The sequence below is a fragment of the Streptopelia decaocto genome (genome assembly GCF_964273445.1).
Source record: "Streptopelia decaocto genome assembly, chromosome: 3".
NCBI lineage: Eukaryota > Metazoa > Chordata > Aves > Columbiformes > Columbidae > Streptopelia > Streptopelia decaocto.
This window is the reverse complement of record NC_138656.1, coordinates 45,055,063-45,126,890: the sequence shown is the minus strand read 5'-3', so window position 1 is coordinate 45,126,890 and position 71,828 is coordinate 45,055,063. Positions and strand designations below refer to the sequence as shown.

The 71,828-nt window shown below is 43.7% G+C and overlaps 2 protein-coding genes across 2 annotated transcripts in view; one reads left to right on the top strand and one right to left on the bottom strand.

Annotated features, from left to right (window-relative positions):
- The window catches only part of LOC309438562 (uncharacterized protein C1orf198 homolog), a 22,655-nt gene extending 8,146 nt beyond the window's left edge, over window positions 1-14,509 (top strand). The window contains exons 2-4 of the mRNA XM_082050144.1: window positions 51-101; window positions 9,546-10,097; window positions 12,038-14,509. Coding sequence (XP_081906270.1) covers window positions 51-101; window positions 9,546-10,097; window positions 12,038-12,094 — 660 coding nt within the window. The 3' untranslated portion in view covers window positions 12,095-14,509. The remainder of the gene's footprint in view (window positions 1-50; window positions 102-9,545; window positions 10,098-12,037) is intronic.
- A 15,070-nt stretch (window positions 14,510-29,579) lies between these two features.
- On the bottom strand, window positions 29,580-57,012 carry CAPN9 (calpain 9; the record flags this gene model as incomplete). The annotated part of the gene is made up of 20 exons (XM_082048889.1): window positions 29,580-29,903; window positions 30,725-30,783; window positions 31,781-31,897; window positions 32,555-32,633; window positions 34,037-34,105; window positions 36,440-36,504; window positions 37,071-37,128; window positions 37,642-37,722; window positions 39,136-39,172; window positions 39,821-40,029; window positions 40,673-40,830; window positions 41,529-41,689; window positions 45,783-45,860; window positions 47,668-47,753; window positions 48,007-48,090; window positions 49,652-49,820; window positions 50,410-50,543; window positions 51,151-51,269; window positions 51,730-51,799; window positions 56,800-57,012. 20 exons carry the CDS (start codon window positions 57,010-57,012, stop codon window positions 29,877-29,879), a joined length of 2,073 nt encoding a protein of 690 aa, XP_081905015.1. The 3' UTR covers window positions 29,580-29,876.
- Between the last annotated feature and the right edge of the window lie 14,816 nt (window positions 57,013-71,828).

Here is a 71,828-nt window from a genome sequence, read left to right as displayed (position 1 = left end):
CAGGTAAAGCTGCTCTGCTGATTTTTAGTCATTCTTGAATTCTATTTCAGGACATAACTTGGCAAGATGAACACTCGGCTCCATTCTCCTGGGAAACAAAGGTAAATATGCAGCAGTTTTATTTTTAAAGTTCGTTTGTCATTTAATATAAAAGCACTAGCAACAGCATTATCTTGATTTTGAGACTTGATAGACTGATGTCATATTTATTCTGAGCGCTGTGTAAAGTGACTGTCCTGCAAAAGAAACAGGGCTGGTGTGCTTCGATTTACACAGAATGTACTTCATGAACTAATGTTCTGGCCTCAAGCGCGGGTGTAAAACTGATTCAGTCCAAATGATCAGATTTTTCATAGTAAACTTTCCAAACAGCTTTCCATGTCTGGTGAGACCAGTGTCTCAGGCATTCTATGAGCACAACGCCATTTCATTTTTGAAGTCAAAAGTGTAGTAGTTAGGGAATGGGTTGAGAAAGATACAGATATCTGGTAACTTCCTTGGATTTTTTTTTCTTAAAGCCTGTCCTATGCTTAATCTTTACATTATGTACTACAATGTTATGGAATGTGTTAACCTGAGGCTATGCTGCAAACATTGTCTCATTTCTTCTCCAAAAGGCAGCTCCTTCAAAAACGTTTTTCTGTGCTGGATTGGTTTTGGGGTGGGTGGGTTGTTTGTTTGTTTGTTTTGTGTTTTGTTTTACTCTATATCTGGTATTTTGTTAAAGTATTATTTACAGTGGAATTCTCATAAGGCTAACACAGAGCCAGAGTTCCCCATCTTTCTGAACCTGCAGTGTGAAGAAACATAGTTGTACCATGTTTCTGGTGGGAAATGAAGTTTAATTCTTTTTGTTGAAGAAATATGGGAGAAAAACCTCAGTTCATTGTCTTTCTGAACCGGGTATGGTGGGCATGTTAATTTAATCACGTTTCATACTTTGTGTTTTCTGGCTTTATCTGCCAGAGAAAGCTGCTCCCCCCTCTCTTTCTTTTATTTTTTTTGCCCTTGAACTGAGTAGATAATCATGTATGAGCTTATGAATATAATCTTAGCCTAATGCAGAGTAATTATTTGGAAATGCCAGTGAATACTGAATTAATCCAGTTGACCCAGCCCTAGACTTGTTGTCAGCCTTCCCGGCTCAAGGTCACTGCCTCTGGCTGGCACCCCATCTGTGCTTTGCAGATGCTGATTAACTTGATGTGGCTCCTGGGTCCTTGCAGCCTACAACGCTGCAGTTTAAGAGAAAGCATTGCTGGTCTTCACTTGCCTTAAAAACCCCCTTGTAAGCTGTGGTGGTTCAGGAGCCAGTGGAGAATTTCCTGTGGTGGAAGCCAGGTAGCTCAGACAAGCCCTCCTGTCTTTCAGGACCCCTAGAAGAAGAAGCCACTGGCTTTTAGTGTAATACTAAAGAGGCATTTAGAGTGCGTGTACTCGGGTGAAGCTGCCAAGAAAAGAATAGTAGTGGACCTCATTGACAGTGAGGTGAAATCAATCTTGTGTTGGAAGCAGTGATGTTGTTGTCTCTCTCCTACTTTCTAGTGCAAACCCCAAAATTCAGGCTTCGAAACATGGCAGCTGTAGTCGTGTTTCTAGGCTCTGTCTTGATAGGATTTTGTAAGTTCTGAATACTGAAACTTTCTTGAGCTAGTGCTTTCTGTAATGAACTGGCTAGTGATCCATGATGAGATGTATCTGCACTCAAATGGATTTTCTTTATAACTGATAGCCATCTTTTATTTTAAATGCTTGTATGTCTAGTAAAGTGTTTTTCAACCCAACCTATTGCTTATCTCTTGCTGATTAAGATTATTTTTACTGTCTTCATGGTGTCTTAAAATGAGGCACCATAATGGACATCTAGTTTCATGTGTTTCTGTAATGAAAGAAGGGTCGCAGAATGACATGGAAACACTAATGACTGCTGAAGAAAGGTGGGATGGGGAGGAGGTTACTTTTGAATTTTGATTTGTCTCAGGTAATCAAGCTGTGCTTCCCTCTTTCCAACTCCCTCCACAGAGTTAAAAGCTGTGCTTCAGCTGTACATTGAAAAGTTGCATAACCTTTTCCTTTAGCAAAACTCTGGATAATCCATTTTATCCAACTTTAAAGGGTGTGGGTCAGTTGGTTTGTTTGGATTCCTCCTTTTGTTTTTTCCCCAGTGCCTCATATTGTGTCAGTCTTTCAGTGAAATCCTTCAGCTGCTGAGTCTTCCATTTCTAAAGGTGATCTCACTCTTTGATCTCTTCCCTAACCAGTACTTTAATGAGATAATATTGCAAAGCAATTTCTCCATGAAGTTTCCTTCCCCAGTCGGTCCCGTATGGGGAAGCAGTGAAGACACCTGAATGAGCTGTTTAGTAAGGTTGAAATGTTGTAATGCACATTTAGTGTCGTGTGAGCCACATCTGTTCCCACTGTTATTTTAGGCTGTCAGGCTCTTTCCATTCCATGAGCCGTACCTCATGATGGGTTATTCTTTCCATAATATTTTTTTCCCTGGCCTCCCTTTCACGCAGAGTTTTTGTTTTGGTTTGCGGCTTTTTGCACATTATTTCTGTGATGACAAAACTGCTTTGTTCTTTTGCAGCTTTGCATGAATGTGCTCTGGCTTACCCTAGGAGGGGGACGTGGCACTCTCTGCTTTTCCAGACAAGGAGAAAGCGGAGATGCAAATCAGTAAAACCAATAGGCTTGGGTTTTTTTTTTTTTGTTTGTTGGTTGGGTTTTTTGTTTGCTTGTTTGTTTCATTTTTTAACATTGAGACTGTAAGAATCTGAAGCAGTAAAATTAATATTTGTCTATAACTTACTTCAGGAAAACTGAGAGGGTAGTGGGAAGAGGGGAGAGCTTGTTTCCTGCAGGTTGGAGCCTCTCTCAGCTGTTACAGTGATGCCAATGGCGATTCCAGTTGGTTAGGTATGGACAAATTTTTCTCCTGGTAGCTGGTGCAACGGATTCCCTAATATTCCGTGGCTGTCAAACTTAACCAGAGAACAGTGTATTAGACAATTTAGATTGCTGTCATTTTGGGCAGATCATTGTTGAAGGGCTTGATAACTTCACTTCTGTCAAAAGTAAACTTTCTGCGTTTTCATTTTAAGCACAAATGTGAGATATGGCTTAAGTCACTTGTATCACAGCAAACACTTCCATGATTATATCCACCATTTTTAGCTGTTTGGTGTATATTTGAAGTTCTTTAAGAAGGCAAACAAAGCAGAAATACAGTGTAAATTGCTGAGTTAGCTGTTAGCATTAAAATACTAATATTTTTAATAGAAAACTGTAGCACTTCTCAGCAGTAAAATGACTCTGGAAGCAAACAGTTCTCATTGCACTGCAAATAAGCCGATATTTTAAAACCAGAGATTGAACTGGAAGGAGTGATTTGGTTCATGGGTGGAGCCCTCATAAACATAACACGTCTTGAAATGTGGGTTACGTTTTTAACTGGAGCTAAGGCCAGGTTTATGAATTTAGGGCATTCTATTTATGGGTTCCAGTTTAAGTGAGATGAAAGCTGACATTTTGGCTGAGCTGGCCTTTGAGGTTTCTTGGTTTGTTTGAAGTAAAAATTCAGTGAAACTCAGCACAGACCCCAAGATATAAATGGAAAACAAGAATCATGCCTGGGTTTGGAAATATAATTTCTCTGCAACTCTTCTCAAACTCAGAACTTTTAATGAATTTAGTAGTGGACAGAAAATACAATTTCCATCTGCCACCTCAGCCAACACATTTGCTGCACAGAGCAGCGTCTGAGTCAGTCGGAATCTAGTTCCAATTCATGCTATTAACTAATGTCAGTTTCATTCCAAATGCTTAAAATTTACACATGTGCATCATGTTATCCATGATACAGGTAAAATAGTTGTGAAAGTAGCTTTTAGAGTATTTTTTTGTACTTTTTTAATTTAAACTCCTGGATTTTTCCTTCTTCAGCTCTCTTCTACTTTCAACAGGCCCTCAGATACTTGTTGAAAAGAGAAACCTTCAAGATGTGTTTAAAAACAAGCAAACAAAACTCAAAGAGAGTGTCAAGCTTAAAACCCTTCAATAATCTCGTTGCTGCATCCCTGTCTGAATTCCCTAATTACTTTGCTATAGAAGCAACCTAATCCTAGTGATGATTTAGAAAGAAAAAAATTATGTTGCACTTCTAAAAATGTGGTTTGCAAACTGTTTTCTTTATCTAAAACTAAAAGGCAGTCTTTAATATCCTTCTTTGTACAAGTCCTGGTTGGTTTTGTGCTTTGTTTTGATTGGAAGAAAGTGGCAGAAAACATTTTTTTCCCCTCCTTCCTTAGCAGCCTGGTATTAAAATTGTTTTTTACAAACTATACTTTGGTGTGATTAATTTTATCAAGCTGGCACAAATGGCAATGCTTCCCTGGAAAGAAAGAAGGATGATGCCTGAGGTTTGGGGTTTTCTATTCCCTTTTTGATCTAGACAGTGGATATTTAAAACAGTGCTGTAAGAGTACTGTTGACTACTAGTTTATGAGAAAACCAAAAACAAACAAAACAGCTTGCAGTAATAGTAGCTGTGTTCAAGGTTTATTTCAATCTACGTGGCCAGGTGTTCTCAGCTGAGGATTCAATTACCTGCATCAATCTTTAGACAGCTGGTCTTGAGCCTAAAACCATGTACACACCAAGCACTGTCAGCATGAGTTTCTCAGGCTGGCAGCTAACAGTGGCAGAGCAGAATGCTGTTCTTAGCACTGAAGAGTAGATCATGAAATTTCCTCCAGAGCTCCACGCTTTGTATCTTTGGCGGTTTCTGGTGTTGTGTGGACTAAAATTACTTAGATGATTTTTGAGTGCTTTGCTCTATTTTTGCCCTTGTGTTTGGTCTCTGCTGACCTGAAGATTTCTTTCTGACTCTGAAAAGATCCTGAAAGCACCCACTGTGTGCACAGGAAACAAAGCAAAAACTGCAGCTACTTTGGGTCACATATTTATTTTGGTTTTGTACACTCAGCAGGGCAAAGTCATTTTCCCAGTCATTTTAAACTTGGCTTTCTTACCTCTGCATGTATCAGGCTGTGCTTAAAACAAGTTGCTTTTCTTTCTGCAGTCTTTGTCTCAACAATTTGGATTTTTCAGGCTGCCAAACAAAACAATTTCTTTTGGCTGTGTTTGCTTGACTGTTTAGTGAAATACTACACATTCCTGATGAGTGAATAAGATGCTTAAAAAAATCCATCCTGGGTCCTTTGTGGTCATCTTGTTTTTAATATAGACTTATGAACTGAGACCTGATTTTATATGGTATTACTAAATCATTACATTCTCCTTTAGAATACATTGTTTCCCATGAGTATATACAGCCAGTATTTTGATTTGCTGAATTTTCCCTGCCTTGAGACTGAAGTTATGTCTAAATTTTTTAATCCAATAAATAAAATTCCTAAATACCTTAATATAGCCTTCTTAAGGAAAGATGGACATGCAACTTCATAAAATCTACAGTTTTGAATCTTACTTATATTTATTAGAAAGATGATCCAAGACCTACTCATCCTTTATTTTAATCCTGCAGTCAGTTGAGACCAGAGGGATAAGACTGAAAAGAACACAGACTTCTAGGTTTGCTCTGCCTGAAAATACTGCTTCATGCATCTTGCACGTACACTCTCTCTGCCCCCCTCTCTCTCTTAAATGGGTTGAAAATGATTTTGCTCTTGCAATATCTTGGAAATGCTACTGCTGTTAAGAACTTTTATTTGAATGCTGATGACTTCTAGAAATTGCTGTTGGGACTATACCAGCTTGTGTGTAAACTCTTGAGACTTTCTGGGCTTAATGGTTCCCAGAAATACAATTTGAACAAATGGTAGGAAAAATGAAGTATTTTTGGTTTATTCCTTAGGTGGGCAATTGAAGTCCAGAAACGGCAGCTCATTCATAGTCATACAAAAAACCAAAACCAAACCCATGAAAGCAGCTCGGGACTGAAACCCTGAAACCCCCTAGAATCCCAAACTGTGCCGAAATGACAAATCGCTTTTGACCGTCAAATCTTAGCGAAGTGTTGAGTGTTTGTAGCCGGTGGAGCACCATGGGGGCGGTTCGGCTGCCGAACGCTCAGGTGCACAGGTGATTGCAGCTCAGCCTGGCTCTGCCTCTGCCCCGGGACAGGAGACACGTCGCCCTTCACCGACCTGCTGCCGTCATCGCTTTGGCTACGGCAAGGAGAGATGTGCGTCAAGATGCCCTCATGACTGGCAAATCTAAAGGAAAGGGAGATTTTTTTTTTTTTCGAGGGGGCAGGGACGTGAAACTGTATTTTAAATACCATTTCCTTCTCTTTCCTGCTGACCCAATTGATTGCCAGTTTGCAGTGTGATGTAAAAAACTGAGAGCGGGACACTAATTAAACTCTCATGTCTAGTGTCTATCCGCTCATTAGAACATGCAGAAGTACTCATGGCTTAGATGTCGGCATGTGGGGTGTTACACACATGGGTCTTCTCCATCTCTGCAGTAAATTTTCTACTCCTGCTCTGATTTGGAGGCAGATTATAGTATTTTATTACCAATTTTGTGGTGTGAAAGATATGGCATATTAATAGTTTTCTTTCATCAGCTGTATTTCTTAGGGGTTCAGACATTTTAAGTAACCTTGAAAGTCAAATAGAAAAATTTTATGTTGCAAGGAAAATAGAATAATTTGTGGCTGGTCCACAGCAGTTCTCAGCTTCTCAAGCTAAATGCTAGAGGCAGAATTATACATCTGACCTCTCAGGGCTGTATTTATGTCACGCCAAGAGATGGTGCTTTCAGAACCTGTGGATGTAGTCTTGTCTTCTTTGTTTTTCTTTAGGGGAGAAAGCAAACTCCCGAAGAAGTCTTTTCATTCAGGTTAACCCCGTGTCAGGTTATGAACTGTTTAATCTCCAAAGTGTACCGTGACACAAATATGTAATCTTAAAAGTCGCGTGGTTGTGTCTTCTGGAACGGCAAGGTACACCTCATGGTCTCTATTCTAAAAGGACAAAGAGGGCATCCTCACCAGAATGTCCATCCACAAGCGGGCTGGGAGGGGTACACCTGCCTGAAGTTGTGCCCCAGTGCCACACTCTTCTCTACACTAGAAGCTGTCTGCTGCTTCCAAACCAGACTGCTGAGCTGACACTGGAACCCATGCAAAACAACATAAAACATGACCGCAGGCAGTGGCTTTTGCCCCACAGCATAAGAACTTCTAGAGGCCTGGCTTTGCTTGTCTAGCTTGCTCATACTGAAAGGCAAAACCTTGGTTTTCCTTTTCCTAATTTTTGTTCTAACAGACCCCTGCTTCCCTTCCCTCAGTGGTTTTCCTGGATTTTGTTTCCAACACTATTCTGGCGTTTCAGGGGCCCCTCTGCCCTCTTGGCACTGACCTTCCCTCTCTCTTGGGTTGGGGGTTAAAGGAATCATTTTACTGAACCCGATTGCTGCTGTGGTGGCCTTGAGCTACTGTCATCTCCAGTGTGAGCCCTGGGACAGGCTACTCAGAAGAAGGCAGGCTGTTGAAGGATAGAAAGCAGCGCTGTTTTAATTCCTATATGGCAAGGTACTTCAGTCTTCCAAGAGAGTTGTTTGCTTTTTTCCTTGGATATTAGAGAAGCACAGGTTTATTTTATATTGTGTTGTGGGTTTTTTAAGCAGGGATTTTATCAGTTCTGGACTGGTAAAGCATCTTAACTTCAGGGTGGTTAATCTCTATTCAGTAGTGTTGCCAAATGAGCTTAGGGAAATAAATCTCTATATTTTAATATAGGGAATAGCAGTAACTGTAAATAATCCTTAACACCATTGCATCCATTGTTTGTTTATGCAGAATTTATCTAAGGAAAAGTTACCTGCTTTTAACTTCATGTCATGACTTTTGTTTAAAAAGAAAAAATAAATTGGAGTTCTAATGTTTTTCCTCTTAGTTTTTTGCAGGCAGGGTGGGGTGTTGAGCTGTTTGGTAAGAGTTGCATGTATCCTTGCACTCACCTTTTCTAGCTGAGCTATAATTACTTAACAGCTTGTTTATGTTCTGTATCTTTTGATAACATAGTATATTCTTAATGAAAACACAGAACTTGGTGCTTCCTTGCCTATAATTTAGGGAAAATATCTAATGTATCTGATTCTTCAGGAACTTCAGATGTTAGTCCATGAATCAAATTCTGTGTAGTCAGCTGCTGACTGTTTAAAAGAAAAGTTTTATAAATAATCAGTTGCTGAGTTGTTGTTTGCACTTTGATGAGAAGCTTCTGAATATTAAATACTAGGCGGGTGAGGCCTGCCAGATCTAGAGGCACTTTGAACTTGACATGCACAATAATGTGGCACTCGAGATCAAACACTTCTAGTGAAAATGATATGCAACTAGGACTTGTTTTAGACCCAGGGCCATAAATGCTATTGTGGTTTTATTCAGGAAAGGCCAGCTAATGAAGTAGAAAGGGGAAGACATGACAAATCTGTAACGAACTTCAAAAGTATCTATTAACCACTTGTAGCAAAAGGTAGTATTTGAAATGTCCTCTGAATTTTTTCAAAACTAATCAGGCCCATAACGACAACACTGTTGCTCTAACAGTAAATGTTTTTTTTTTTTTCGTTGTTTTTCCATTTTACAAACAGAAGTCTAGACATTAGGTTGTTCTTTTCTGGCACTTTCTTTCGTGCTGCTCTCCTAAATACAGTAACACTTATGTGTCCCTCACAGTTAAAAAAAGGCTTAACTTTTATTAGCCTAAAGAATGTCCAGCTAGTTGACAATCAAGATTACTGAAGTGGTGGTGAGTAAAATGAACATTTTGAAGTACTGTTCACTTTTGGGTGGCTTTGCAAGATCTGTATCATGCTGTAACTGTGGTTACTTGCTTCCTTGACCCAGTGTTACTTCTCAGAAATGAGTACAGCTATTTGCACTGCAAATAAAAACAAAACAAGGCTGTGGCACAAGTGAAGAACTGGTCCTGCTGGAGTTGTTTCTCTTCCTTCAGAGAGGCATTAGAATTATAAAAAGCACTTATCTACGCATACCCATTACATCTAATCCTTTATCTTGGAAGTAGATGGAGTTGTGACATGTCCAGCTATTTCAAAGACCATAATGGAAGATTGCCTTTTAAACTAAACTGTAAAGCTTTTTTTGCTTTGTATTTTCATGTGAAACGTCTATGGTTTTTAAAATGCATCCACAACTGTTTTGATCTTTCAGTGCTGCTATTTTAGTGGTTTAGTGCTGTGCACGCTATGCCCTCCTCTGTTGTGTGGCACTAACTCAAACATGATTGCGTTGTCTGACTCGTCTGCAGCAGGTCTAGGACTCTTAGGTTTGCTTGCAGTTCAGACTTTTAAAAAATGTTATTTTTATGTAGCTGCAAAGATAGGCATGTATGGAGAAAATAAGTTAGCTTTGCTGTGGTATCTGCTGTCTGGGAGTGCCTAGCCATGGGCAGAGTTGTTATCTATATGCATCAGGATCTGAAGTTCAAAACTGTGTCTTTGTGAAGGGCTTTGAAATACTGTTTGTCTTTAACCCTGAACAGAGTCAGATGGAGTTCAGCATTGCATCTCTGTCCATACAAGAACAAGGTGGTGCTCAGTTGCAAAATGAACAGAGGCAGCCCGTTAAAGCAGCACCCGGAGTTCAAGTCCCTAAATCTTCTCAGGCCATTAAGACCCCTGGCTCCGATGGGTTGATAGCATCCAGGAAGGAAGAGGAGTCCTCTTTCTGGAAGATAAATGCAGAGCGCTCCAAGTTTGAAGGAGACAAGTCTGAGTTCCAGTCCCTGACCCCTAGCCAGATCAAGTCCATGGAGAAAGGAGAGAAACCCCTTCCCTCTTTTTACCGACAAGAGTCTGCTCCAAAGGAGACGGCAAAAGCCGAGAAGCCCAGCGTAACTAAGCCGGAGAAGTCTGTCACCCCCAGCCTACCTTCTGTATCTCTCGAATGGGAGAAAGCTCGACCCACTCAACTCCCTCCTAGTTCTCTAGATGACTTCTTTTTTCCTGACCCACCACAGGACCTGGCATCTTCTAGGACAAACAAGGAAGATACTGATGGTACTATACTTACAGATACACAAATGCCTGGACAGGTAAGGATTGCTATATCCACTGTCCTTAGATTTTAGAACTGTATAGCACATTGAAATCTGACAAGGTCGCTCTGGAAGATTAGGGATTCCATAAAGCATTAAGCCATACCTAAGCTTGCTGGATTTTTATCCTGCAAATTTAAAGGAGTCTACTTAACTGGTGTGTTAGCTGTTATTGTTTGTTTCAATAAAGTATTTTTAAATGTAGTAGAGTCCATAAGGGCATCATGTAAATAAAATACTAGAAATACTGACATGGCATCCAGTGGCTGACTAACAAGCAGCTACCTAGCAGCTTGGGGTGAAGAGCTTGCTATATCAAGTAAAAGAAGCTGGATTTTGCTGTTGTTTTTTGTTTTGTTTGTTCTTGAAACAGCAAAACACTTAATGGAAAAAAAATAAGTTTTTAACTTGAAAAGTAGATAAAATTGAGTGTAAGATACTTTATTGGTACATGCAACATAGTGGTGAATGGCAAACTAGTTTCTCAGCTGTTCTAAGTGGTAGCCCAGCAGCGACTTGCCAGGCAGCTGGGCTGCTTTCAAATGTATTTTGTCTTAAAGTCCAAAGTGGAAATAGAATGAGCTTCCAGAATTAGCCTTCTCTACTTTTTTTTCAGTACAAAAAACCCCACCAAATAACCCAACAACAAAAATAGCCTTAAGCAGCTTGATAGCCAGTTGAAACTATTTAAAAAACAGATGCTGATCTGTGAGAAAAGAAAGGGAACAGCAGGTGAGGGAAAGAAAAGGAAGGGATCTGAAACTGGAAAACTGTGAAGTAGAGGAGTGGGTCTTCAAATGGAGCTTTCTGTACAGAATCTGTACAGAATCTGTAGCATCACTGGCATACACCAGACATATTGCTGGACATCTTCAGCATATCACATAACTTTTTCTCTACCATATTTTCCCAATAATGATTGTTTAGATTCCAAACGAGATGATGTAAGGTCAGAAAGATGCAGAATGAGGTAAATATTTGCAAGAGAAGTAAGTGGTAGCACTTAAGACAGAACCATACTTGAGCCACTTCAGTATTTGGAGCCCTATGCTTAGTTATTTTTTTCTGAAGCTAAGACATAATGCTTCTTGAGCTGTTTTGCTACAAATGGTGACCACGGTAGTCCTTTAATTTTAGTTAAAGGCTTTATCATGTTTTTCTACAAATTAATGGTTTGTTACAGTTTTAATTCTTTTGTGAATGTTTTCAAGCTAAGTGGAATAGTTTGAAAAGCCTGATTTTTCTCTCTGTGGAGAAACAATCCTCCCATGTCAAAATGTGTACACAGTAGCAGAGAAGATAGATAGGATGACAGAATTTTCTCTGTTTCCTCTTTCTGGATTATCTTCCCTGTTCTGGGGGAGAGAGCCATGCTGGAGCAAGAGAATACAGAGTCTCAGTTGTGTCCCTTGAATAGTCATCCTGAACACTAAAATCACCTTAAATATCGTGGCTGAGAGTGCAGCACTGCAGGAGTCAGCATGTTCTTGATAGCCTAGTGAATAATTTGTCAACAAAGTTTAAAATATCTGATTTTCTGGAAACAACTGGCTGTCCTTGCAACAGGCAGTTCATTGAATTACTGATGCTTACATTCTGTGCTTGTGTCATTCTCTGCAATTCCAACTCTAGTCTAAAAATTGATCTTTATGAGTTTTTCCATGAGGAAAAAAAATAACATTTTGCCTGCAGACCACTACAAGAATTTTTGGTTTTGTTGTTGTTGTCTGGAATTGCCTTTTTGGTCATTGTGAGTATTTTTCTCTATGTCTAGCATTTTCTGGTGTAGGTTCTTAGGTATCCTAGAGCAAGGTGAAGAACTTGAAATGTTGTCAGACAACATTTTAAACTTTCTTTTGTAGATAGGCTGTCAAGTACTGAGTTTGTAATACCATAATTAACAACCACCTCTTATCTCTTTTTTTTTTCCTTTGCAGACTAGTACAAGCAATGTTATCTTGAAGACTGGCTTTGATTTTCTAGACAACTGGTAAAAGATACTTCAAAATAGATCAAACCAATTTTGGGGAAAGAGTGGAACATCTTTCTCCTTGTATGTTAATTTACTAGCATTTGTGTCTTTTTCTAGAAGTAACTTTCAAACTCTTTAAGTGTTGCCTTTGTATAAACTTTTGTAATACCATATGCATTTTTGGTTTTTAAACAGTGATAGAAGTGTGGTTTCATTTGGATATTTTTTTTAATACCTGTTAAAATTTTTGGTAGCTACTGTGTTGAGAGAATGGGGGAAGTTACCGTATACATGTTAAAGAAAAACAAAGGAGAGTCTCCATATCCTCAAAATGGAACCTACAGGACCAGATTGCTGTTTGCAATCAAAACCCTGCTAGTATGACTTATAAGAAATAGCGTTGCACATGCAATGGTTCCAAATAAGCAAATAATTCTGTACTTCAGATGACTAGCAAAAACATGTGAAAAATAAGCATACAGAAGAATTGCATTGATTTCTATATTTAATTTAGTTTGAAAGTAGCTTTTGTACCACTTATTTAAAAAACACTTTTCTTTTGAAGGGGGCAAAGGCATTGCCAAAATGAAGGACTGTGTTAGTGCCCTACAAATCTGCTAAAACAACACAAGAGTGTTAGGAAAATGACCTGGGGAAGTTAGAGGTGTTTCTGGTCTTTGGATTAAAGACTTGGGGGTGGATGGAGGGGAACGGGATGACACCTCATGAATGGGAACATCTGTCTTCAGGGAACATGAGCCTAATGATGTCACTGCCTCCTTGCTAGAGCATAACTCTTCATAGCAGAAGTGCTGGGAGTACAGCACCGGGAATTGCTGGAGTGTAGGTTACCTTTGTGTTGGGAAACCACTGTGTTTCTGGGAGGTCATAGCAGTACAAGGCTTCTTTGATTTTTAAGCAGCTTATTGTCTCAAGGACTCATCAACTTTGGTGCTTTTTCTTCCTTGTGGGTGCATCCTCTTCAGCATTCAGCACTGGGGTTACCTTTGTTCCTGCGGTGCAGAGAGGCAACTCCAGGTGGCCCTTGGCAGCCTCGCCTCCAGCTCTGCTTTCAAATGATCTTTGTTTGGTGTTTAAAATGTAGAGAAGAAGACTAGCTGTTGTTTGAATCTGTCGTCTCTGAAATGCAGCATGATTTACACACTGACTCTCACTGTGTTTACCTCACCTTGAAGCCTTAATTCCCCCTACGCACAACCAGTGACTGGTCTACTCCAATGCCAAAGGTTTAACCTTTCCCTTTACCTCAGCAATAGTCCCACAGCATTTGTTTGGGGTAGAAGGCAAAACACAGGGCTCTAATGGGTCTCATGGGTCCCAGCCAAAGCTATAAGAAGGTCACCATCTCCTAGACCATGATTGTGCTAGGCTTCTCGTGGATTAGCACTTGACATCTGGTTCAGTGCCAGGGGCAGTTAAATGTGCAGAATTGGATGCTGCAGGATTTTCTTCTGGCTGTTACAGGAAGACTTTGAGGTGTCCTGGAAGAATCCTTACCTCTAATTGGTGTGCTGCTTGCTCTGAACAAGCAGAGGATGCTGATGGAGCATTAAAAGTTATGTATTGATCGAGGAAAATGCTGTAAGCTGTCCCCTTCCCTTCCTTCCCCCGCAAAAGAGTAGAACCGCCAAGCCCAAAACCTCCAGTTTTTCTGGTGTTTCCTTAAAAGGTTTCTTAGCTCAAGGGGAAGATTGCCATAGAGTATAAGTCATTGTGTAGTCTTATTTATAGACTTCTGAAAGCTTCTTTACATCCTTCCTCAGATGTACAAACTCCTGTACTTGTGGATATTTTCTCTGCATTCATCAGTTCAGAAAATACTTGTTGTTTCTGCCAGCCTGGACTTTACTGCTGGTTTTTTCATAGCTGACCTTTTTTAGCATTTGCTGTAAGCATCCAGCATTAATATACTCAGAACAACTTTAGCATAAATTCTTTAGGTGTATAATTATTATTGACTTGCACCTTCTTTTGAAAGCTGACAAATGTTAACTCTGGGGTTTACAGTTACTAATGAATCTATTTTTTGTACATTCAGCTGCTGAAAAGTTATTGAATCCAACATGAAGATGTGTGTGCTAATCTTGCTTTAATATGGGGAGATCTGAAAGCAAAGTCTCCTACTGTTGAGGAGTGTTACTTTAAACCTCTGCTAAATACATTAAAGCTTCTTAGGGAAAAACCTGGGCTGCCTGGCTATTCCGTCGGCTAACTCAACCCTCACACACATTGGGACCAGCTGGTAGAACATGCTGCAGAACTTTTTTCTTATCCTGGTAGGTTTTTCCTGTGCTTGGACAAGAGTCGATTCTCCTTCTTTCTTTAATATGTTTTTATTAAACATTCTTACAAAAAAAAATTGTACTTGGTCACATTTTATATTAACAATGTTTTAATAAAGTCACTTTAAATAGAACATTCAAGGGTTTTGTGTTTCTTTGTGTATTGTCCTTTACACTCTGCTTTCCTCAGTACCTTTTGAGTTGTTTTGAGCATCTTGAATCTGCCTGAGAAGCAGCCAAGTATGATCTGGTCTAGAATTTAAAAACTGATTGTCTCAGATCAGAAAATTTAAAAAAAACATCAATCCCTGCAGCTGTTCTGCAAGCTTTTAGGTGAGGCTAATTGGGGAAGTATCTTTGCTTTATCATTTTATCTAACATCTGGAGACAGGAGGGGATTTGGGACTTCTATAAAGACTAAAATCTATTCATACTTCACTGTAACAGACTCAAAGCTAACACCACCTGCCTTCCCAATGTCTTCAGGTAATCCGAATCAGTATCTGGATCAATATTGCAGGAGCAATTTGAAAATTGCATGTCGTGGTTTAACCCTAGTGAGCAGCTAAACACCACGCAGCTGCTGCTCACTTTCCCCAGGCAGGATGTGGGAGAGACTTGGAAGGGTAAAAGCATAAAAACTCGTGGGTTGAGGTAAAGGCAGTTCAACAGGTAAAGCAAAAGCTGCGCACACAAGCAAAGCAAAACAATAAATTAATTCACTACTTTCCATTGGCAGGCTCGCTGTACTTGGTGCAAATGACCAGAACTGGCAATGACAAACTCAGGCTGTTTTTCTGTCAGTGGATGGTTACATGTGGGTTTTAAAAGCACGTAATGAAAAGGAAGATGCTAACAGAGGCCGCTGGGCAGTCTCAGTTTCTGCCTTTTCTCTTATTCAGCAAGTTCTCAAAGTATAAGAGAATCAAACATGCAGCTACAAGGATAGTTTTTTCTTCTGCTCGCCCACATCCACTTATTCCAGAAATGTATTTTGAAAAACAACTCAAATTTGTTTTATACTTGAGCTGAATTTCTACCAACAAAAGGCATTTGAGGAAGCATTTGGTTTGGAGAGACTCGACAGCCAGTTGGTATTCCAACTATATTTAGGATCTGGCCTACACATAGTTTGCTTCAGACTCCATCTTAGCTTTTAAAAGTCCTCTCTAATAAAGGCAAATCCACAGCATCTGGGCGTTGCCTTAGCATGTGAAGTCAGTGTCTCCCATGACTGAGGGGAGACTTGTACAGGCTGTGTAGAAAACTCACTGCAGCTGCCTGCGAGAGGATAGCCATCGATTTATTTACTGGTGACTTCAGCCATGGCTGCAGAGGTTCAGGTGGCACAGAGCTGCCTTTGAGGTCATGGCTGTGGGTATGGGAGTAGCACCCAGCAGGCAGAGACCTGTTCATTGCTCAGCAGCAGCATCCCCAAGGCCACGTGCCTGAGATACAAACTCTGACTTTGGAGGCATAATTCACAGATGGGGCTTTGCTGTCTGAGTTTGCCCATGATCCACTTGAATAAGTGTGTTCTTGTTACAGCGAGAACAAACCCATAATTTGGCTGTCCTACCTTTACATTTGTGAGTTAAAAGAGTTAATGCCAGTGAAAACCTTTACAGAGCAGGTAAGCCAGGCACACCTGATACTTCTCAACAGGACACTGTATACGTTTCTGTTGAAAATGTCTTTTACTGTCCCCTTTTCACAAGAGGGCTTTACACCTCAGCACGTACTTTAACCAAGTAGTTCACAATGAGGATCTACATCTTCATAGAGGGAGCTGTGACAGCACCCTCTATAGTCAATGAATGTCCGATGGCAGATGATCACAAGATTCGTTTGCATCCTTAATTTGACAGTTCCCCAGCAGTAGTGAACTGCACCCAAAGAATGCTGATCTTTGACCAAGTTTATGCCATCCTGATGGAGCTCAGAAAACATAACTCATAACTTCATCCCTCTCCTTCAGCTGACCCTTTGTCCCCTGAGATCTTCTTCCCAGGAGCATTGCTCCTTTCTGTTCTCCCTGCTGTTCAAGGTGAAGATGCCAAGGGAAGTTGCCACAGCTCATCCTGCTCCTCAGCAGCAGCCTGATTTTCTTGCCAGGACAAGCACATGTGTTCAGCACACTGAAGGTACCTCCCTCAAGGCAGCAGGCTGCTGGGGTGGACAACTGCCTGATAACCCTGAGCCAGGCTTGGCTGAAGCCTGGCAGCCGTGTCTCTACTCACCTTCAGCTCAACACATTACTTTGAGGCTCATCATTTTTTTGTTAAACATCACTCTGGATTTTACTCTGAATGTCTTCTGGAGCAAAAGATTCCATTAGGCAACCTTTACATCACGGCATTTATCAGCTCTGCTGCCTAGTGGCTGCGAAACTTGGGTCTTGTACAGGACCAAGATACAGGGCTAAATGCCCTTGGCAGGTCAGGATTTTATTGCAACGCCAACAAGTCAAAAAACATGTAACTGCCCTCGAAATAGTTTACCACAATTTTCCCATAATGCTTGTCTCCAAAACAAATGAGGGAATGAAAACAAAACAAAACAAAAAACACACAAAAAAAACGGTGGGGAAGGGAGTCTTCTGCGGTTTTTGGATGGTTCAAGGGTTTCAGTGACCAACCAGAGTTTTACACAAGGGCCTAACCTCAGCTTTAGCGTCCCTCCTTACCAAAAGTGGCTAGGGTGCTGGTGCTCCTGAAGTTCAGCTGGCCATTTGTCCCCTGGGCTTGTTCTCTGAAGTCCAATAACCAGAGTGAAGGCAGCCTTTGAAAATTTCCCACTTGTGGATAGATAAAAAGTATTTTACAAGCATTGTTTTTGTTGCTGTAAAATGCCAGCTGCTAGGAGAAGATGCAGTGGCATGCAGCATTGCAATAGAGATGGGAGGAAGAAAGAAAGGTGATGGAAGAAGGAACAAAGTTCAAATGGGAGGAGAAAATTCACTGTGTGGGTCCTCTCCACACTGACATTTCCCAGTTATATGAGCTGAAGCACCGGCTCCAGTTAGCTTGGTGGCAGAATTTATTTTGACTTGTAGGAAGCCCGGACATTATTACAGCTGTTTGTTATTAAAGGGTTGACTGAACATCCTGCTCTCCTTGCCACATTTCTTTCAGAGGTTACATCTTCCAAGAAGGAAACTTCTGGTGTATGCCTATAAGCTTATACTTGAGAAACCCTGCTCTGGCCCATGCATTGTACCAAACCCTTTGGCTTCCACCCGTTTGGCTGCAGCTCAGTTCCTCCAGAGCAGAGAATACTGCAAATGCTTGTGGCCAGTAATTACAGCTTATTTTCACTTCTCCATCCTGGAGAAACCAAGCTGCTGCCAGTGATTCAGGGCACCTAGGAGCTCCCACCAGGCTGGCAGCAGTGCAGGCAGCGACCGGAGCTGCTGGAGGGACTGGGCTGTTGGTAGCTGCTCCCCAGGGCTGTGCAGCCACCTCTGAGCCCTTCGGCAAACCCCGTGACCTGCAGTCTGAGACACGCTGAGCTGCCTCTTAGTCTGGCCAAAGTCACAGCAAAAGTCCCAACAGATGAGAGTTTCCTGGCCCAGTGCCCTGCCAACACTGGAGTGCTGCTTCTTGCTTGCCCTCTGTTTTGTCCTCTCTGGCTCTCCTCTCACTGAGGCAATGGTCTTGCTGTCACTGAAAGTCATGCAGTGTCTTATTTAGCGAGAAGATGTAAAGTTGCAAGACATTTTAGTAACATACCCAGGTGTCAGGTACTTGCTTTCACTGGAGCACACCTGGCATATTAAATTTCATGCGGCGCTTGGCTACATTTCCTCCAGAAACTGCTAAAAGGATTTCAGAATGGGGAAAACATCCCAGACCAAAAAATGTGTAGTGCCCAGTCTTTGGTCAAGTTGTACCATATCTCTACCACCCGCCTTGACCCAAGCTTCGAGTCAACCTGCTAATTTTGGTATCAACTCAACTGATTCTGTTGAAATCCCACAACAGCCCCAGAAGGTCCTTGTCGCTAGTATTTCACCAGTAACATTACAGGAGTATGGATGACTAAGAACAAGCTTAGCAAAGAGCAAAGTATGCTCCAGTATGGTCTTTCCACCAGCTGTCTCAAAACCTCTCCCGGCTGGGAGCAAGTGAAGCTTGATTGTGCCTTGGATCAATCAACTTTGACCCTGTAGCCCCATGCAGATCCTCATCACTGATGTGTCCAGCACCTTTCTGCCAGGAACAGAGTTTGTTCCCCTCATTCCCAGCATGGCAGGAACTTGCTCAAGCACCAAGCCAGGTCACTCGGGCCTACAGCCGTGCTCCAGTGCCTGAGACCTCTCCCAGCCCAGGCAGTCACAGGTCTAGGTCGCTTCTGGCAAACAGCTGTCCATTTTGGGTTCTCAGGGTCATAGGGCAGGGGGTGGTGTGGACGGATGGAGCAGGAACCAGGAGCTGGCAAGTGGAGCTCTCGCTCACCCACCTCTAGCCCAACCTGCTCAAGCACTGAGCTTCCCCTTTTAGAGGAAGTTTTCCCCTCCTGGGCTGCCAGCTTGCTCCCCAGCAGCACGGTTTGTTATTGCAGAACTTTACTACCAAAAGGCCCTGTGCCGGGTTGGGACACTTCCTATTCAAGGCATGTAGCTGTCAGTAACATTTAAGCCAGGCACCAGAGCCTGCCTGCAGCCCACTGCTGGGATCCTCAGAACTGTCAGAGCAGAAAAGCATTTCATCTTGAGCTGTTATCTGCTCCCTGATTTTCTGTCTTCCTGCCACAGCCCCTGCCCTGCAGCAGCCACTCAGCTGGCCAGGCCACAGGGAGGCCTCACCACTTACAGCAAAGTCCCCTGAAACATTTCGTTTAAAATTCCCTGTGCAAACTTCTCACGCACGCCTGGAAAATCAGGCACAGAAGTATTTGCAAAGCATAGCCATCATGAGACCGCTGGATTTTTGTGGTCATTCCTTAAATATGTTATTTTTGTCTCTCTTAACCTCTTTTTTTTCTTTTTTTTTTTTCTTCTGCCCTGACGGGTGCAGAGCCCCGAGACGTGCTCATCCAGCCCTTGGCCCCTCTGCTGGCATCAGCCCAGAGGTGGGCATTGGGGACCTCAAAGTCACCAGCCTCCCACTGCCCTCTCCTCACACCAGCACCCAGCTCTTTTCTCACTCCAGCACTGCTCCATGAAGTCAAACAACTTTCACTAGTGCAGAGCCAGAAGAGTAGATGGAGAAACTGGGCTGTGATGGTAATAGAAGTTACACGATGATAAACAACAGAGTCAGGGGTGGCTTCTGAACCTGGTCTCACAGGTTTTACCCAACGATCAGTGACCGCAGTTACAGAGGACTTAAACTGACATGAAAAACAAAATCCAAATCCTGACTCCTTTCAGCTGTATGGATGCACTTAAAACCCATAAAAGCAACAGCACTGAGGCCTTATTAGTTCATTTGCAATGAGTCCCCCTGGGCACTACTTTTGCTAGAAATGCCATTAGCATTTATTGCGAAGTTCACTGGGAGGCACTTCTGGTTTTAATTATGTAGCCCTTATAATGCTTCCTCTGGCACTCTCTGACTATGGAAAAAATGAGCATAGGATGTAGACAGATAAAAAAAGCTATTAATTCCAGGACTAACAATGCCAGATCAGTATAGTTACAAACAGATTTGTCTCTGTAACCCAGCCCAAACAGCTGGCTTTCAGTGTTCAGATAGGAATGTACCAAATATGACAAAAATGTCTTTATCTGAGGAAGCTGATTTTAGGCATCATTTTTGCCCAGGCACTAGAAATACTTAGGGAAGAAATTCCTAAACTTCCAGTTGAAATAAATGATTTTGTAGGACACATTGCACCCAGCGTTTCAGAAGCAGTGTCCCCAGTACATCCTTCACAGAGGGACTCTGGGGTGGCTGCTCAGCCATGCTTCCTGGAGTGCCCATCCCTCCTGTGCCCTCTGCGGCTGCTCCCTGTCTCTGTAACACCACCAGCCCCCAGACCACCATGGATGGGAGCTCTTGCTCTCCAGGTACTCCTAGGACATCCAGCCCAGCTTGACCAGCACCCAGCCAAAACACACAGGCTCAAAGGAAGCCACACTTGCCATCAGGTTCCCCAAGGCTGGGATAGGTGATTGCCAGCATCTGCAGCATCTCAGCCTCCAGCACTGTAGCCGTCCCACAACTTCACCTACCCTGGAGAGAGGAGGGTCAGGTGGGGGAACAAACCAGGTTCCTGCCCCACAAAAGGGTAAAATCACGCATTTCAGAACTTCCCACTGCCAGAAGATGACACTGAGGTATTTCACAGTTAAGAAAAAAAAAAAAAAGACAGCAAAAGCAAGGTAGAACCCAGCAGCTCCAGCATCCTCCTGGCATCCAGGTGATACAGCTCAAATCCCTGCTCTGCTCAGGCAGCTGAGCCACCCGTGACAGTGTGAGGAGCTGCAGACCAGCCCTGGTGAGGACAGTGACTTACCTGAGGTGGGCGAGAACCAGGTGCAAGCTGCCCCATTGACTTGAGAAGAGTGGGCAAGACATACAAGTGCATTCACCGCACGCAACATTGTAAACAGGGTAATTATAACCTAATTAGAGAGAGAGGGAAAACATGTGGCACATGAACAAGTTGTTACTGAAGAGGTGCACTGAAAGATTTTTAATTGTTCCAGAGCTCTACTGTTTAAAAATTCATAGGCTTCAAGTTTTTTCTGCCACATTTAAAATTGCTTTTGACTTCAACAGCCCCAGCACTTGCAACCAGCTACCTGCAAAATGTCCTCAGTTCAAAAGCCCTTACCTACAGCTAATTCGTTTTTCTGTGATCCCTGTTTTCTTTCCATGCTGGGCCATTGCAAGAGCCAACAGGACTCCGCATCAGTGGCGGTCGTAGGGAAGGGTCATTCATGGTCCTGAAGGACATCAAGTGTCAACAGGATGCAAGCAAATATATACACATATTTTAATACTCAAGAAATAGGGGCTTAGAAATGTTCACTCTTGATAACTGCAATCAAACTGCTGAAAATGTGCTGGCATTTCCCCTTTCAACAAAACTCTGAGGGTCACGGCCAGGTCCATCTCTCATGTTGTTTCCAGAGCAGACTGGGGCACAGCCAGGCTCTTCGCTGTCCCTTTTGGTGGGAGCGCTGGGCTTTCACCCTGAAGTGTCTCCTCCACCTCCGGCACTGAAGGGATGACCTGGGATGGGAGATGCAGAAAGCTGAGCTGCAGTGACTGGGGCATTGCTGTGGGATACTTCTGCTCCAGTCTGCCTGGCAGCAAACCTCAGATCACTCACTTCTCCTTGAGATGCCCTTACAGGTTTTCCTGCAAGGGTGCTGGTCCTGCGACTGTAGAGCACATAGGAGCCTAAGGACAGTAACGCTGATGTTTGTTGTCATCTTTTGAAAACCAGCTAGATAAAGGGCACAGGGGCCTGTGAATTCATTTTTTACGTATGAAATAGAAAATGAAAAGAGAAATAGAATATGAAAACTTCTTCATGAAAGCGGTCACAAGTAATTATGGCAAAGACCACGTGCTCATGCCCCTCATGGCTCTTCTCAGCCTCGGTGAGAGTAGTGACCAAGGTGTTTCCCTTCACAAACTCCTCTCAGACCACAGGTCTTTGCTGTGAAGAGCCAAAGAGGACACCCCTTCCTCAGCTGACTGTTTGAATCTTATGAACTGTCACTAATTTTGTTATTACAAGACATAATTTTGTTCCAGTGTTGAAGTTATTCTAAATAGGTTTTCTGTGCTTGAATCCTTTGGATATTCTCTTGGTAACAGAAAGTACACTGAGATTCCTGTTTTGAGACTTGTAATGAAAGCGGGATGCTCTGATCCTGGTATCAAATGGTGAATCAAAAGTTGTTTGTCGGTCAGTTTAGGGGACCATTGACCTCACTACTGGAGGTTATTACTGAAGCCTTGTATGCAAGCTATCCTACATATATGCTTAGAGAAAAAAATCATTATTTATATTACATATTTTGTATGAAGTATGTGCACCAAGATTAATATATATATTAATATGCATCCGAAGCAGCGATATTCCATATCTCTCTCCCTTGTTGGTGCATCTGAGAGACATGCAAGAGAGAGAGACTACAGGGAGAAAAAGAATACTACTCAGTTAAAAAATGCAGTGTTAGAAAACTAACGCTGTGTCTTCAAGGTCTTTAAGGCACTAATTTCTACTCTTCAGGTAGTTTGGTGTTAATGCTTTTCAAGAGCTGGTTGTTAGTGATCAGAGAAACTACTAAATTAACAACTCTGGAGACTTAATTGTCCAAATGCTTTCAATCATTTATTAGGGAAGGAAATCCCAGCCTGTAAACAAAGCCAGTGCAGGGTTATTTCATGTTAGGAACAGCAACAAGATATCAAAGCATTTCCAAGCCATGGGTTAGGGCCACTAAAATTATCAACAGGGTTTAGACTTCAAAAAATATCACCTTTGGGTTGATCTTTATTTATATTCTGGTTTCTGAACCTTTATGGCCTACTCAAATGCCATTTTCTAGATTTTCTCTGTAATCATAAAAGCTGAAACTTAGAGTAAAAATACTGTCAATTCTCACTTCCTCAGAGGCTTCTGGAGAAGATGAATTTCAACAATGCAACTGTGAAGGTTGCCAGCAAGGAAGGTGCTGTTCTTATTGAAATTTTGAGCAGCAGTGGAGCAATTTCCACCCTGCCCAAGGCACAGTCCATCATTTCAGTGAGCCCTGATCATGGGCTGTTTCTTTTTGCCATAATCATGACAGAAGTACCTTATCTGGTGCCTCCTGTGTTGCACGATAACAGCACCGTGCTGGAGAAATTTGCTGTGGTCTATGGAGGGAAACAAGGACAGGGCCATGTTTGCCTTACACGGGCATATTGCCCCTGTGCTGTGGGTGTTGTGGATACATCCCTACACCACCCACAGAAGAGAGGTCCAACCCCTCACACCATACTCACTGGGAAGTCTGGGATGCAACCTGGCTGCATCCCAGCAGCAAAGCTGCTCTTTGCATGCAGCTCTTCCAATGGGCTTTGACGCCATGAGAGGTTTTCTGGTCTTATGCAATGCAGAAGTTAGGTGACTGCCCTCTAGGATACGCCTGGAAGAGCATGATGTCTGCTTGAATGCAAAATATATACACAATTGGGAAAGTTTTTTTCTAACACTATCCATAGGTGTTTGACTAATCAGGCTAAATGGTTTTACTCAAAGTCTTTATAGGCTAAAATAATGAAGACAAGTGTCCCATCCCCAGAAATTGCATACAAATGGCTTCATTTTCCCAGAAGGGCTTACCCCATCCATCATTTCTGACTGTCAGTGGGCTCTGTAGGACCCTCAGCTCCTCTAACAAACAGGTCTCTTCTCCTCACATGCGTGGGGGCAGGGATGGAGCCTTTGCTTATTTTTCCCAAGGTTTAAAACTGTGACCATTGCGGCTCTTTACGGCTCATATGCTTTCATCACACTGGCAGAAAGGAGCAGCACATTCGCTAACCAGTTGTCCAGGCAAACTGGATTGTCACTCAGTTACATCAGACTTGCAGTGAAATGCTTGTGGCCCGCAGCGTGAGCTGCTGAAGGAGCCATCGCTTACCTGCTCCTTGCAGGCTCACCGTGTCACACTCAACCCTCCCCTCATTTTCTTTTCCTCACACTGAGCACACATCTTTCCCTCCAGTGGTTATGCGAACAGCACCATGACTCCTTTTTAGCTGGCCAGCCAACCATGCACCTGTTTTCAATCATTTTTTTTCTACTGCAGCTCTTGTTGGCTCAGACAAGTACTTTGACAAGCTGGACATTTCCTGCCTCATGAAGGAACAGCATCTATGTAAAAGAGCAGCATGGGTTCTGTTGGAGAGGTATTACACATGAGCAGAGAAAGCTGGACTTATTAAAAGGATTAGAAACTGAAACAGCCCTCGTGGTGGCTGTACTAAAGATGTCCCAGAGCTCCTAGCTCCAGTATAGGACACAGCTTATTCACTTATCACTGCCATTGTGGCATCTTCTTAAAGACACTTCTCAACCTCTGTTTCTTGTGCTCAAATGTTTGCCTATCGCAGTTCAAGAAAATATTGCATATATTACATCTTTGTTAGGAATAAAGTCAGACACACCTCAGATGAGCCTGGTGGTGCAGAAGGCTGAGCTGAGGCTGCAGCTGATTGCAACTCATCCATTCTCCTTTCCCCAGTGACATGAAGAAACACTCCCTGAAGCAGAAGAAATAATTGCACATGCTTTCATGCCAGAGAAGAAATCTGTGGGGATGGCAGTTTTTGTACAATGGTCCCTCGAGTTTTGTCTCCGCTCTCCTTGACCTGCAACCTGCTAAAACTTTCAGTAAGCTATTTATCAGGGAAATATGTAAACCAACCATTGTCATATCAACATATGGTGACAGTGACGGAGAGCTATCCTATTAATTGCTGACCCCATTTCTATTTCAGTCACTTGGCATGTCCTCTAGGAAATTGATGTGATCAGACATGATAAATCCATTCTTTGTGGCACCAGATAATCTCTTTCCAATCTGGAGCAGATGCTGATATGCCTGTCCTGGCAGCCTGCTGCTGGATGACCAAGTGGCTTGTGGTGCAATGTAGCTGCATCCCTGAAGACTTGTGTTGGTGTCCCCCTTGTACAATATGTTTTTGCTACACAGTATTGTGTCCTAAAATGTCCTGCTGAGGTACGGCACATCCTGCTCTTGCATGCTGCACAGAAAGGATGCATTTTTCTAAAGGTCCCATGAATTAATGCCTGGATGGCTGACAACCTCTGGTTTGGATATTAAACTGGTACAGAAAGGCCAAGTGTGTGACAACTGGAGGAGACAGGACAAAAGTAAATGAGATCCCCTCCAGCAACCACCCTCGCTGGGCCCTGGGATGGGGGTACCAAGCAGTGAGTGCCCTCCTGGAGCAGCACAGATGTTTTCCTTCGGAGAAGTTTTTCTCTGTATTTGTGTCCCTGGGTCCCAGTTGCTTAGCAACTGGATAAAATTGTCACGAAATGGTGGCAGTGCCCTGCCTGCCAGAGCAGGGGCAGGGCCGTGTCCCCAGGGGGGCTGCCTGCCAGGCAGGGCGGCCACAGGGTGCTCACTGGGGGTCTCCGTCACCACCCCTGGCCAGCCCGGCAGGCTGCTCCAGAGCTGCATGGGAATTTGGTCCTGTGCAGCAGCAAGGCACACATGGCTTGTTGGATCTGAGTGGACAGATGCTTTTTCCTCCTTGAAGGACCAGGACAAAAAAAAAAAAAAAAGTAATTTTGGATGTTCTCCTGAAGCACCTGAAAATTAAAATATTCACCATTCCTGACTCTGGGTTTGGGGGAGACAGGTTTAAATACACCATCTTACTGTGGTTCAGGGCATTTTAAGTAAAAGCAAACAAAAATGATGATGAAGAGTTATGGCTGTATATTCTTTGGGCCCGAAGAAGAATAGGCACGTGACCAGTGCCTGCTGCTGTCCTTGCCCTGTTTGACTCCTCTGCCTCTGTGGATGAGGCTCACAGAAGTATCCAGGTTACCGGGGGGGCCAAACCTTGCTCAGTGGAGCTGACTTCCCTTGAAGGGCCATGCAAAGGATAAGGGATGAAAATTAATTAGAGTTTTTATGAAAAGAGTTTATAACACACTTACCCTTATAAGTGGCTGACGTGCAAGAGATAGTTGTTGGCAACTGCTGACAGCTTGTGTGTTTACCTCAATCAGCAAGTATTTGTAATTCATTTTAAAAATGTTGAAGTTCCAGCCTTACTGGGAACATTATAAACTGCCCTCAGCACTCTGATGTCCTTCCAAAACATATGCTGCCACGAGTCAAAAAGCAAAAAGACTAAAATATTTCAGGGGAGAGGCATGAGAGAAGTGGGCAGATGATGCAGTCAAAATAAAAATTATTTAGATATCTTGGTATCTGTTCACAAATATTTAATTTTCATGATGGGGAGTAACCACAACTGTTATAAATGGGGTGGACCGCCACGTCACCTCTAGCATCTCTTCTGTCTGATGCCAAAGCAACACAGCCTGGAGGCTTTGCATGCAGCGGGATGGCCAGACTTTACTTTCTTTATTTCCTCCCCTCTCCACCACACAATGCTTCATGCCCCTCCCTGTGCTGACATATGAAGTGTTTGGGGGCCACCAAAAAACCTAGTGGGGGTTTAAAAAGGCCTGTGAAAAAAAGTGATTTTCTGAGGCAGGTATTGCTGCTGAAGACTCAGCATTGCTGAGCTGCTTCCTGGGAGCTTTTTGGAGAAGCATGGGATACTTCTGCTCACAGTTGTGCCCAAAATGTTTATTGGCAGTTTCTATCTCTGCACAGAGAAATGGCAAGAATGCAATTTCACTATTTTTCAGCTTCTTTACGTTTTTATGGCAGTTCTTTATGGTGGTGTTCACTAACTATACCCCTTCTGGCCTCAGCAACAGATCGGGCAGGAAACATTCACAACAAGAAGACGCCATTGACAAATCTACCATCAGGGTGGTTAGGGTGGTGGAGGTGGCTGAGCTCGGGACCAACTCCGAATAAATCTCTTTCAAAAGGCTTGTGTCATGATATCATTCCTTTAAACACAAAAATATGACATGCACTGCCCAAAATCTTGGGGAGCCAAGGCTGCTGAGAGGGGACATGGGAGCAGAGGAGAGACAACCAGCGCCAGGGCAGCGGCCAGCCCCCGCTAACATCTGGCCTGAGGCTTTAGCAGCAGGCTTTAGAGAAGGATTTTTGGTTCTGTGAGGGAGTGGATGAGCACACTCAAATTGCAACCCTGTAGCTAAGTGACTTTTAGTGCTGATTTCCCCTCCCACCCCCCAGTAGTATAATTATGAAAAATGCCCTCATGTTCCCCATTAATGTTGCTATTAACAGACAGGCAGGCCTCCCAGCATAAGCCAGTTCTTGCCAACAAGATCTGTGTGTACCACATTAAGGAATGCACCACTTACGTGACTTTCAGAGCACTGTGATTTGCAGTAGCTCCTGTAATGGTAGAGAGCCAAACATACCTGCATCTCATGTCAGAGAAGGCAGCAAGGTCTAGCTTTAAATTCAAAATCCTTGATTAAAATAAAAGACCAGCAAGCCCAAGCCCCTGCTTCTAGGCACTGAGTTGCCCTCCTCCTCAAACACCAGGTGAGTGCAGTGCTGAGAAGGACTATCATATTTGGTTGGGCTGTGAAGTTAAACATCTCTCACTCTCCCACACGAACAGTGTAATAGCAGACCCGAAAAAACCTTAGGGGAATTATATAATCTATCTCCACATGCACTTAATTCTAAAGTTACTTTTCCCTTCTGAAGTAATGCACAAAGAAAATGGTCCAGTGCATAAGACAATGGGCAGCAGTTGCTGTTTTTCACCCGATTTTAGCAAGGCTTTCAGCACAGGCACCCATAAAGTCCTTATAGCCACAGTGGTGAGATAGGGACTGTGCTGCAACAGGCTCCGGGTGGCCGTGGGCCAGCCCGGTCAGGCGTACACATTTTCTGGTGCTTGACTGTCCTTAAATGTGTTTCTGCTGTGGCAATGGGTGTTTTGCAGACCCCAAGGTTGGACTTGGCTCTCTGCAGTGGACTGGCTGGCCAGGAAAGAGTCTTGAATTATGAAGAGATGTTAGCTCTCAAATTCCTTGTGATAACGTCAGCAGGTGACTGCTCCGAGTGGGCAAAAAACATATCAAGGTGGGGTTTTTTTCTCAAAATGTGTGGATTTTCTATAATGCAGAAGAGCTTTTTACCTGTGCCCATTGGTCCCACCCCAATATGTATCACTTTCTTATATCAAACCTGATTCTCCCAAGATATTCCCAGCTCCATTCAGAGGAACAGAAAGCTACACTGGAGATGCCAGGCATTGAGGCATCTCTTTTCTTCTGCATAGCTTGTGAACATTGCTACAGAAAGAAAATATATTACGACAAATTTGTAACCACATCCAAGCTCACACAACGAACCAATTAAGGATCTGTGATTTTTTGTTTCAAGTATGTGGCCTAATATTTACGGGGCAGTCTAGATTTTAATACAAACCTTCACAAATTTAGACAGCTGTCTCCAGTGCTCTCAAAGGGGCATACAATCAGCACATCTGAAAATCAATAGACCTCATGGGGCTGAGTACCTCGGTTAATCAAATACTGGAACCATTAGCTTTTGCTCAGCTGCCAGTTAGCTCCAGAGCATTTTCTGTGTAGCTACAAGATTATAATAGTTAGAAAAAAAATAAAGTAGGTATTTTAAACATCATGTTTCCTGCGTTTTTTCATCATTTGAACTTCACCTTTACTGCAGCTTGATTTTCCTTCCAGAATTGCTCATTAGATCTGAATCTAGATCAAACAAAACCCCAGCTGTATCTGTTTGGCTGCAAGATTTTAGAAAACAAATCCAGACAGTTGATTCATTATAAAATGGACATAAGTTATGAAGATAATCATGGAAAGAAATCCTATGAAGACCTCTTAAGTCCCTGGTTACTATTACTGTTATTTTTTAAGTCAGCACTGGCTACCCATATCACATGAATAATACTACGTAAGTTACAGATGCAAAATAGCAATATTTCTAGAGATCAGGGCCTTACCAATGGTTACATTTAATTCATCTAAAATTATTATAGTTGCTCTTCTGGAGCAGAGTTGCTGTGGGACACAATCTTGGACCGCCTGGGGGAAAACAGCCCTACACAAGAGCTCACTGTCTTGGAGTCTGAGTGCTTCTCTGAAGATAAAGACAAGTTGTGTGCAACTCCGCAGAGACCAGCTTGTGAGACATTCTTTGGCCACAGAACGAAGTGTGTAGCAAAGAAATTTTGTTGGTAGCGTAGGAATGACTAAGGGAAGGTGAGATGCAACAATTTTTCTCTGATTTAAATGTCTGATGAATGTCAGATGTTAGCTTAAGCACCCTTCTAAGGAAGCCTGGACGAGGGACCTCTGTCATAAATATTCAGGGATGAATTTTCATCCACACATTCCCTAGTTCACCAGACTGCAATTCATGTGGCTATGGCAGGAGACTTGTTATGTAGCCACACAGCATTCCTGGGAATAAATTCTAAACCGAATGAAGTTTTATTCAGTCTTATATTTTCAAAAGCACCTTATAGTAATCTGTAGCCAAGCAGTAATAAAGACTTTTAATCCTTGTAGTCTGTGCTGTGCTGAAACTAAATACAATCCTATTTCATAAAAGCCTGTGGTCACTCAGGGACACACATTTCAACCTGCTTGAGGCATGTGTGCCCCATCCAAATGCCTCTCACAGTAACAAATCCAGTATCAGGCTTTACCAGAAATAAAAACAAAATGCAATCTGACTATTGTACTCATCAACATAACAGGGCTAGAGACCGGAAAAGGTAGACAGCATGTGTGCTCCTCTGCATGACAGATCCTGGTAAATGTGAAGAGGACCTCAGCTGTTGAAGAAGTCTCAGCAGCGATGTCACAATGAAATCCCAGTATACATGTCAGGTTTCTTCAAATGTTCATTGCCAGGTTGATGAACTAATATTGGAAGAAAGATCAACTTTACAATAAATCATTTCAGGACCTTCCCCCTCCCCTTCCCTTCCCCCAAATGGAAGAGAGGTGTTCAAAAGCAGTGCCTTGCTCTGAATTGATTCCATGCAGGGAAAAAGACCTTTGCTCACCAGGCTTATGTGCTGTCACTAAGGAGACACCTCAGCCAGCATTTACTTCTGTGTTTGGACGAACAGAGGCAGAGGTCTCCAAGCACTAGGGGCCAATAATGGCAGTGATTTTGATTGCATCCCAGCAGTCCACACAGGCTCCCATGTTTTTTTTGCTGGGGGATTCATTGTGCCTTACTCCAGGAAGTTTTGGATTGGTGTAAAATGAGGAACAGCCCATGTGTGCAACAGGGAGGCAAAGAGAGCACAAGAAAATAAGAAGACCGTGCTGACAGTGGGAGAAGCAGATGATGGACATGCACAGGAGAGGCTGATGTGAGCTTCTGGGCCATTCAAAGAGAGTGAAAGACCCTCTGTCCTCATCTGCTTCCCTCCCTTTCCCCCATCGAGAGCCAGTACCCAAGGAAGGAAAAGGCAGAGAATCTAGAAGGGGTGATGGGAAGCTGTCAATATGTCACAGGGCAAGGAAGGAAGGAAATAACATGGAGGAGATGTAATCAGTGCATTTGCTGTAATATTCCGGCCCTGCTGAAACTCATGGCAGATGCCCCCTGCGGTCTCACAGACATGGATGTCAACTGAAGTGTCAGGCAGAAATACTTGGGTTCATAGAAGAGGACAAAGCTCTGGAGAAGCCCCATCATTTTATCAGTGTTTATGAAGCTGTGCTCATACCTCGCCTATATTCAGGTTAATGAAGTCCTTGCTTTTCACACTCAGTGCTTGGAATACTCCTGAAATAAAAAACAGGACACCAGCACTGTAAATAAACCTCAAACAAACCTCATTCATATTCACACATGAACTCCCCATCCCACTATGATGGGTGGCCGTGCCAAGGAGAGGGAGGGCCTGGTGCAAAGGCGGATCACTCGGGATTGCTTAGTGGTTGTAGCTGCTCTGACAAAATGCAGTTGTTGCAAGAGGAAAAGTCTTGCTGACTTAAGGGCTTTGTGCAAGTCTCACTTCAGGATGAAACTCTGAAATGAAGCCAAGCAATCTGCATTTCTTTTTATCTCTTATTTATTTTTTCTCTCTCAATAGGTCAATACTTCTATTGCTATAGATCAAACTAGAAAGTAAAGAGAAGAACAAAATGAAAAATATAACTCAAGAAAGTTGATTTTCTTCTCATACAGCAAGTTGAATTTAGTTCAAGTTTAGAGCAACACTAATGATCACTTCAGCATTTATCCAGCTATTTTACTTCTCTCTCTACTGCTTCTGTTCAGGCATGAGAAAGAACCTGTGCATGGATGAACTGAGACCTAGAGTGCCTCCATGAACAGGGAACCATATCTTCAGCCAAAAATGGACAAGTTACATAAAAGGTACAGGAGATACCTGCCTAAATGCATGCTAATAATCTCTTTGCATGAGGCACAAGCTATATTTGAACCTTGAACTTCTGTGATCCCAAATTAAGCTCATGGGTGAGCCACAAGAAAAGCTATAACATGGACATTGCCAGCATTCTTCACATGCCTTCTATGTTGTTGCAGGGTTTCTGAAGCAGGCTCTATTCACATGGGGAAATTTTCCATTAGCAGCAGAACATTTTTCACTTTACAGGAGAAGAGCCATCCTAAAAGCAAATGCTAAACACAGCTCCTTTCTGTTAGCCATGTACACACTTGATCTCAGATACTGTGCAATACACTCAATGGCAGCCAAAAATGGAACATTTTTTTTTTCAAAAGGGAAGAAATTCCAGAGGAAGAAGGTACTTACGACTTGCATTCTCTAAGCGAATTAAGCAGTTCAGAAAATCATCAAATTCAATCTGGAAGTGTTCATCAGAGTATCGGAGGACAATCAGTTGCAGCAGATAGTTGTTGAGTTGGTATCCTTCCCAAAGACACACACACAAAGGAAAAGTGAGCAGCCTTTTAGGCCAGGGAGGAATCTGCAAATCTCTACTAGCTAATCTTGAAAAGCAGTTAAATGGCACACATTCATCCAGAAAGTGATCTGACCACAAAGTTCTTTAAACTTGCAAGGAATAACAAACACTGAACAAGAAATTTTGCAGTCACTGTAGTTTCTGGTCCATGCACTTTTTGATGCATGAGGGACCATTTCATCTACTTGAAATTTGGAGAGATTTCTGCAAAACTAGCTACTTTAGTAAAAATAATTTGTGCTGAAATACACTGACTGCTTTTCATAACAAACAGCTTACTCACAGCTCCTCTGACCTTAAGTGGAGATGGGCTCTGAAGTGGTTTGCTTCAGGGTCTAACCCCACATATATGCAGGGCTGCTGAGTTTAACAGAGCTCAGCAGAAATGTAAAGTTGCTCTGACTGATTGCCCTGCGGGGTTGGGGGTACCTGGGGCAAAATGAGTCCACTCAGTGTACCCTCTAGGTGTCCTGGTCCTCTCTGGGTTTTAGTCCTCCTCCCTGTTCAGGGTCACCCAGCCTGCATGATTGGTTGCAGGTGTCTTCACCCACAGCTGCTCTGCCTGACAGGCTTCCCAGATAAAAATGCGATACTTGTCTTACCTGCGGCTTTAAGAGCGCTGCGAAGCTCATAGGAGGACATAGAGCCCGATTTATCAAAGTCAAATTGAAGAAAGATATTCTGTTATGAAAGGAATACATTGAAAGTTCTGTATTTGCATATGAAAGGGAGCACAGACATGGCATAGCAAGGCAAGGCATTTATCTCTAACTGCGTGGCGTAAGTGTTTAAGCAAGCTGACAAGACTTTAGTCTAGATCCAGTCTGATTTTGTAACTGAGAAGCAAATCTGGGTCCCAGTTCTCTGTCATATGAATAGATTGTTGTGAAACTTAAACAAGTTCTGCCAAACCCAAACATTCAAAATTAGTGGGTTGGTCTTCATAAAATATTCCATGATTTTTTTTAAAGTTGTTTTATCTGGGAAAGACGTGTTGATCTTTGCCTTTTGCCTCTTAACTGAGGCACTCTTTTAATCTCTTTTTGTGTTTGTCTTGATAATTCTGAAGGCTAGAGACAATTTGTTTAACATGAAGTTAAGATCATCACTTACTCATTTGCTTCTAGGTATAAAAGATCTAAAGAGCCACACTCATGGTACAACTAAGAGAACTGGTACAAATGGTTTCAATTTTGAACTAAATATTAAATAATTGTTAAGTTGGAGCTAAATTCCATCCTTTTAATGAGACAACAAATACGTCTCTCCCTTGGAATATGAGTTATTTAGAGCTGTTGTCACATTCGGCTTAAAATTTTCCAGCAAATATATGTGCGAATCTCCCTACAGGATACAAGGATTTCTCAAGCTCTCTTGTTAAAAAACAATACATCTTTTGTTAAAAGAGATGTGGCATTAGTACCCAGAAAAAGTGTTTGCTATTTCTGATGGGCTAGACAAGAGGCAGAGAACTGCATACTTTGAATGCTTGGGTGAAGCATGAATTCAGAAAAAAACTACTAATGACCATGAGGAAACAATTATGATGTCTTTATTTGAATGTTCAGCCTGTGGCCTGATTCTGCAAGCCTGCTTATTCTTACTGCCATGCACAGTGGCAGGGAAATATGTTTAAAATTAGAATCAACACTTTCCAGACTTCAGTACAGTTGACTCCTGAGAGATCAATAAGGGAAATGCAGTGACTTAGGAAATTATTGTTTCCTACTAGTCATGAATCATCACTTTCTTCTGTACAAGAGCAGTAATGGAAACTCCTTAAGTTTCATTTTGATTGGCTTGCTTATTAGTGCCCATTGCATTCTTTATCCCAAACATAGTTGATTTGCTTACAAAAAATCTCTGTTAGTTCCAGAAAACCATTATGGTTTAGCATCATGGAAAACTGAGAATGTCTCTGACCATCCAAAACAAGCCCCCGTACTTTTAAAACATTTGGTTTGAGTTTAACTTTGTGGCTTGTAAACACTCCTGTCTCCATTTTTGTCTGTGCATACATAATAAACTATGCAGGAAATAGCTAACAAAATGGAGAAACAAATACAACTAATAATGTCACCTACTATCCATTTCTTCATTTTTTCCCAGAATACTGTGAACTCATTAAATTCCAGTTTCCCGTTGCCACTGGTCTGGTAATCTGAATTAAGGAAAAGGATTTGTTATACAAATGTCCAAATTCTGTCTGAATTTATGTGCACTGTTCCTTTAAGCAGAAAACATATTGCCTGGAAAGTCAATGGTGCCACTGAAACCGATACTGGGATTTCTGAGGAGGTGGAGGTGCAGCTCCAGCAGCTACAGTCGTGGCTGTGGCTGTGATACTTAGGGAACATTATGTGGTATAAAAACACAGCTGAGCAATGCAGGCTCCACAGGAGAAAGACAGATTGTTCTGAGACAAGAACAGCTTTGGATGTGAATGGGATATAAATGATTGAGAGAATTAAGTTACCTGATTAAAACAAATTGCTACTTGAAGGACTAAGTTAACCAATGTGCTATAGAGACCAGGCTCTGTTGCAATGGCTCAGCCAAAAATTAATGGTAGTTGTGTGGTGAGGCTGACAAAATCTGGTCCTTATGGTCTGAAAAAAATGTCTGCATAGCAGTTCTGAGAGGCAGTCATTAGATATGCCTGGCCTTCCCTCTGCCTGAAGTGTGAGGGTCTTGATACTTATTTTACTGAATTACAAATGTTGCTCAAGCACAGCTCGCTTGCAAGGACGGGGCACTTGCTCCAAAATGCTAAATAAGGAATGGGCCCTTTCCATCCATTCCCCCTTCCCTTTCCCATGTTACTTGTCAGGACAAAGCCCTTGCTCAGATGGACACTAGCTCAGCAAGCATTCACAAAGGTCAAAATATGCCAAGCAGGGTCTAGCTAATGCCTGCTGTTATTTAAGCATCTAAACTGGTGACATTATTGAGGGCACCCACAGATCTCAAGGACATTACCACTCCTGTAAAATGTTAGTCTTTTTACCCAACCAGGTTCTTATTCCTGAGGTCATGTAGAACTCTCTCCTCCGTCCACACTGGCACATGGTCACTGTAGCCAGGAAACTGGTGGCATATGGTATGGAGAGGACTTGGCCAGCGTTGACTCGAGTTTGCATTCGTATAATTTTCTCCTCCATGTGTGCTCCAAATACCATGATTAGAGTAGGATGATTATGTCTGCATTGCTTGTGCCTCCAAAGCAGTTGAAGAGATGTCTTCCCGTTTATTCAAAACTATGCAGATTTGCTTGGAAGCATTGCAAATCATGGAAACTATTTAGTTATATCCTAAATAGTAAACGTAGGACTGGTGCCATGCTCCTGGGTTGAGTGCAGACTCTGGCTCTGTCCCAATACCATGTAAGGATGAGATGTGAACATGGACGAGCTCCCTACTGAAGCTTGGTTTTTAAGGGAGGAAATTCAGGGCTGGTCCTCTGTTTCTCATTGCAGATGCAATGAGCTGACTGATCTACACTGAATTTTAATATTATGGACATAGCTTTAGCAGGATAAAGTTTTGTCTCTTTGGGTTTTCTGAAATATTTGAGAGGATGTTACCTCTGTCATGGACTGAAGTAATAAAAGCAAAAGATAGGAACTTGGCTGAACAAGCAAGACATAAATGAAATATTAGATACTTGCCTTATCAGGACTGTATCTCTTTTGTCTCACATGTAACAAAATGTCTGTCAGGGAAGGGTGCTGTAAAAAACAATTCTACCTGAGGAGAAGCCATGCTAAGCAAACTGAACAGGCACCACAACATTGCAAATGACCAATTTGGTGGGGAAGTACCAGTGCTGTGATTCATCTCACCTAATGTCTGAGCAGTCATTTAGCACCCCTCACAGTTAGGCACATCCAGAACAAGCATAATTACACCATCCTTTTGCTGTCTACAAAGGAAGTCTGGAAAGCTAGCTTAGATGTAGACACCTACACCACAAATGCCTAAATTTGGACAGGCAACTCTCGCCCACAAGTCTGCTTCCTGGAGTTCCAGGACCTAGCTGAAGGACCAGATTTTCCAGCTTTTTGTCTGATCGTGAAAAAAACCCACAGCTTTGATACCAGTAATTTTCAGCACCCTGCTGATTCTTAATTTCTGACCCATTGCTTGCATGCACAACTCTGATGAATTTAACCCTCTAGACAACAGAATTTTCTTAAGTTATCTTTTCTAGGTCCTTTGTGAGTAAATTTGAGATTTACTTTTACAAGTGCTCAGCAATAAAGCATCTTCCTCTAAGTCTGCAGTAGAAAATCATCTGTCTTGAAGCTCCTAACCCTAAATTTCTAGATTCACATAATTCACAACTTTCATGTAATTTTTAAAATTTCTTTGGGTAGTGTTCTGCCATGTCATTACCACATCCATCTCTGCTTTCTATGACAGGCAATGCTATGGACAATTATACTCAGTATTCATTTAGCCCCACAAGCATTTATTTGAAAGGATACATCCATAAGAGAAATTATATTTCGGCATGAAATTATACTTAAGTTCTTGAATTTTATGTTCTTAGCTGGAAAAAGGACAATAATAAGAAAAAAAGTCATTGGGCAAGTCTACCTTTTATAAGCTGAAAATAGAAAATAGGATTTCATAAGCAGAGACAGCTGGCTCTTAGTCTTCATTGTGGGAGGACCTGTGCACCGGAACATTAAGACTGTCCTCACTATAGAGAAGTTGTAGCCCAGACAGAGGAGGTATTTACTGAAGACATGGCAGGAAATACTGTCCTTGTTTAATAAATCAGGATATGAGGTATGGAGAGTGACAGGTCTCCCGTTGTACAACGGGTCTGTAGCAGGGTCATGGACTATGCCCAGGTCTTACAAGTCCCAGCCCAGTGCTCATCACTCCACAGCAGAGCAGCAGTGCAATGGAGAGTGGGCCTCATGCTGGAGGCAGGGCAAGCTCGTGGTTAGATCATGGACCAGATGGTTTCCTGCTTCTGCCTTGGTTGGCTGGAGAACACCAGGCAGGAGTTGTAATACAGCCTTTATTTTTCTATATCTGTGAGTGAATTTAATGGCAGCTTTTATGAAGTTCTTTACAGTCCTTAACTTAAAGGCTCTCAGCACTTACTTTTTTTTAATACAGCATTGAGAACATATTCAAGTTCTTCTGCAGATACCTCCATGTCCTAAAGTAAAAAAAAAAAAAAAAAAAAAAAAGTGCAGCATCTGTTACTCAACTGCTTCTGTAAACAGACATACCAAAACCTCAGAAAACACAAACATCACCCATATGTACTTTATTGCAACTCAGGAAAAGAGAACCATACAAAACCCAGAAAAGGCTAAAAACTAAAGGGCTGGCAAAATAGAAGAGCACTGCTGTGCATAAGGCTGTCTGAAGGAGATCTCAAGCAGGAACCATTGATTCAAAGAAAAATAAACTGCAGCTGGACACCGAACTAGGTAGGCTCTCTCAGACGTTGAGTTCTATCTTTGGTTCTCCTGCTTGCTCACCAGGGACCACACCTTTCTCCATCTAGACATAATGCATGGTGACATCTGGTGCCCAAACAACACACTACAACTAAGTATACCCCTCCCCAAATCCAACATTTTCATTTCACCCAGCCCTGCGTGGGAGTAGAATCGTCTCCCCTCTTTCTACATCTTGCTATGACCCACAAAGGTTTTGAACTCACCTTTCCTGCAATCTGCTCAAACAGTGCCCGGAACTGCTTTTCTTCTTCAGTTTCCTGTGAGCTTGGGGTTGGGCTTGGAGGCTGCAACATCAACCACACAAGTTATTATAAGAATTGTAAAACATGACATTTCTCCTGCACACAGCCCCTCTGTGCATCAGGGGACCATAGTACATCTTAAAATAAGGGTGCACATGCTCCTGAGCATTGCTAGACTGGAGGCCTACCAACCATCTATAATAGCTGCCCAAGGGGATTTTCACCCCTCATTTCCTCACCTGGGCGGTTGCGTAGTGTGCCATTGCCTTGGCTATCTCAAAACCAAAAGCACCCATCCTGGAAAACACCTCCCCTGCACCACTCTGCTTCCCCAGTCCTTGAACAACGACAGCTCCACTGAGCGATTTCTAGTGGCATCATCCAGGGACCTCTTGCCCTTCTTGAGAGCAAGAACCAGAGTCAGCTGCACTTTGTCACATTACCCAGAGCCATCCTGAGCCTTGGAAGCACTTTCAGCCAGCTGCAGGGGTGTGGATTCCAGGCTTCAGTCTACACTGATGAGCAGAGAGATGCTGCACTGTAGAGACACTGCCATAGTTGGGGTGACCATGTAAAGAGGGAGGAGTTCTTGTGACCAAAAAATGGGGAAAAAGAAGGCAATGGCACAGGAAGCAAAGAGTCAGGTTTGTTTTCTCTACCTGCAGAAGGTAAAACATGGTTGCCTCACTTCTTTCTGCTCAGGTTTGGATGCAGCCCCTTAGTGGTACTGGGACAGGTGGACAGATTTACTTTGCTACTGATCATGGCCCTCAGATCCCAGAAATGAAGACACACTTGTTAGCTGGTCCCTGTAGGAGAGTTTACTAAACAGGGACACAAGAGATCTTGGCTTAGCTTGTTTCCATGGGAAGGCACACCACAATCAACAGCTTATTTGCAGGGATACACTTAAACAGGAGCTGACTCAGACTCAACTGCAAATAATGCTCAGCAGGCAGACCAGGCCATTCAGAAACAAAAGTAATGTAATCGTTTCAGTAGGCACATGTGTGTATCAAGCATTCTCTCCCAAATCCTGCAGGTATTGATAAGTAAAATAAGGATATTTGTATGCAAAATGCATGTAGGTATGTGGACATTCTCTTGCCTTTTGTTTTTTCATAACAAATAGAATTTTAGAAGATGTGAATGGCCGTGTGCCTCCCTGATGTTAACAGGTGATCTTTCAGCACACCCGCGGCAGCTGATACCCGCCTCCGCTGCTGGCTGATGCTGACTGCCTTGAAGTGGATGCAGAAGCATAACGATTATAATTTTGATTGTTACAGCTCTTTTACCATATTCAGCAGAACTGACTATTTCAGTCACATACACAAAGCTGGCAATTGTGTAACATTCCTGTGAAATGAATGTGTTTTAGCCAAAGACAGTAAAAGCAGCATGTATCGGCTTCTGCTGAGCTATTCTCTTGCTGTTTTAACTCTGTAGACTTACCTCAGGGAGATCAATGGCAACGTTTTCATCTAGATCCCTGGAGAAAACAAAACCTCATTTGGTATCTGAAGATATTCAACATCTGCTTGGGGTGGAAACTTGCTCATTATATTTTCCAGAGGTGAATGATAAAACTGCACTTTTTACTGAACAGGTTAAGTTTAGGTAAAATTCATCAGACAATCCAATTTTTGCAGTTTAAATTTTGGCATAAGCCCTTAAAACAGACTTTAATCAGGACTCAGGGAGGGCACAGCTGTACATGCTGTCTGCTGTAGAATTAATCTCGGTCTTTATTCATTGTGCACACACTTTTTCCTCAATACCCCTTTTAAAATATAAAATTGTCATTTGGACAAACTTTGAGAGGAAACAAACACTGATGCAGTCACAGGTGACAACTGGACATTATCAAGCAGCTAGCAACTCTTCTTTGCCAAGCTTCCAGAGGATTCCCCATGGCAAGCCCTCTTTCCCCACCTCCTAAACTCGTCTCCAAAAAAAGTCAGGTTTAGTGAAAATGGTCAAATGCAAAAAAAACCCAACCCAAACCAGAAAAACTAGGCAATTCCTATGCTAGGGCTCTGCCATAACGCTGAATATCCCACAGCCAGATCCTCCCAGGGAGCCACTGACCCCACATGTGGGTGAGCAGTGAAGGGCCTGGGACTGACTGCTGACTTACTCAGTGATGGCCTTCTTCTCGGAGAAAATCCTCAGGCAGAAATCTGCCTCTTGGTGCGGCTCAAACGTGGTCGGAATAAGAATGTAATCGCCTGGTGGCAGCTTGAATCGGTTGGATACTTCCCTTAAATTAATGTAGGTTTTGCTCCTGGCCTTGGAGGGGTGGTACCTGAAGAAGTCTTTGCCGAGGTGTCCATCTCTGCTGGGGCTCTAAGGGTGGAAATGAAAGCAGTGCTGCACTGGCCGTGGTGTGCTGGGCCATGCTTGCCCCTTTCCCAATCATGCAGTCAAACCTTGCTCGGCATAAGCTTGTCCCCTGGCTGTGACCCTGAATCTCATCTCTTCACCTGGATGCTTGCAGCAACCTAGCTCCCACTTGATGGCAATGTTTCCCACCCAGAAGGCAATCTAAGAGGACACTGGAACATTGACTTCCCGCTTAAACATTCCCTGCCATTAAATATCACCATCCCAGATAGGGTGTCACAGAGTGGTGACAACAGATTTGCCACGCCCAGCATCACTCATGGACAGGCACCTCTGTGTGTGATGAGCCCCAAGAGGGTCAAAAGGATCAACATCTCATCCCCGGGAGCCAGGCAAGGGATGACAGAATCATGGGGCCGAGGAGTCTGTCCTGGGAACCCATGGCCACACAGGGACTCCTAAATCCTCCTCTGAGAGGACTTCAACCCAACCAAGTCAAAATTCTCGATGGGCCTTGGTGTAACTGAGAAAATTATTTTAAAAGCATGGGCCTTAAAAATATGTGATGACTGGCAGGGGTACAAAACCAGAGAAAGATGCTGATACTGATAGTGTGGTTGCTGCGTGCTGTAAAAGCATAGAGTACCTCATAAATAGAGTAGCCGATGGTTAGCATTTCAGCACCAAACTTCTTGAGTTTACGGCGATCCTTTTGCATCAGTGCTGCTATGAATGTGCAGTCATCTTGCCCATCGTCTTTCTCTGTCAAATGCAGCTTGATTTGTGGATTTGTCCAGAAAGTCTCTGCCAATGTAAAGAACACCAGAGAGTTTCTTGCCTTGGGATAATAATACCACCATTACAACTACTAAAAAAAAAAAAAAAAAAAAGGACAAAAAAGACATTTAAGCTGAGGTTTTGCTCAAATTTAGTTTTTCCATTAGCTGTCATGGTCATGCTTCTTTCCACTAAGTTCTGCAGAAAATAAGCCAAATCCCAAAGTCCTTCATGGAACTAGGTATAGGAAAGATTTTAGGCCTGATATTTTATTAAGTTACTATGGTTTAAATAAAGTTGTCAGATGGGATTTTCTTAAAAGTACCTAGCTACAATGATCCCATAGTGCTGGTGCCAGTCTGGAGTAACACAGTTCAGATCCATGTGCTACTTCAGAGCCACATAAACATGCTGGCTGAGCTGGACTTTTGTCTCATTTTACCGTTACTGCTGCAGTTCAGGTGACTTTTATTTGAGCTAGTCCTGCTCGTGCAACTGTAAATTAGAGGAAAATCAGATCCAACGAACTTGAGAGCAAAGAAAGCAGCTCTTTTACTGCCAAATCTCAAGTGGAACCATATGAACTTTTGTCCCTTTGGTTGGTTCCTGCTAGCTGAGACTTAGCTGGCCTGGCCTGCACCCACAATTCTGGCTATAGGGTAACAGGAGAGGGTGGGTAAGGACTTCAGTGCCTCCTTCTCATTTTCAAAGCAGTATGTATTTACCTAGAAAATTCCTGCATCCTCCTGCAGTGGATCCCCGTACCCAGCTTCCTTGGTGGATGGTCACCTCCCATTTGTGGGCAGTGCTGTCTTCCAGGGCATCTGGAGTCAGGTTGCAGATCTCAACCTTGTCAAAATGCACTTTGAAGTCTTCAAATTTCATCCTGAGTAAAAGACATGGGAAGGAACAGTCAGTCATTCACTTCAGTGACAGATGCCCTGCAGAAGTACTTACTTGCCACTGTCCCAGGACCAGATCTCCAGCTTGTGTGGATCTCCATAGCTTCAGTGACCATGGAGATATGCTGAGGTACAACAGGGGAGAAACTAGCTCTTGCTCACTGTGGTGTAAACCACAGGGAGCCCCATTGTCTGGGTCTAATTCTGAGATTTTTTACACTTTTCTTTTTACTCAATAACTCCATTGATTTTATTCAGTTACATTGGAGTATAAGGTGCAAAGAAGTAACGCTTGCACAAAACCTACTGTGGAAAGAGGTATTTCACCTCTATGTTGCTGGAGAGCCAAAGGATGGCAGTCATCTGTGCAGGAGACAAATCTGCCTACAAATCAGCTGTCTGGTCAACACCAGCATGACAGTACTACAGGGGAAACATGGTGATGTATTAGCCAAGCCATGGTGTGTCTAGCCTGTCTGCACTGCAGTTAAAGTCATATTTTGGTCTCTGCTAAGGTGCCTGGGCTCAAGCTGTTCACCCTCCCTTCCTTTATGGGTGCTTGGGACCTTGTCCTAGCAAAAACATACACCAAACATGAGGGACAAACATGTGCTTGGACTTCAGTAACAGCTCCAATCTGCCCTTGAAGGTAGTATGAACACAGCTGCCTGCTACTCTGTCATGTAGATTGAACTACATCTATTTTATGCCCAAGGTGAACACATATGAGAAGAAGGCCATGAGAAGAAGGAAGCAAGTGCCACAATACGGGTATTTTTTTGTTGCTGGGCTGGGCTGGTTCAACACAGCCTGCTCAGCATGCTGAGAGGCAGATAAACTATGTGATATTATCTAGCAAGTAAAAGGGCAAAAAGATACCAACAGACCTGCTGGCCAAGGAAGCTGGTGTTCAGGACTGAGCAAAGAGCCAAGACAAGGGACAGCCAGAGCCAGGCATCCATGTGGCCATGGCGTGCAGCCCTGGGCAAAGGGAACAAAGCAGGGAAGATTTTTGGCAGGAGCTTTGATAGTGGGCACTGCAAGGACAGGATGTTCAAATGCCGTAAAACTGAGGGTAGCCTCAGTAGGCTGAACCTCCCTCTGTAAAAGGGCAGAGGTGTTAGACCTTCCTGAAGGCAATTTAGCATCCAGATGTGTCCTCTGCTCTGAATGACTATCTCCTCTCTAACATGAACTTCTGTATCTTTTTCCTCCAGTGGCTGACATGCCACAACAAAATGGAGTGGCAGGAGAGTAAAAGCTCTCGGAGACAACACATTTATCTGCATTAGCAGCAGATAGGACCCAGCTAGCCCTCTGGGACTAGCCTGTAGCTCACTGGAGACAGCTAGCTCCATTTTTCAGCTGCATAAGAAACAGATATCTGTGGTGGTGTTAATTTACACTTTCCATGGGCCATTTTACAACTTGGTTTTAGTGTGTGAAGAAACAGCAGCGTTCGCTTTCCTGAGCTCTGTCCTCCTCTTTGTTGGCTCTTCCCACATACTGTTAGCCCTAGGCACTGCTAATTCTCACTTTGATGCTCAGTACATGGGAACAGAGGCAGCATAGCAAAATCTGTCTTTAAGTGGCTCAGTTTCCTGGCCACACCATGAAATTTTGGGCTCTTTGGAGATGTGCTGCAATGCAGATGAAGAAGTTGCACTTTACAGATCAGATTTGGCTCCTAAGAGCCAACATCTGTTCTGACTGCCCTAGGGCTGTCCTGGATTTGTACTGGTGAAGGCAAGAGAAGAGTCTGACCCTCTTATTTTAGGAGGGAAGGGACTAGGGTGACATGACACTTACTTTGCTTTAACTGTTCTGTAGTTTTTGACCTAATTTCCCTCCCTGCACTACTGTTTCCCCTAGCCTTCCTGTTCCACCTAGGATGAAACTTAACACAATACATGAAAATAAACAGATACATTTCTTTTTCTTCCTCTTTTCCTTCATTTGATAGAAATGAGCCTGGTTTGGAGAAATGACCATTGCTCTGTGTGCAGTCAGCACATGGAATAAGCTGGGTCCAAAACCCGCAGCACAGTTACAGAAGTTGTTCATGAGACCATAGTAGGTTTTCTGGGCTCCTTTTCAGCTTCCAGACACATTTAAAAACTATGTACAAAGAGCTGGCTGACTGTAAAACTTACTATTAATTCTACTTCAGTAGAAACCAGTTATGGTGAACAGGAGAAAAGCCCCGTGGCACCTTATGTTATTTGCTAAGCCTGAAGATAATGTGTGTCACAGAGAACACATTTTGAACTCTTGAGGCCCTAGTTACTTCACTACTCACTATTTCTAGCAGCAGGTTTCAAAGCACCTCATAAAGATTACCCCAGTTTTCCAGGGAGGCAAGCCAAATCACCACCGGAGTGGTGAACAGACCACTTGAAAGTCCTCAGCTGCAGAAGCAGGAATACAGCTCAGTCTCCATCTCCTCAGCTAAAATGCATCAGCAAGTACCACAGTAGGAGCAAACTGAAAGCTGGAGGGTAGGAGCTATGTTCAACTCTTCCCTCATCTGATCATGTTAATGTCTTTAGGGATACATCACATTCATTGCTCGTGCAGTCTGTATATGAAGCCTGATGGGGAAACTGTCAAGGTGTGGCTTAGAGGGGGCAAAGGGGCAAACACTTCTTAGGGAAATGCACACTAGCCAAAAAGCATTAAGAAAAGTAAATCTAATGGACTGGGTTTAGCTGGTATCAAACTTGCCTGTCTGGTTTTGGAAGCATTTTGTATCTTCTGCATATGATTTTTGTCCACTTAAGTCCTTCAGCAAAAATTTCAGACCCAGTGGCTTTTCTTTCTGCTCTGAATGGCTGAGATGCTGGATGAGGAAGGCCAACATTTGTCTGGATATGCTCAACCTCATTAATTTTTATTTGCCTTCTGAGGGCTTATTTAGCTATCAGCTTAGGTCTGCTGGACAGTTGACTTTTTCATGAATGTCATACCTCATTTGATGACTACTTGCACACTTGTATATCTCCATTACACAGTCAGGCTTTAAGTCATGCCCTGCCCTGAGAGACTTGCTTGAGTACCTTGGGTTCCAGGTCAAGAGTTTGTCTCCTTTTCATTTACCCCATAAGCTCCAGATGTCACCAGGTCAAAAAGAGACAAAAAAACCCAAACCACAAAAGCTTTTTGGAAAAACTGGAAATGCCCTAATGCACTTGCAATGTCAATAGCAAAATAACTCAAAATATCCTATGTAAAAATACCAAAGTACTGGATCAGCCGCTGGACCTACATCCCCCCAGAGGTATCAAAGTTTGGAACAAATCTTTTTATGTGACCTAACATGCTACATTGTCTATTTCAAATCACTTTTCAGGCCTAAAAGTGAATTTTGGTTTAACTTGCAGGAAAAATCTGGAATAACTCCACAGCATACTACTCTACATTTACCTCTGTGCAAAAGATGTGAGCATCTGGCCCTAGAAAATGTGACCACACACATTGTCAGTAGCACATAGCATGGCTGATATGGGGGGGAAACATGTGCAAGTCAGCCATCTGCTCTGTCTGAGATCGTGAATTTGGCAGGAAGAACGCTTCACACTTCAAAAGCAATCTCCACCACTTTTTTTTTTTATTTGATCTTTTCTTAAACCTTTCCATCATTTCACACATATCTTGGTGTTCTTTTACTTTCTGTAACATGTAGTGTTGCTTCTCAGGGCTCCCTTCCCTTCCAGTGTATTCCTAGCATCAACCCTGAAGGCATTTTATGGGTGATAGAGTGCAATACAATGCTCCCTTCTGCCAAGCCTGCCTTTGCTCATGGTGAGGATTTAAAGGGTGTTACATTCATGGCAGACACACAGTATTTGAAATATGCTAATGTCATTAACTGAGCTGACTTTTAAAAAGTTTTTTGTTATTAAAATAGACGTGTACACACAAAAAAAACACAGAAAACCAAGTGAGCGTTCTGCCTGAACTGTCCTAGGAGGAAACCAAACATTTCCTCACTCAGAGATTTCTCCTTTATCACTCATTTTGCCCACTTGCACCTTGATTTCTGAGTGGAGACACACACTGCAATGTCCTGTGGCTTACCAGAACTCTCCATCGTCCAGTGCTGCCTGAGATAGGCGTTTCTGCTCCGATGGGCTGACCAAACGCCATTCCGGAGACCTGCAAGAGAACAAACCCAAGCTTTACTACGAGTATGTGGCAATTAATTTTCTGTGGCTCAGAATGACTGGCTGGACACAGCAGCAGGCTGTTCTTCTTCCAGATGTGTTTTATCTGAGCAGCACACACAAACACAAATGCCTTTAGGATGTTTCCTGAACCCTGCTGTCACTCCACGTGGTAGCAGAGACCCAACTAATGTAGCTGGAAGCAGGACGGGGCCAAAGATCTCAAAGCTTCTCCACAACAGTCCTGCGTGACATATTCCACGCACTCAGAGCTGGGATTGCTGTCATGCGTTGAGGCTGGGTATAATAGGCCTACCAGTAAACCTCAAGATTTCAGTAGATCACATCCTTCCTTAAATCTGTTTTTCATCTGTAGCACCATCTCCTCTCTTAGGTTTGTCAGTAATTTAGGGCCAGACATTTCTCCAAAATTGAGTCAATGGGAACCAAACAGGATCCTTGGCCTGTACAGAGAGATTTGCTGAAGTAACTGGGGTTGCAGGTAAAGTCTTTGCCTTCTTTTCATTCACCCTAACAGTTCTGGCTGTAGTAGGTGATAACCAAACAAAAACCTGCTAAAGCTTTTTGTTAAAACTGGAAATGCTCTACTGCATTTCCAATCTGACACAATAAACATGAACTAGCAGACACAGTTTTTAATTCCAGCAACCACTGCAAAATGTTAATACAGATTCCTGTATCGACCTGCAAGTCCCTCTGTATCTTGAACTACAGAGAACCTCCCAAGAGCACCACCAGAGCTCTGCTTTGCAAAGACAGCCTTCTCAATAAGCAGCCTGAATTGCCAGATGCCTGTCCTAATCTTAAACTCTCTATTTTTTTTTAGATTTAATCATTCATTATAAATGCCAATTATCCACATTTTTCTTTTTCAAGATAATAAAGGATCCCAGGTGACATGGAAATATTTCATTTATTTCTATGTCATGTTAAGGACAGGGACATTCAAAGTGATCCTACAGATGACTATGTGTCTCAGCAATTTTAAAGGGCCAGCCATGTTATGGCTCTATATCTGTGTGAATAAGAAAAGCTTAGTAGAAGAAAGTGAAACAAAAAATGAAGCCATGCATATATGCAAATATATATATTTAAAAGTATAGGTTGGGGGGAAACATAGTGTTGTTTTTTACTATACAGTTTTTTCTTTTTGTATTTTTTTTGCACTGCATTACCTTCCTTTGGTAGTAAAAGCAGACTGATTTTCAAACCAATCCTGATGTGTTTTTGTGTCCTTCCACAACTTTGGTGTATATAATATGAAGAGGGTCTCATCTAATGGTCATATATAACCTGCAAGGTTACTGCCCGTTCCTGATATGTTCAGAAACCCGGAAGAGTAAATGCAACTAGACACTCATAAGCTACTTAGAGGGGGTAATATAATATTTGTTTTGAGCTTATCTGAAGTAGGACAAAGAATGGGTGCTGTGTTACAAGTACTACATACAGCAAGAGGCTTGCAGAAAAATTTAAAAAACAACAAACTGATAATTTTTCCAATTGGGAGTGTCTTAAAATTAACTTAGCCCATTTATATTAATGAATGATTTTTGCTAATGCTAGATTTTGGGGGCTAAATAACCTTGACATTGTCCCCTTAATTGAGCAGCTTTGAAAATACCAAGGGTGAGGTCTAGTACGGCAGTTAACACTGTTATGCGTGTGTAAACCCTTGATTTAGTGTTCTGCAGAATAGGTGGGCCTGCAGGAAGCTGTGGAGCAGTAGCTGGGATTTGACCTTTGCAAGGCCAGCGCATATAGGACAGAACACATACTTGTCACTCCAAGGGCCATTCCACTCGACCTGTCCCCAAGGATTCCTTATCCTTATGAGCTGCACTTTCTGTCCTCGATAGCGCACCTGGGGAAGAAGCAAAATAGAGAAAATACCAAGTGTCAGTAGCTGGGAAGCAGGTCTTCTCCAGGTTGCAAAGGCTGGGCAAGCTGCTGTAACAGCTGGGCAATAGGTATGGACTGTGACAGGAGATGTAGGAGGGAAGGATGGGTGAGAATTTGGGTAACTTCCCCAGGATAACTCCCCACATCACCTGAGGTTGGGGGACCCTCCCTTATCTTTTCCCCTGGTCTCTCCTTGCCTGTGCTGCTGAACATACCTCATCAATGCCAGTCATGGAGTAAGCATGGCCCTTTATAAGGCCAAAGGGGGTTCTGGCTTCTGACTCGGCAGCACTGCTGGTCTGAAATATGGGGAAAAAAATGTTAATCTCCCTCTTCAGAGAGAGATCACAAGTGGTGCCACCTGGTCCTTTCCAAGCATCAGGTGGGAGGTCAGTGGATAACCAGTACTATGAACAAGGAACTTGTATTTCTGCCTGATGCAGACAGTGATGGTGCAATTGTGCCCCTTGAGGAAAGGATTTTTTTTTTAGCATTGCTCACTCAGAGGGAAAATAAAGTGTTTCCAGGCTGAAATACCTTCTTTGCTCCTGTGATTTTGTATTAACATCATTTACATTTCCAGGATCTCAATCTAAACTGCCATTCAAATGTGAAATGGGAGCCATTCAAATGGGAAAAGGTACTCTCAGACTGAGATCGGATGTTGATATTGTTTCATTTCTTGTTAGAAGACATTGCTGAAGTAGTGATAGCAGTGAAGGGTCCCATCAGTCAGCTGAGTATCACATTCTCTCTCTAGTTTAATAAATACTTAATTAGTCTTTGCCAGCAGCAAAGCTTCATCAGGAGAGAATGGGAAGCTCAAATCAGAAAACACTGAACCCAAAGTTGAGGGTACAGTCTTGAGTAAAAGAGAGAGCTTGTGGAAAAGCCCTGCTTGTAGTCAGGCAGGCAATAGGTTTTAGACAACAGGTCTCCTTCAGCCTGGCCAAATGTTCAACAATCGGTCTCTTGAGTAGAGGGCACACAAAAGCCTCCCACCTTCTACCCCAGCCTGGGCAATTCTTTTGCTTTTGTTACAAACTGCCTGAAAGGGAAATGAAACATTTTTGTGCTTGGTGGGATTTTTCATTTGCTCTGAAACCTTTTTCCCCAGCTGCTCATGCTGCTGGAGAAACCTGACACACTTCTGTTCCTGAACCAACTTTCCCACTGAGCACAGTGAACAAGGAACAGCAACAGGGATTTCACTCTTTCTTTTGAGCAGCTCAAGCATTTTTTCACCAGAAAGCCAAGGGTACATGGGCAGCTCCTTTCACCCTGGATCAGACACACTGGCAGAGCAGTGTAAGTAACCTGTGCAGGTGCTACCCACTGGCAACATTTTCTCTGGGAAAGGTGGAGGTTTCAGTCACTGGAGGGAAAAACCTGACATACTCTGAGCCCCAGCCCTTGTTTACAAACACACTGATTCTGAAAATTGTCTTGAGTCCCTCAAGTCCCCACAGATGGTGTTACAGAATTCTGTGCTGAAAAAAAATCAACGTTCTAGTCTCTGGAACCAGTAAGTCCTCAAAAGCTATGGTAAATTTTAATGTTAAGTGACCAAATAAGCCAGGAAATCAATTCACTCTCACTGAGTGCTCATATTTGTGTCATTTTTGCCTTAAATACAGTGGCCATCACCTGCTGCAAGTGGTGAATCTTTTTCTTTTCTTTTAAGCAAGTGTACTAAGGACTACATTGATATTACATATCTATTAGTTCACAGCTATTATTTGCAGAGTTAAGTGCATACCCATCTGCTTGTCATTCATTTAACCAGTCTTAAAAAGTAGGGTTTTTAACACAGAAACCACAAAACTAAATTGAAAAATTCAGACCCTGTTTCTTACTTACATCAATAGAGCAGCCCACCATTGAGCACCTTTTCAGAGCTTTCTCTAGGATTTCATAGAAATTGTCAGGAGCCTTTTTGACCTCATAAATTTCTCCTACGCCCCCTGTGAAATCCTCCATGGCTTCTATTGTACTGCCTCCTTTCAGAGCCTCGTAGCTGCCGTTCAGCCTGGAAAACACATGCTGACCATGAGACATCCTTTCAAAACTTTGAAGATACCCATGTTCGATAACTTTCTCACATGTGTGTGAAATTGCAGCAATGGAACTGAACTCAAAAGAAGCATTCCAGAATGCACCCAGGATATATTTGGATCATTCTGCTTTCCTTTTTAATTGCATTTTTAATTCATTAATTTCTCCGTATCCTCAAAGCCTGGGGCTTTTCCTTCTTTAGTGCCAGTTGTCAGGTTGGCAAGGACTGAATATCACTGCCTGTCAGTAGCTTGCTACCTGCTGAATTATTTTAAAATACACAGTTAGCCAGAATCATTAATTGAGGTCTCAGCAGAGACACAAATGGCAGGATTCAGGCTTTGATCCAACTCTGTTGCTATCAGCTAGGGTTGTATCTAGCAATGTGCTGGAAGCTGGACATAACATCTTTAGATCAGGGCAGCAGCAAATGCAAAAAACCCCACCACAAACAACAAAAAATACTGGATAGAAGCTGCTCACTTGAGTTGTGAATAATGTATGTACACATTGTGAATAATGTATGTACAAATAGCAAATCATGTATGTGCAATGAGACTTACTTGGCATAGGCTTTCTCTAGTAAAGCACTCCAGAATTCATTGTGTTCAGCTGAGTGCAGGAAAACCAGCCGGCCGTTGAAGGTGGGTAATCGGTCATCAATCACAACATCCAGCCACTCGTTGTGCTGCCAAAACTATTTAGAAAGGATGTGGCATGAGTTTGCTGACAGCATGTCATTTCCTGAGGGTAGGACTCTGTTGTCCCAGCACTTCTAATAGTAAGTTAGTGACTATCACAGGCTTGATTAGAAGTCATGTGTCAATCATTCTTTCCCACTGTACCATGAGAAGCTGCTCTGAAGGAAGCACAGTATATCTTAAGAAAAGACTAAGATTAAAAATGTAGAGCTGTATTGTAGCTCCTTGTCTGGACAATGTCACTCATGTAGCTACAGAATTGGTTACCATGTGGTTCAAGACACCTTTAAGACATACATGGATTACAGATCCTGGTCCAGCTCCTTTAAGGCCTTACATCCTAAGTGGGACTTTTGTGCTTGGGAAAATGTGAAATGATTTCTAAAGCCACATATGTCCTCACAGAGCAGAAGTGGTTATGTGTGTGCCTGTGGGAAGCTGACATAGCCCTCTAGGTTGTTCCTCAAAACACGAACAACAGTGTAAGCTGTTTTTTCAGTGTCTCTTCTGCAATAACCAGCAAGCCCACTGCAAAATAGACCATGACGTGTAATGACGAGCTTCTCAGAAATGTGTTCATGGTATGTCAAAAGTGCATCTTACCTGGAAGTGAAATATTCCAGCATAATCTGGCCCAAAATTTTGATCCAGTGGCACCACTCTTGCTAGCGTTTTTTCATTCAGTGTAAGAGAAGCTATGGCTGCTAATAGCCAACAGTCACCTGTGAATTGAGAAGGAGGTAAAAAAACTAATTTTCTTCCCTTCAGGAGGAGAAGAAGCTGGTGTAGAGGCCAGAAGAGATGTTATGGCAGTTAGCTGCTACCCCTCTTGAAATCTGAAAGACAGCTGGTGCGTCTCCAGGAAGCGTGTCCCTGCCTGGCCAGGGCACACTGTGCTGCAGTTTGGAGGTGCTGGTGGACAAAAGGCTCCCTGGGTTCACAGTACCCTCATGTGGCGGTGCTGCCCTGATCTTGAATCCCATTGCACCAGGATGATCCCTGGCATGGATGGAAGTGTGCTACCAAAGAGGTGGCTGTGGGCAAGGTGAGCATGGGCACCGCCCTCAGCTTCACTGCTCCTGCCAGCTCAGCAGGGACAACATCTCCTTGCACGTAGGGATATTCCTGCTGCTCCGCGTGGGGTGTAGGCATGAATGGGTCCACCCAGGGGGAATCACTCACCAAGGTCCCCCTGGCAAATGTCAGTTCTTGTGGCTCCTCCAAGGATAAACTTGGGGTCTTTGACAATGTCCTGGGAAAGTGGGAGAGAGATGCAGAAATTAATTAGAATGTGCCAGGAAAGTATCACCATCACTCTGAGCCCAGACACATGACAAGGTGTGTGCCACGTGAACTGTATTATCAAAAACTAGGTGGGGAAGCTTTGCTAATTAGTTATAATGTAGAGCAATTAAAAAATCAACTATCCTCATTTTTTCATAATTAGTTGGCTGCTAATGAGAGTCTGGCATTCTTTATTCATCTGTAGGCAATTTTTAAAATATCCTAGCACATCCTCATCCAGAATCTCAATGATATTAGGAGACAACCCTGGCTAAAGTTGTTTGTTTGTTTTCTTTTTCCCAACGGCTGGAAAAAACTAAAACGGGCAATTTACCTTTAAATGCACTATTAAGCCCTTTATTTGTCTGTAGGTAATACCTGGAACATACAGTGTCTGACAACCATGAGACCATTTCCTGCTCAAGTAAGCAAACAATAAAGGTAGACTGCAGCCTTGTTTGTTTTACTGAGTTAGTTTTCAGGAGAAGCTAACACTACCCACCCTTGTGTGCTCAGATGTCAGAGGAATGGGTGGCATTAAAGCAATTTTCAAGCATTCATTTGATTGTTTTAGTTCAATTACTAGCACCACAGCTAGACAGAAAAATTACAGTGGTAAACCAATAATTGTGGTAGGTTTTCCCTTCTTTTCACTCCTTTCCCTTGAACTGTAAATTGAATGCAATTTATTGAACTGAATAGAAAAGGTAGGAAACGGGTATCTAATATATTAGTAGAGGAATATGCCTGTAGTTAATCAGTCTGCCCTGATATCTTATTGCATGAAGCAGACCCTACATAAACAGCAAAAACTTAAAAAGATATATTAAAATGGGGAAAAATGGATGAACACATCCAATTATTTAATGCCTGCATTTGCCTAGAAGGAAACTGTGCTGCTTTTGGTTTGTATCACTATATTTTGTGAGGCCATCAGGGCGGGATAATGGCAGTTTTGTTGAGCTTCCTGCACTCATTGCTGAAGCATCTGCTGTCGGCCACCGCAGGAGGCAGGACACGGTCCCCACTGAACCCACACTGCTCATGTGAAGCTCACCCTGCAGAGGCAATATTCAGGAGGAAGCTGGTTTGCATACTTTTTGTTTGCCTTTGCTGGGGAGGAGGTGGCAGCCTGGCCATGCCTCAGCCACAGGTGCCCCGGGGAGGAGGTACCACGGCACCTCGTGTCCCCAGTGCTTGGAACAAAGGGAAATCAAACATCAGCTCCTCCTTACCTGGCCCGCCTGCTTGTTAAATACACCCAGTCTCGTGGGGACTGGGTGCGAGCAATAAAAAATGCAGGTCATTTTCTTTAGACATAAAGATAACATCAGCTGATAAAATAGCTGATCTTTAATAGCACGCCTTGTTTCAGCATCACTGCTCTCAGGGAACATAATTCTCATGGCAAAAGCTGTATTTAACTGTTACCAAGAAACTTTGTGTTAGCAAGGGATGAGATGAAAAACCTTTCCACTGACATGGGTCTGAACATTAGATTCATGGCTCATTGCTTGCTACACAGCTCTATAACTGATGTGGAAAAATATTTTCTCCCATCTCCTATGTCTAAAGCAAACAATACATAATTTAAAAAATCAATAAGAAGGACTTGAAAGGATTTTGACTGGACTTGAGCCACATTCTCTGTTACACAAAAGAAAATGACACTCTACAGTTTTTGAGTGGATGTTGTAAAAATAATATTAATTTTAAAGGGATTTTCAGGCTGGATGGTGTAATCATAGAATCACAGAATCATAGAATCATTTTGGTTGGAAGAGATCCTAAAGATCATTGAGTCCAATTATAACCTAACCCTGGCACTACACCATGTCCCTAAGAACCTCGTCTATAAGTCTTTTAAAACACCTTCAGGACTGATGACTCTACCACTTCCCTGGGCAGCCTGTTCCAATGCCTGACAACCCTTTCCGTGAATAATTTTTTCCTAATATCCAATCTAAACCTCCCCTGGTGCAACCTGAGGTCATTTCCTCTTGTCCTATCACTTGCTGCTTGGGAGAAGAGGCCAACATTCTCCATGCTACAACCTACTTCCAGATAGTTATAGACAGCGATAAGGTCTCCCCTCAGCCTCCTTTTCTCCAGGCTAAACAGCTCTCATCAGACTTGTGCTCCAGATCTCTCACAAGTTTTGTTGCCCCCAGGCAAGGTGTATCAGGGCTTTCGGCAAAACCCTGGATGGATCTTGCATTCACAGCATATAGTAATCGAAGAATTCTCCTGCACAAGGACATTGCCTGTAAGTAGGGACATGCAATCCTCACTGAGATGAAACAAGTTGACCCATGGCTCCCCTGATGCTACATCAAACCTGTGTTTCTTTAGACTCAAAGGAAAACAAATTGCGTCCCCTGCAACTCTATCTTGCATTGGTAAAGGGGGTACATGGAGACCTAAGAAAGGCTGAGGGTGAGGCTGTTGAGGTGGCCTTATCTCTGTGATCGCATTTCTCTGCCTAGTTCCAGCATACGGTACCTGTCACACTGGTTGCCAGTGGCTGTTCATATTAGGAGAATTTGAGAATTTCTGTCTTACTTCCTCCTGTAGACTACTGACTCATTTGGTATAGGTGAAACACCTTTTTTTTTTCTTCATTCTTCAAATTATATATCTAACTTGCCTAGACACTGAGCTGTTAAATTTATCCTGACAGCTGAATTTAAATATAAATTAAGAAAGAATAGAGGGAAGGGAAGGAAAAAGGGGAAATACAATGAGAATGTCTTTTATTCTTCAGATTATTCTAAAATTTTAAAAAGGTACAGTTTCAAAGGTTCAATTCGTAATGTAAAGAGATTGCTACACAAAATCACTAAATATCTTTTTGAATCTTAGAGTACTTAAGATTTCTGTAGAAAGCCAGATATTCTTTTGGTGCAGATCCATGTATCTCACTGATTACAGTGGGAGATTTAAAGATCAGGGCTAGCTGAGGGTCTTGTTCACGCTGTGTACAAATATGTATACATGCACATATATGCATGTCAAAATAATAAGAGAGCCTTCGCTACTTTCATTACTAAAGATTAAACTCTAACAGGGTGTGAATCTGAAGACAAACATTATTTGTCTCTGCAACTACCTGCATGTATTGTGCTGCAGTTCATCCAAGGTGCTGTAAAACACTGGTAGGAGAGGCAGTGAAAACCAGCCTCTGTGAAAAGCAGTTTGAACACCGATACCCTACAGAGGAGCCGTGCTCTCGTGCCACCCTCACCGTCACCACGACTTCACCAGCTGAGCAATGAACCTGCTCCAAGCCTATATCCCACTTGCAGAGTAAAACATGTTAACTCAAAATGGTGTTACGATGTCCATATTTTGCTGCTGTTCCCGGTAGATATCAGAGATGAAACTGATTAGCTTAAATGCTGAGGAGCCAGAGAAGAGCGTAACTAAAACCCCGTCCTTACACATCCTCTCAGCCTCCCCTGAGCTTTATTTCTCACTGTTCAGCTCACAGAAGTTCACTGTTTTGCATGGTGGGAATTGGAGCATAAAGGCAGATCCTGTTTCATGTAACTTGCTCATCCTGGAAATGTTTCCAGTTCAGCGTACAAAGATCCTGATGAGGATTGTGACAACTTCAACAGAGGGACCACTTTCTGCTGTCCCTGGGTACAGTGCACAAAGACACAGAAGCTCTCAGCTGATACTGGTCATGTTTTTACAGTGAAGTCTGGCTACTCTAAAGCTCCAAATGGGAAAAAAATACAAACTAGCACCTAATGGCTGGCCAAAAGCTGTTATTTCTGATTAGTGTCAGAACGTATATTTTTGATGCCCCACAGCACTCCAGAGTCACCACTGCAAAAGCATCTCAGCCCCATGGCTCCATCCTGTGCTGGGGGGCAGCCCCACAGCCCACCTGGCTTGTGTGGCACAGGTAGGCAAGGCAAGACAGCAGTGCCTGCAGAAGCTGCACTTACCATGTGTAGGGATCTCCTGTTTTTTCATAGCTGAACATTGTCCAGGAGTAATAGCTTTAATGCTCTGTAGTGGCATTATGTTAACTATCAGATGCTGAGGCATTTGAATGCCTATCATTGTGGATTAAGTTAAGCCAAAATTTAAACACTTCTTTAAGCTTATTTTGTTATTTTTCTCCCTTTGGTATCAGAGTTGCCAAAGGAAAGTTTTCTACTAAAGAAGAAGCTTTCAGACTATGAAGCAAGAGAATAAATGTCAGTCATTAGCAAAGCAATGAAATGTAGACACAAATTTTCTGTGGCTATTAGTTACAGAGTTATATGGGGAGAAGGACCCTGCAGTAATGTTGCATTTGTGATCTGAGGGCATGTGACTAGTGAAGCTTCAGGCTCTCACTGTGTTATTAATGATTGTTATTCAAGATGAATTAAGAGATACTCATCAAGCCCTTGGCTACTACTGAACGGCCCAGTAACCATGGCATGTATTCATCATCTCTTGGTCGCCTTCATGATTGAAGCGAGTATGCAAGTATAAGAGGCTCATACTCCGGAAGTTAAAAGATTTAAATTTTTAAAGTTTAACCTTAATTATTAATTTCCTACACTAACAACACTTGACTTTTCTGTAGTTAGAATGTAATTATAATGTATTTTACTCTTAAATCCTTGCATGTCCTCTTATTTTCATCTTAAAATTGCTTTTGTTTGGCAGTAATGTAAGAGAGAAGGCTGATTGCAAGTTGTTTATGCATGTACCTAAATACACATGCATAAAGCGTGGCTATACAATGAGCTACAACTGAAAAATGGGATGAAGCCTTCCAGCGCTCTCGTCCCATAGCTTGAGCCCTTTGTAGACGACATCCCAACCTCGCACTGCCCTGGAGGTGGGAAGGGTTTCCTCCCACACTTCGCCTCTCTGAATGTGCCGTGGGTTTGGTGCAATCCCAAATCACAGCAGCATCTGACTTTTGGCAGGATGAAAGGAAAGAATGCAACACATACTCACCCCGGGCCTCTTCCAGATGAAGGGAATAGGTGGCTTTTCACTAAAGAAGAGAGAGGAGCTGCAGGCAGGGAAGTCAGGGTCCTCGAAGAGAACCCCCTTGCGCAGACACTCCCGCTTCAGCTCCTCATAGGACTTCCCCGAGCCCTGGGTGGCCCGTGCAGCCTCAGGCAGTGCCGGTGGCCTCGGCTTCGAGTCCTGGTACAGGTGGGGCATGGCTCCCTCCTGCCTGCCAGAGAGATCCCAGGAGAGAGGTGGGCAGCAGAAGGGAGGGGAACAAGAAGACAAAGGAGAGGGGGCAAAAATACCTCTAGTGCCTTGCAAAGGAAAAGGGGGAGGAAAGGAGCAGGAGCATGCTGTGGGGAAGGCGATGGTGTCCTCCAGCCCTCCTCTGCTGCACCTCCTCGAACTGCAGAGTGAGCCCAGCTGCTCTGAACAGCGGCAGAGACGAACACCCTGAAAGCAAACAGGGAAGGAGAGCGGCCAGCCCTGGCTACACTGGAAGCGGGAGTGGCCAGGTGGTGCCCTGTCCTCCCCCAGGGCAGAGCTGCCCGGCGGGCAGGGTGTGCGTGGGGAGGGTGTGTGTGGGGAGGGTGTGCGTGGGGAGGGTGTGTGTGGGGAGGGTGTGCGTGGGGAGGGTGTGCGTGGGGCCAGGCACGGCTCCCCAGCAGGGATGGGCCAGCAGGCAGTTCCCACCGTGCTGGGGATGACCTGGAGCACCCAGCCAGAGCCCTCTGTCACGCAGTGATGGTGAGCCCCAAGGGAGAGGCCATAGCCCCATAGGCGGGAGAGCAGCTGGCATGGCTGGTGGCAGGGCCGTCTTGGCAAGCAGGTGCTGTCCCCATCAGATGACATGCAGGAGGGACATCAGGGCTGAGAGGTGGCCAGGGGCTGGGCCACTCTGTGGTGGTGGTCTGGCCACGGGGCAAGGGCTGGGTGTGTGCAGGAGGGGTGGAAGTAGCTGGTGGGGAGGGCTCAGGGCAGAACATGTACCAAGCAGCAGGGCAAACCCAGGGAAAGTGTCAAAATATGTTACCCTGAGGAGGGACTTTAATGGACCACACATTGAAGGAGTTCTGTGTGCATTGCAATACTGGATACCAAATTTTAAGAACAAATACCTGCATACTTGATGCTGATTTCCAGATTTCATGACATTGTTCATCTGTCGCTGTGCTTCTTCTGCAACCCAACATTTACATACATCGTGTCTCACAGTGGAGAGTAAAACACCATGCTGGAGAGGACGCCAGTCAGTGCACCATGGCTACTCTGAAAGAATAACGGCAAGGTTCAGAGCCAGACAGGTATGGATATCCCTCTCTGCTTGGAAAGGCAAGAGATGCCACCTTCTTGGAACAAATTGCAGTTCCTATAATACAAAACACAACCCTGAGTATGAAGAGCGCTCAGCCTCCCTTTGTTTTAATTGGCCCTTTGGTGGACCAGTCGAGCTTGCTGCCAAGAGGTGATTTATGGACAGCAGTTAGGTGAAACAGAATTAGTTCCTTTCTGTTCTGTTATTTTTCACAGCAGTGCTGTAAGGAAAGCTTTCTTTTTCAGAGCACGTATTCCCATGTTTATTCCCCATAATTGCATCCATTGTTGATGTCTGCTGGCTCCCCACTGAGACCGAGTTTCCATTGTCCAAATGTATGGATGCTGTCCAAAAGTGTGAGAAGAGGCAGGCCTGGAGCTCCAAATGTGGCCGTCATTTGACCAAAATGTAGATCTGCGGAACAGAATCCAAGCTACTCACCTCATCTTTTTCCACAGTTAGTGCAGAAGATTGGCACCTCCAGAAAGTGATTTATCATGTTCTCATCCATAAGACTGCTCTAGAGATGACTGGGCCTGTAGACAGACCCTCATGGACTAGCTCAGCGTAGATGCCCAGCTATGTGTACAATCAAGTGAGATGGATCACAGCCAAGGAGCTAAGGCAGGCAAAGAGTATTTAAGTGGCAACACAAGCCCAGGAATGTGAAGTACTCAATGTCTCTCATTCAGCCAGTGGCAAAATCAGAAATGCACTTCATCCAAAATATCTCTGCGTAGGCCAATGCATGTTTTCCCACACCAGACTAATGTGCTACCTGGGAAAGGAGATGTTCAGTATCCTGGACACATGGCCTCCACACCCACTATGGCCCAAGGAGAGTAACCATATGTTGCTTCAGGGAGTTCCTGCTTATCAGAGCTCAGTTGTGTATAAAAACCTGTGGGTTGAGCTCTGCTGGCTACTTGCCCTGCTTGTAGGGGAATGAATGCAGTTTCTCTCCTATGCAAATATGCTGCTGTGTAAAAATGGATGCTTTCATTCTGCAGCCTTTCTCCCAGAAAGCAGGGACAGCCCTTCCCTCTCCTCAGCCTGCTGCTTCATGTTACAGCACTGCAGGGAAATTTCACTTCTCTCAGATCTGAGACATGTGGCTGAAAGTGGAAAGGAGAGATGGTGCCTAGGCAGGGAAGGTGAAAAAAGAGGAATGAGCAGAAACTGCTAATAAAATGTTTAAGTTCTCTGTGAAATGCAAAACTTTGCCAGTCACATGTTGGGAATCATGCGCTCATGTCTGAGCCCCTCTGGTTTGGAAAGGCAGAAACATACAGACATATAGATCACTTAGGTAGCTACCCCACTCAAGTGTTTTACAAAGAAAGGGACTTCAAGAAGTTTCGCTCTTTTACCATGAAATCCCCTTTTGAAAGCAGTGAGAAGTGCATTTCTCCCCTAAGATGACTGTTGTTATTGCTCCCACTTGATGCTGTCTGCAGATTCTCAGGCACTGCTACAGGTGGCAGGAAAGTGAAACACAGGTCCTGTGATGCTCCATTATGGACAGATGCAAACAACATGCTTCTACTAGCCCAGGACAGTAGCAGGCATGTTTTGAACCACTGACCTAGAAAAGCTTTGCTCCTCAGGGGTGCTAGTCCACTGAGTAAAAGCAGATTTTAATACTCCCTAAACAGCAGATGAACACAGATGATAAGAGGCTGTGACACCAGGGTCTGTACATTTTCATTTGGTACGCTGTTGCAATAGACATATTGTGACATTAAAGCGATACAAGGCAGCCCTGAGCAATAAAATCCTCACAATTACAGTGTCTCAGGGACAGCAGGTTTCCAGCCCACCAGCCTCTCCCAGCAGCTATGACAGGGCAGGTCAGTCCTTGCTTTGCTAAATGAGTGCCTGACAGGTTGCGAAGGCACCTCTGGCTGAAAGACAGATGTCAGATTAAATGAAATGAATTCCCAGCAGGCCACCTCTGGAAACCATTAGTCTCCTGTGGTCTGCAGATATCTCTTTACAAGCCGCATGACCAGGCAAGATTTCAAGGTGACAGTGTGGCAGCACAAGTGATGCACAGGCTGGCAACGCAGGTTAGAGCTGAATGCTGTTTTCCTCCAGGCACTACCATTAACTGGCTGTTTCTGAAACACCAGGAGTTTTATCTGTTACCTGCAGCCATGTCTCCAAAGCATGCAGAGAGTGTGAAAACCAGCACAACTGTGGCTGCTCGCAGGCATTGCCCTCCTGTCTAGCCATGCTGCTCATGCTGTGACATCCACAGAGGGGTCCAGGTGGGTGCTGCACTGAAGAAGCAGTGGCTCTGACAGAGGGTGAGCATCCTCTGCCGAGAACAGAGCCTCAGGCACACTTGCCAATGAAAGGAACAGAAGCAGAGTAATTTCTGCCATTTCTTTTTCTATCGTCAATGCTATCAGGTCAGACTTCCTCAGATCTTCTTGTTTTCATCAAGAAAGGAGAAAGTATGATTGGGTTTTCTGTGGTTTTAATGGCTTTTTATCTAAGGGAGACTCTTAATCTCTCTTTCCAGCTGTAATTCATGGAGTAGAAGGTGACATAAAGGGAACCAAAAAGCCTGATGTAGGAAACTATGATTTTCACTTCTCCTTGACCTCCTGCTTAGCATCATGCTATGGCTCTTACTTTCAGCCCCCGCTGTTCAGTATCTGGCATGTGCTTTTCTGAGTCACACTTACATAATTCCTTCCCCATCAACATCAGGTAGACCTTGGTCATTCAGGATTTAGAGTCGGTTATTCAAATGGCAGCAACCTGATTAAGTCTTTCATAATGCTGTTGTCATTAAACCTCATGCCTTGTCATCAGTTTAATGATGGAGGGTTTATCCATAGCCTTTGATCTGACTGATTCCAAATTCTGCAGTGCTTGTTGCCTGCTGGCTAAGCCAGCCTGCTGGCATTCAGTTATCTGACCTTCTCTAAGGGACTGGTTTGAGAGACCTCACTGGTTTTGTCTTGGTCCTTTTATAGCTCTTCTTTATATTTACAAAGATTTAAGAGTAGATGTTATTGTGTGGACAGAGATACCATCTGTGGAGCTCAGCAGCTCTCTGTCCTTCCTTCCTCCTCTGAATTTGTATGAAGTTATATAAAACATCTTTGTTCTGTCTCTGAGATTAGTCTCATTTCACACTGCTTGATGCCCTCTGAACATTACATTGATTTGAATCCAAATGCCACAGTCACGGTCACGTGAAACCATGTTGCTTCTTCTACTTTTCATTGCTTTGGCTCAATGCAGAGCATGGACTTCTGCCTGGTGGTTTGCAGCCTTGGCAGGGCTTGCACATGCTCCTGCACACGTCTTTGCTAACATGTTATATTGCTCTAACAACAGTTGAAACCAGATGTAACTGAGCCCAGCTTGGGGCTGTTTTTTAAGGACTTTTCCTTCAGTTTTCAGCAATAAGTACTACACACTTCCTCTGGCATTTCCAGGGTTCACTACAGAGGGACTGGAGCATCCTCCTCTCACTTCCAAAGGCAGAAGTTAGGCAGAGGGAGGGGATGTGAGAAAGATCATGCAGGGCTTCAGGGGCTGTGCAGGGACTGCAAGCCAGGCCTGAGGACTGGACTGCCCTGTGAAATGTTGTGAGCAGCCTAGTGAAAAATGCTGGAGAGTAAAGAGAAAAAGGGTACTGGAAATCAGGGGGAGGGGTTTTAAGAAGTGCCCTTTGAAAATCCTGCCCTAAGCTGATTAAAGAAAAAAATATCTTGGAGGAACTGCAGGATATAAAAATCTCATTCAAAGGAGGATCCTAAAACTACAGTGAATGTTCATTGTCAATTTGCATAGCAATGGGAGGCCAGAGGCCACAACCTGGCTGCTTTCACTGTGCTGTGTAACAGCACAAGGTTCTTTTCTTAAAGCAGCGTCAGTCCTGAATGCATTCTTATGACTAATCCATGCTCACACCACCTGCAGCTTTGCCCTCACTGTCCACTGCCATGCCTGGCTATGGAACCCTGACATGGACCAGACATCTTGCAGGGCCAAGGGGGAGGTGGGCGCTCATCTGTCACCCTGAGTCAGGGCAACCTCCCAGGGCGGCTCCCCCACTGTAGCCCACTTTGCTCAGGTTACTGCAATGCTTACAGCACCCCAGGCCTAGGAGGCATTTTTGCTCTGCCTGTCCCCTCTTTGCCCAGCATCACCCCATGGGCTCCCTGCCCTTTTTGTGCACCCAGAAAGGCACACGAAACGCGTCTTCTTCTGTACGTTAGTAAGTAATGACAACATGATCTGTGCTGGCAGCTGAAATATCATCATTAGACAGCCATCTAAGTGCTCTATCCAGCCAAACAGGCGCAGTTTTCCAGGCTGTTGTTCCGGGCTATTGTCAGAGCTAAGCCTACACTGCTGCATTAATTCATTACTTTGGAGGAGGGGCCATTTTACAAACAAAAGAGGGCTTTTAAGATTATTTTAATTCTTTTTCTTTAGACTGTGAAACACCAAGTGGCAGTGTAGGAGAGGAGCCAAGTTGCAGCATGTCTTCCATCCCCCCCGAGTCAGAGGCAATCCCTACGGGAGCTTAGCTTTTCCTGGGAGAATAGCTGTAAGAGCACCCACTGATCTTTTTTTTTGGGAGCTTATGGTTTGCAGAGGCTTTCATCAGGGTGTGTTTCAGCATCCTGACCAGGAGGCAGTCTTAATTCTTTTCTCACCAGTAATCTCCTAGACTGAATTTACTGCTCTTCAGCTTATCCCTTAAGCAGTAGGCTAAACTGTTATTTCATGTTTTTACACTTAACATTGAAAAGGTGGAAAAATAAAGCAAAGTAAAAATAACAGGAACCCAAAACTGCAGCAAACATTTAAGCCTTTCTGTCAAAATAGCCCAGTGAAAACAAAAGAGCAGGAAATTCTGATCTGTGTGAAGACTGATTTTTGCCATTTATTGAAAATGCAGAAAATTCAGTTACAAGCTCTGTCATTATTTCCTGCAAAAAACCCACCACTGGGTACAAATTTAACTCTTCCCTCCTCTTGCTTTCAGAATTATTGGTTTAACAAAGTGAGGTAATGTAACAACATTTCCAAATGCGACTGGCCCTGCAGCCGCACTGGCGGGTGCCCAGCACGGCCCCTGCCGAGCGACGATGCAGAAGCGTTCCGCATGGAGGCAGCTTCGGCTAAGGAGAGAGGGATCTGCAGCAATCCCTGTGGTTCTGCAGCTGCCTGGATTGATTAGCGCTTCTCTTCACCCTGTTCACCTTTTTTTCCAGACTTTACACCGGTGAATAGCTCTACATCGGCCACGGCATGCAAAGTCGAGTCCCACTTCTGCGTTGAGTGGCTGAAGCTGAACCTGAAAGAAGTGATGGATCTGCACCACAACCCTGAGGAGAGAGACCCTGCAAGGCTCTAGCAACCTGGGCAGCCTTAGGGGAATGCTGCCTGGCTCAGTCTCTCTCTCCCTGCTTTCTTCCTTTCCATCTTTCCACCAGGATCTGAAAGCAGGAGGGAGTCCAATGTGGCCAGCAATTTTGTTGCCATTAGTTGTGTACACCTCAAATTAAAGCAAATTAGAAAGGCACACTCTTATCTCAGGTCACAAAACTGGTCTGTCCTCTTTTATACTATAGATTAAGTTTGGAGTAGTGAAAATTGCTGCTGCCAGCCCAAAAGAGTCACAGTTTTGCCCCTGTATTTAGCTGGCTGGGTGGGAACTGCTTCTCGGTGGCCACAACTCCAGAAAATGGAAGTCCTGTAACCTCCACAGCGGGGAAGGAGCCAGTGAGTTTCTTGCTAATGAACTGCATAAACCCTATATGATTAAAACCACTCCCCAAGTGAGACATTTGGTGGTAGAGCCTTTTGGAGTTGAATATTTTGGCGTCTCCAAGAGAGTGCTCACCTGGCTGCTTCTCTCATCTTGGGGAACAGCTTGAAGAATTCAGTGGCTGACCCAGCTAAGAAATATTTGGACAATGCAAAATCCCTCCCTGATACAAAGACATTTGTCAGGAGAGCATGACAAAAAGCATGTTAAGAAAGCTGGCCCCAGCTCTTTGAGGCAGGCATCTCATTGTGCAGACACTGCCATGCCTGCTCATCTGCCTGGCAGTTCTCACCTGAGGGATGCAGATACAGCGTGATCAAACAGGTAACATACCAGGCTGGACATTAAGAGACATGTATGCTTGTCCTTGAGATGCTACCAAACTGCTACATGACTGAAGGTGAATCATGTCACCTCTTCATGTCCACTTTCCCTCTTCAGACAGACATGCTCTGTCCTGGCTCTTTTGATCCAAGATTGTCTCTTTCTCCTCACAAGCACAGCACCTATTGCAAGGAAGGACCCAAAATCAACCATAGATCACCAATAGAACTGTTAGGCTGTGAAGTTTTTTGAGATCCTCAGGGTAGGAGACCCCCCTTGCTCACACACGCCATGCACACGGCCATGCCTTTGCAACCTTTGCAAGACCTGCTGTGTTGGGCTCTTTGGAAGTGGTTGATCATAGAATGTCCTGAGTTGGAAGGGACCTACAAGGATCATCAAGTCCAACTCCTGTTCCTGCATATGAAAACTCCACGGTTCACATAATGTGTCTGAGGGCGTTGTCCAGTCTCTTCTTGAACACTGTCAGGCTTGGGGTCGTGACACCTCCGTGGGGAGCCTGTTCCAGTGCTCCATCAGCCTCTGGGTGAAGAACCTTTTCCTAATGTCCAACCTAAACCTCCCCCGCACATCTTCCTGCCATTCCCTCGGGTTCTGTCATAGGTCACTAAAGATAAGAGATCAGCACCTGCCCCTCCTCCTCCTCTTGTGAGGAAGCTGTAGACTGTGATGAGGTCTCTGCTCAGTCTCCTTTTCTTCAGGCTGAACAAACCAAGTGACTTTAGCTGCTCCTCATACGGCTTCCTCTCCAAACCCTTTACCAACTTCATAGCCCTCTTCTGGACACTTTCTAGTAGCTTTATATCCTTTTTATCCTGTGTTGCCCAGAGCTGCACACAGTGCTCCAGGTGAGGCCGCACCAGTGCAGAGCAGAGCGGGACAATCACCTCCCTCGCCCGGCTGGCAATGCTGTGCTTGGTGCACCCAGGACACGGTTTGCCCTCTTGTCTGCCAGGAACACTGTTGGCTCATGTTCAACTTGCCATTGACCAGAACCCCCAGATCCTTCTCCGCAGAGCTGCTCTCCAGCATCTCGTCCCCCAGTCTGTATGTACAGCCAGGGTTGTTGTGTCCCAGGTAGAAAATCCGGCACTTGTGCAGGTTGTGCATAAACTATTCTTAAAATGCTATTAAAAACTGTGTCTTCCACTGGGAGAGGAAAACAAAAATGAAGTAACAAAAATTCAAAGCAATCTCTACACTCAGGACCTGTGAATAGAAGCCATAGCAAACCAAATGTCATTATAAGCTGGAACAAGAAGTGCTAATGTTAATATGAGCTCATTTGCATATTTAATAATTAGAAGAGCTCCACAGATAGGGGATTATCAGCGTACAGGGCTCCCTCAGGAGGAACATTCCTTGAGCAGCAGAAAGAGATGGGGAGATGGTGATGCTCTCTCCTCCCTCACAGAGGGTTTGTAACACCATCAGGGTGGTGGCTGCTGGGGCAGCCGGCACAGCCAGGTCACCTCTCCTCCTGCAAGGAGGGGGCACAGTGCCACGTGGGCCCTTTTGGGGAGACCCTGGATACCCAAGTCAGCTCTCCAGCTGCCCACTCACCACGTGCACATTGGCATCGTCCAGACTGGCACGCCGCGTCCCTCTGTCCCAGCACAGGGCTGACACGCGTGGTCCTTGGGGTTTGTAGCAACCACGTTACTGATTTTTCCATTGCTCCTTGCTGGAGAACCTGTGGCAGAAGTGGGATAATCTCTCTATTTCATCATCTGTACTTTGAATTCTATTATTGAAAAGCATTTTTGCAATCCTCTTTACACAAAAAAATTGGGCAAGTTGAGTACATCCCCCGTGTTCACTAGCTGCTTTTACAAAAAAGTGGTTCGGGCCAAGAAGGACAGAGGTTAGGTGTACAGAGAAACCATGGGAAAAGAAATCACATGCAAACCTATTCCTTATCAAAGTTTTATTAAAATGGTTAAAAAAAATTACTTTGCACAGCCTTTCCCCAGCAGAGATAGCAAAAATAAACAAATACAATCAGGCCCGTGGCAGCTTGCCACAGTTCTCATAGAATGTGAGAAAACTAGTTTACTAATGTATAGAAACCTTCTTGACCCATTGGCAGAGCTGTACCCCTTCTTCCCTCCTTATTTGCTTTGGAAAAAGGCACCAAGGACTTTGTGTGCAGCTGAAGGGAGAATAGAGACCAAAGGTCTGGCAGGAGACAGAGACAAATTTCAGATTCCAGAGCAGTAACTCAACCACTGGATGGTACATGTACGCTGATTAAGACAGAAAAAAACCCTGAAAAGTGATTAATTAATACTAAGAGCCTGCCCGGAGTTTCTGAAAGTTGCTCATATTTTTCAGGGCTTATACAGGGTCTTTCAAAAAGATGGACCCAGCTTCAAAGCAGTCCATCTTTTTGAAAGACCATTGTAGTTATTTTGAAGAAACCATAGCAGTGGTTCCTAAACGTGCTGTGCACATGAGCACAGCCTAGCAACACTGGGGGTGAGGATCAGGTTTGCTGGGTGTGATGTTTCCCTGGCATAGCTCTGCTGAAAGAGTATTTCCAAGCTGTGCTGCAAAATGAGCCAGCATAAGCTGGCCTCAGCTCAGACATCTCTATTTCCACGGCGAGTTGAAGACAAGCCTTTAGAGAGAAGCTATTATATGGATCCAGCTAAAATTCATGACTGCTGGTTGTCCAGGGACTTCCCAAGTTAGTGATCGCACTTGGGCCATCATGTTCTGCAGCCTCCGATGGCACTACCCTCTGTGATTTCATTTAATCTCTTTTTATACCAGTCAAGAGTTTTGGTCTCTGCAGCATCCTACAGCAGTGCCTCCTGCAGTTTATACATGCAAAAGGGCCCTTCTTTCAATTTAAATCTGTTGCTTGATAATTTTGCCGGGAACCCACTGATTCTGGCGTTGTGACAAAACAGTGACCCAGGACTTTCTGTTTACCTTCCTCATTTTATGTTTATACTCCCTGTACCAGTGGTTTCTCTTCCAAACTGAAGTATCTTGATTTCCACAGGCACTTGGCTGCTCTTCAAAGCTTTCCTGGATGTCTCAAAAACGTGGTCCTTCTGCTGTCCTGATGGCCTGCCACACCTGGGGCAACCACTGCACCAGCCGATGAAGCAATATTCTCTGTCTTCATTTCTTCCAATCCTCCCACATGGGCATCCTTTCCCCTTTCCTTTCCTTTCCTTTCCTTTCCTTTCCTTTCCTTTCCTTTCCTTTCCTTTCCTTTCCTTTCCTTTCCTTTCCTTTTTTTCCCAGTGCATATTTGCCTTCTCAATTGGGAGCCTTGTCCAGAATCCACACTGTCTTCCACCACCAAAGCAGAAGAGAGAGGGAACATTAGGAATGCTGATGGGATGTAGAAGTTTATGATTATCAACATCAAACCACGAGTTGTAAAAATGAATGGGTTTTGGCCTACTTCTCACTCAAGGTACTTTTAGTTTTTAAAAACAGAAGCCCTCAAATTTAGTAAAGAATGATACATGACCATGTACATGCTATTATGTCTGAGTTAGCCATATATTAATTCCTAATCTATGTAGGTCAGACATGCCAACTCAACCTGGGAAGAGCCTGTGTCTGTGGTCTGAGGCTGAGCAGAGTAGTTTATCATCCCTCCTCCATGACTCTTGCCATAACCTTGCAAGAGACAAGAACACCATCACAGGAGTATGTCTGCCTCCTTTGAGTTCACATCTCAGAGCAAAATTTGGCAAAACTGGAAAACAAACTCAGTAAAACAGAATAAAATATTTACTATTGTCTCCACAGAAAGTGCTGAATTTTATACAGTCTTTCCCAGAATTATCTGGATCAATGAAAACACTTTTTGACAGCATGGAGACATGATGTTCTTCAGTGAAAGAATAGCCGCCTGGCCAATCAATAGAAATTCTAGCTTGGACAGAATAATTTTCCCATTCAAGACCAAATTACTCGCTGCCAGCTGTAGGTTAAGAATTTCTGAAGCCTATTTGACGGTTTTACAAGAAGCAGCGCTAGCTATGGGGCAGGGGAGCACTTCCCTGCTAGCACTTCTTGATAGATATCTCAACAGAGCAAAGAGATGGGGAGCAGGGCTGTGAGGGAATCCGTAACCACAGCACCGGTGTTTTTCCACCCCTCTTTTCTCCCTGTCAGCAGTGACCATGAATAACAAGCAGGAAAAACAGAGGCAGATTTTGAAGGGAAATGAGGGCAGTGGGGGGGGAGGAGGGAGGGCCCCACTTATGCAAGAGGGGATATAAAAGGGGGAGCAGAGTTCCCCTCCGCCCTGAAATCAGGAAGAGTGGGGCAAAAGGAGAACGTGAACCTCTTCTCTGAAGAGCAGGTTTGAGAGGTCTGTGTTTCTTTGTACCGTTACTGTGGCTGTTGCAGGGCAGGATTCAATAGGAAACGTGTGTGAGCCCTGGGCTTGCTTTGCACAGGTGATGCCTTTGGGAACAGCCTTTTTTGGTTCCTAGTTGCTGGAAAGCTTTTCACCCAGGTTTGGGCTGATGCAGGTTTTCCTGTACAGCTCTCTTTGAGGATCCAAATTCTCAGACATCGGGGCCGAAGGGCAGGATAGTCTCTTCTTTCTGAAGCTGAAGCTCTATCTTTAAGGACATGCTTGTCCTTAAAACCATGGCAACCCAACAATAAAAAGCCCAACAAAAGGGCCCATATGTAGTAATTGAAATAATGCTTGTGCACTCTTGCTTAAAAATGGCTTAGAAGTAAAATGAAAAACTAGCTGTAATTAAGTCCTACTAGGATAAAATACATTCCAGGTGTAGCAGTGTGTGTTCTTCATAGTCTAATAACTTCTCTTTTAGTAGAAACTGTGCAAAGATAAAAGACGAGGATCTAAGAAGTGCGCTAGTGTGTGATGCATCTAAATAGGGGAATATTAATTGAATGAGTATATGTGACCAGCAAATTAGTGGGGGCTGTGTCTGAGCTTTGTAGTAGGGCATAAACATAAGCTGAAATCAAAGGCTCTCCCTTACTACTGAGGCCAACCAAATTCCCGGTAGTCTGAAGCAGGAGGAGCACTGTGATGAAAGCGGGTCATTGAACGTTTTCTGGTGAAACTTTTTTCTGGAGAAAGCTGGGTATTTTAATTCAATCACTTTATTTATTGAGTTGGGGGCGGGGGGGATGGGTGGAACTGAGAACTTTCAAGTAAAACCTATGTCTATGGTTCTTTGAAACCTGAATTTCTTAATGTGACAGAGCCACCAGAACACCATACACAGGAGTTATTGTTCAGCCGCCTTCTGCTCCCCTGCTTCTGTGGGGCAGCATCCCCTGCGGCCAGGGATGCCTGCGCTGGGGCTGGTGCCCACAGCTAAAGGAGACCACCAGAAGCTGCAGCATGATTTGGTCATGGACCATGGGGAGCTGGAAGCTGGAGATACCAAAACAAGAATGTCCCCTGGGTGCCAAAGCAGCACTTCTGAATCACACATAGGGGCATAATGATCTAAGGAAAAAAAAGTACAGGGACTGTAGGTTATGTGATTTCCTCTTCCAGCATTTATTTGTCCACAGTAAACACATAAGTGTGACAGCTGTTGTTTGTCTTATTATCATCGCATGTAGCTTAATAGTCAAAGTCAATAATTCTTGTAAATAAGGATACTTTTCAGAGTTTTACAGAGCACAAAGTGTCCTTCACTGCAACAATCTTGGCTTCTGTGTACTAGATACTGAGACTACTGGGCTGAGTTTGTTTTTTCCCTGTGTTCAGGCTTTGCATGGGAGGATGTAGCAAACGAGCTACAGCTCACAGGCACGGCGTGGTCTGGCCACTCGTGCACATCACTGTTGCCTCCTGCCTCACGTGGACCTGAGCAGGTGGTGGTGCAGGAGACACAGATTTGGGCTGCGCTGGTATACATCCCACCCGCACCTTCACTGGCCTCTAAGGGACCACCTTTCTTCCCCAGCCTGCCTGTGGGAAGGGAAAGAAAGGGGATACAACCCCAAAGCTAGCTCATTCTCTTTGGCATTTAGCTGAATAAAAATGCTTTTTTAATGGAGGAACTACTCCTCCTATTGCCTGGATCCATGGCTGGGCAGCATGCATTTTATAGCAGTCTGGAGTTCGTACAAATGCTCTGGAACTATTCTGTTACCAGATGCATCCTCATCTGAGATGCTCAGCAACAAGAGGACAAAGCACCTTAAATATTTCAAGCTGTTTGTTTAAGCCTTGTGTGCGTGATTGCATGTCATATGGTCCTGTGCTCAGAACCGCTTTCAGACCTCGTTAGAGCTAAGGTAATCAGATTGTTTAAATGAAAAGCAGGGCCGCAGAGACAGAAATTTCCCATCCCCCGCAGGACTCAGCTGTCCCTGTCTCCCCCTTCAGCTCCACCAGCTCTGACTGCCCAGATGCACTGAAAACATCCCTCTCTCTCAGCTCTCTCCTTGAAGCCAACATGTAACTGGGCACTGCAGTACAAGCCACTTCCGACTGGTCCTCTAAAATCGGGGGATGGAGGTTAAATCAGGCCTACTGCTATTAAAGCCATGCAATTTTAACTAACCACAATGGGGCACTGAATGAGACCCAGTCTAACCCAACTTCATCATCCTCAGTTTGATACACTGTTAATTTGCTGGAAGAGGAAGAAGGGGCATGACAAACTGGAGGATCATCTAAAAAGCAGCAGAAAGATCTCCGAATGGCTCCCTTTTGCCAAACAGGACTTGGGAAGCTGAAAATGGGAGGGATGATGTCTTAGTAATCTGGTTGCAGTAACCTAATCCATCTAGCTTTCATCCTCTCCTTTTCAACACATTTTGTTTTGAAGAGGAAAAAGAACAAACGTTTGATCTTCTGGATAGGTCAAGAGGGAAAGAAAGGGTAAAAATTGAGAGCTTAATAATTTTACTCTGCAGTAGCATACATGTCCCACTCACTGATGGGTACCCAGGCTGCAAGGTAGAGATAAAAGGCAATTTCTCTGAGAAGAAAAAAAATCTGGTCTGTCTACAACAAATACAGGTATTAAAGAAATCTGTATTTCTTTCAGTCTGGCACAAAACAGACTGAGTTATTTTCAGCTCCTGTAATCGGTACTTCTGCATAGTAAAATGCCTGTGTCCATTTTAGTAAATCTGTAACCACAGGCAAGGCAGATGTGCTGGGCTTGGTTAAAGGTTGTGTATCTATCCCTAGAACTTTCTATGCAGCCAGTGTTGAGCTGTGCTCAGGTTTCATCAGGTCCTGTCTGGCCTGAGCTAGCTTTTTTTGGCCCCCCAGCCTGTGATGTAAAGTAGTTTTGCGCAATGTTACTGCAGACACGTAGGAAGGGCCTTCCTCCCTGCTCTGTAAGTCCACCATAAATCACGCTGCAGCGCTCCAGGGGGAAGAGGTGTCACCAGGAGCCTGCCCGAGGGGACACACACACCAGGACGGAGGCGAGTAAGCACACTTACCGGATTTGCTTGGAATGTCAGCTTTTCAACTCAGGTTTTCATGCTTTTCTGAGAGGCTCTGGGCCGACTTCTTCAGGGAATAAAACATGCTTGCTTTCCACAGATTTGGCTTAGTCTAAGTGCTGTCAGCAAGAA